At 38.3% G+C, this 62,021-nt stretch overlaps 1 protein-coding gene across 1 annotated transcript; it reads right to left on the bottom strand.

Moving 5' to 3' along the window:
• Positions 1–19,268: 19,268 nt before the first annotated feature.
• Positions 19,269–60,767, bottom strand: LOC104608414 (serine/threonine-protein kinase 12). Its single transcript, XM_010274400.3, has 12 exons — positions 60,014–60,767; positions 59,154–59,228; positions 58,969–59,064; positions 56,038–56,123; positions 55,737–55,857; positions 53,386–53,465; positions 49,215–49,277; positions 48,944–49,062; positions 36,400–36,485; positions 32,689–32,810; positions 20,184–20,292; positions 19,269–19,658 (listed from the first exon to the last, which is right to left on the bottom strand). The coding sequence occupies exons 1-12, from the start codon at positions 60,338–60,340 to the stop codon at positions 19,563–19,565; spliced, it is 1,380 nt and encodes a 459-aa protein (XP_010272702.1). The 5' UTR covers positions 60,341–60,767; the 3' UTR covers positions 19,269–19,562.
• Between the last annotated feature and the right edge of the window lie 1,254 nt (positions 60,768–62,021).

The following is a 62,021-nucleotide window of genomic DNA, read 5'->3' as shown; positions in this document are numbered from 1 at the left end:
CTCAAGACCCCAAGGCTATCAAGATTAGCAAGATAAGGCAAGACTCTTCCAAGACTCTTCCAAGATTATCAAGAAAGACTCTAAGAAGCATCAAGATTAGCAAGATAATCCAAGATACATGTATCTAGGGAGATCGGAACGGTGGAGATCAGGCAAAGAGGAATTCGATCCTATCTAGATTAGATGTTTTTGATCTATCCTAATTGTTCTTTCCCAGTTCTTTCACAATTTCCAGTTCTTTTACAATTTCAATTTTCAGATGTATTATAAATACTGCTATTTTCTAGTTAATAAAGACAATTCATACTTCAGATTTTCAAATTTTCTTGAGTTTTCGCCACCTTTTCTCTCTCCTAGAGAAATCAGTGTTATTCGCTAGGTGCTAGCGAACGCCCGGTGCTTGCATAGCCAGCTCCGGTTCTCATTGCTTCCACGCTACGTCAGGTGGTATCAGAGCAGGGAATTCGCCCAGTCATGTCCAACCCAGACAGTAGCAGTCGCAACCCACCCCGTGATGGAGATCAGGGGTTTCTAGCTGTTTGGAGAGCAATCAAAGAACAACGTACAACCACACGTAACATCGAGCAGCAATTGGCAGAGATAGCTGAACAACTGCGAACCTTGTTACGGGAGGTTGTCCCACGGAACTAGGAAAATCCACAGCAGATCGAAGAAGACAACCACAACAGACCACCCGTCGCAAATGCGTCCCGACGTCCAGTTCTTGACAACGACAGTGATGATGATTTCGAATTTGGTGGTGCTCCAGTTCTTCCCGGCAACGACAGAAATGGTAGAAATTGACACAATCAAGGTAATTTCAATCCCCGTAGGAATAATGATGAATTTAAACTCAATGTAGATATTCCTACTTTTAGTGGAGATCTTGGTATAGAGGGACTTCTAGATTGGATCACAGAAGTCGACAGCTTCTTTGATTACATGGAGATACCAGAGGAACGGAGGGTAAAACTGGTAGCTTTCCGATTAAAGGGAGGCGCATCTGTTTGGTGGGAACAGATGAGAGAGACCCGGATGAGAGAAGGAAGGGGTCCTGTTCGAACCTAGAGGCGCATGAAACAATTAAAAAGAGGTAGATTTTTACCTCCTGACTATGAACAATATATGTTTGAATCTTATCAGAGGTGTGCGCAGGGTTCTCGTAGTGTTAACGAATATACATCTGAATTTTTGAGATTAGCTGAAAGAAACCAATTATCTGAAAGTGATAACCAGCAGGCAGCCTGTTATCCAAGCGGTTTGAGACTGTCCATCAGAGACAAAATTGGTCTACAAATGGTTCTTAGTGTGCAGGAAGCAAGGAACTTAGCCTTGAAACAGAATTAATGTTCCAGGACAAGGCACGTAGTGATAATTATCACCGGTACAGCGGGAACGACAACAGACCGGCAACAGTCGACAAGAACAAATCAGTCCCGGCAGTACAACCTTCTCACCCGGCAAGTACAAGTAACGCCAGTAAGGCTACTACAGGAGGACATACTCGAGGTAATCCTTCCAATCCTCCTAAACCCAGTAACCCTTATGCAAGGCCTGCTCCCATTAAATGTTTTAAATGTAATGAGGTTGGACATAGATCCAGTGACTGTCCCAGGAGGAAGGCAGTTAATATGGTAGAAAGGGATGAGGAAGAAGTATATTGTGGACCTGATGGGGAGGATGAAGAGGGTCTATATGAACATGAGGAGTATGCTTGTACGGTAAGAAAATTAATGTTGTCCCAGAAAAATAAGAATACTTCTCAAAGGCATAGATTATTTCGTACCTGATGTACTGTCAAGGGAAAGTTATTTGATTTAATTATTGACAGTGGTAGTCAGGAAAATATTATTTGTAGGGATGTCATCCAACAATTACAGTTGATTCCTGAAAAATATCCCAACCCATACACAATTGGGTGGATCAAGGAAGGGGGCGACGTACAAGTGGAGGAACGCTGCAAAGTACCTTTTTCTATTGGTAAATACCATGATGAAGTATATTGTGATATTGTAGATATGGATGCTTGCCATATTTTGCTAGGGAGGCCTTGGCAGTTTGATACAGATGCAAGGAACATGGGTAGGAAGAATACCTACCAACTTGAAAAAGATGGTACACGTTATACCTTGTTACCCATAGCAGAAAAAGGTATTACGAATACTCCAAAAGCACATGAAAAGAATTTTCTTACCATCACCCATCATCATGCTAAATTTGTTAAAGAATGTAGGGATACTCATGAGATACATTTGTTAATAGTAAAAGGAGAATATGTTAATGATGAAAATACAATTCCAGCTGAAATACAGGGACTACTGGATGAATTTAATGATGTAGTTCCAGAGGAGTTACCAAATGAACTCCCTCCCATGAGAGATATACAACACTATATTGATTTTGTTCCAGGTGCTATTCTACCTAACCTCCCACATTTCAGGATGAGTCCTAAGGAGAATGAAATCTTACGGGAAAAGGTAGAAGAATTATTGAAAAATGGACACATTCAAATCAGCATGAGTCCTTGTGCAGTACCTGCCTTATTAACACCTAAGAATGATGGTAGTTGGAGAATGTGTGTCGACAGCAGGGCCATTAACAAGATCACCATTGGGTACAAATTTCCCATTCCTAGGTTGGACGACATGCTGGACCAACTAAGCGGAGTTATAGTTTTCTCAAAAATAGATCTCAGGAGAGGATATCATCAAATCAGGATCCGTCCCGGAGATGAATTGAAGACAGCCTTCAAGACTAGAGATGGCTTGTTCGAGTGGTTAGTCATGCCCTTTGGACTAACCAACGCACCTAGCACTTTCATGAGGCTAATGAACTAGGTATTGCGCCCCTTCATTGATAAATTTGTGGTAGTCTATTTTGATGATATTTTGATATACAACAAATCTATCACTGAGCATGTGAGACATATTAGGGAGGTCCTGAAAACATTGAGGGAAAATAAATTATATGCTAATTTGAAGAAATGCATCTTTATGAATGATAATTTATTATTCCTAGGATTTATTATAAGCAAGGGATGGTGTGAAAGTACATGAGGAAAAGGTGAAAGCCATTAGGGAGTGGCCGACCCCATCCACTGTCACAGATGTCAGGTGATTTCATGGGTTGGCAACCTTCTATAAGCGCTTTATTAAGAATTTTAGTAGTATCATGCCTCCCATTACTGAATGCTTGAAAAAGGGTAAATTTCATTGGGGAGAAGAACAAGAGCAATGTTTTGCTCTCATAAAAGAAAAATTATGTACTGCTCCTGTTCTTGCCTTGCCAGACTTTAATAAATTATTTGAAGTTGAATGTGATGCCAGTGGAGTTGGCATAGGGGCTGTATTGTCTCAAGAGAAAAGACCCATTGCTTTGTTCAGTGAAAAACTATGTGAAGCTAGGAGAAAGTGGTCTACTTATGACAAGGAGTTCTATGCTATGGTTAGAGCCTTAAAAACATGGGAACACTATTTAATTGCAAAAGAATTTGTTCTCTATACTGACCACCAGGCCCTAAAATATCTTAGTGGGCAAAAGCAATTAAGAAGTGATTTACATGCCAGATGGTCTACTTTCCTAGACAAGTTCCCATATAAAATTATGTATAAGACAGGACAGCAAAATAAAGTGGTTGATGCACTTAGTAGGCGCGTAGCTCTCATCAAGACCCTCAGTGTCGAGACTTATATGCCCAAGATGAAGACTTCCAACAGGTATGGGAGAAATGTGTGAATAAGTAGTCAGCAGAAGACTTCTTGATCTATGATGGGTTCCTTATGAAAGGGGAACAACTGTGTATCCCTTGCACTTCCCTCCGCGAAAAGATCATCAGGGATTTGCATGGGGGTGGATTAGCAGGACACTTGGGAATGGACAAAACAGTAGAAGCAGTTAAGGGGCGATATTACTGGCCGAAATTAAGAAGGGACGTGTCTACCATCGTAAGCAGGTGCTATGTTTGTCAGACAGCTAAGGGACAAACCCAGAACATAGGTCTCTACAAGCCCCTACCCGTTCCTACTGCTATATGGGAAGACTTGTCCATGGATTTTGTGCTAGGCCTGCCAAAGACCCAGAGGAACATGGACTCCGTCTTCGTGGTGGTTGACAGATTCTCAAAAATGGCTCACTTCCTCCCATGCAAGAAAACAGCAGATGCATCCGCAACAGCCAAATTGTTTTTCAGGGAGATTGTCCGCTTGCATGGGGTACCCAAGACCATCACTTCAGATCGCGACACACAGTTCCTCAGTCACTTTTGGATGACCCTGTGGAGGTTGTTTGATTCATCACTTAATCTCAGCAGTACAGCCCATCCGCAGACAGATGGACAGACAGAAGTGGTAAACCGGACCTTAGGAAATTTAATCCGCAGCATACGCCGGGAGAAGCCAAAACAGTGGGACTTCACCATTGCCCAGGCTGAGTTCGCCTATAACAATGCAGTGCACAGTTCTACAAGCAGATCCCCATTCTCCATCGTATACATGAAGGTCCCTAACCATGCACTAGATTTAGTGAAACTACCCAAACTACCCAGTGCTAGTATCTCAGCAGAGCAGATGGCAGAACAAATCCAGTCCGTCCAAGAGGCCATGAAGCGGAAGCTAGAGCAATCCAACGCCAAGTACAAGATAGCCGCAGACAAGCACCGCCGACCTCAAGTGTTTGATGTAGGTGATGAGGTTATGGTCTTTTTAAGGAAGGAAATGATTCCCATAGGTACTTACAACAAGTTGAAGCCTCGAAAGTATGGTCCATACAAGATCGTGAAGAAGATTAATGACAATGCCTATGTAGTGGATTTACCAGATCAGATGGGTATATCCAAGACCTTCAACATTGCTGACCTTCACCGGTATTTGCCAGAAATCACACTTGCCTATCCTAATCACGACTCGAGGTCGAGTTCTCTCCAAGTGGGGGAGAATGATGGAGGCCCATCACAAGAAAGCCCATTGCACCCCTAGGGGCGGCAGCTCTAGGATAAGGATAAGGCAAGAAGTCAAGATAGAGAATGAGCCAAGATTATCAAGATTAGTTCAAGAGAGATAAGCAAGAACAACTCAAGACCCCAAGACTATCAAGATTAGCAAGATAAGGCAAGACTCTTCCAAGACTCTTCCAAGATTATCAAAAAAGACTCCAAGAAGCATCAAGATTAGCAAGATAATCCAAGATACATGTATCTAGGGAGATTAGGGAGATCGGACGGTGGAGATCAGGCAAAGAGGAATCCGATCCTATCTAGATTAGATGTTTTTGATCTATCCTAATTGTTCTTTCCCAGTTCTTTCACAATTTCCAGTTCTTTTACAATTTCAATTTTCAGATATATTATAAATACTGCTATTTTCCAGTTAATAAAGACAATTCATACTTTAGATTTTCTGATTTTCTTGAGTTCTCTTCTTTGAGTTTTTGCCACCTTTTCTCTCTCCTAGAGAAATCGGTGTTATTCGCTAGGTGCTAGCAAACACCCGGTGCTTGCATAGCCAGTTCCGATTCTCATTGCTTCCACACTGCGTCATCTATGCAATGCTACCCAAGAAAAGAACAAGAAAGACAGCCTATCCTATATATATCATCCACATTAAAGACATGATGGGCCCAATTTTGACTATCCATAAGAGCCACATCCTTTGTGTTGACTTCTTTTCCATTTCCCCTGGTCCATATCAGCTCTAGCTAGGCTTCACAGTTGCCATTATTGGAGCTTCTCCAAGTAATGCTCTATCTCCATTAAAATTAAAGCTTCAAAACCTACCCAAAAACGTTAACTCGTTTATCACTTGAGACAAGCTGTTGGGCTGGGAAAAAAATTTAAACTATTCAGAGAGAGAGATTCTCCCAAAGTGCAGCCAAGTCTGAGATTGCTCAGATCTCCCGTCTGAACTCTAAACCACTTGTCACAAAACCCATGAAAGCGCCAACAGGCTACAGCTAGCCCAGAGGTACCCACCGAAGGAAAATAAAACTTTCTGCTCTTCTTGTCGCCTGGTTTTAGTTTTGAGCCTCTGATTGTAATAGACAGCAGATATCCTTGGCCTTCTCCACGTTAAAGAAGAAAACAAATAGAATTAATCACTGGCCTATGACCATTATTATATTCTCTCTGAGACTCTTGAGTTTAGTTCGGAAAAGAAAAAGAATGGTGGTTGACGATGTCTCATGCCTTCGATGAGGTGAGCTGTTTGAAAATTTTAAATTGATATTAAATCAACAGTGGTCTCTGTCGTTTTCTGAATCTACACCCCTGGTTTCATTTGCATCGATCCATAACTCAGGTTCAGGGAAAAGATATTGCTTCCTTTCTCTATTAACTGGTCAAATTTCACCCTCTGATAAAACGAAGCTTCGTTTGGATAACTTTCTTTTTTTTAATTTTGAGCTTAATTTGGCTGTGGAAAGCAAAACTGAGCTAAAAAATTGTGTTAAATTCAATCGTTTGGTAAGAAAGAATTATTTTTAAAAACATAACAATATGAACCCAATGCATTTTTAATTAATTAATCCAAAATCACAAAGCCTAAAATTGGGGCATTGTGCTTTTTTGACTTTAAAAACTACAAATCCTAAAAGTTTATCCAAAGTACATAGCCCTTATAAAACTTGTTCAAAATATACAACTGCTTGGTTTAAAATCTTTGGATTAATTGATTTTGTATTAAAATGAATAAAACTTTTAACCTTTAATATTAATTACCAATTTAAACCTTTAATAAAACACTTAGAATCTACTACCCACAAGCTGTTCCCACATCCCTATCCGAGCACTATCACTGTGTATTGGAACACCTCTCCCTTAATAACTTAATAACAGGGAGATGTGTTCAATGGGCAGCTGTAATATCTAGTGGGTAGCAGATCCAAGCCCACGAGGTGAGAGATAGGATCTATGGACCGGAGGATTGAACATGTGGTATAAGGATACCTTACCAAGTAGACTGTTAAGATCCGCCACAGAAATATGGCATTCTTATACCGAATCATGCACCCCACTTTACCTGATTTTTGTTTTTTTTGCTAAGGACCCACTTTACCTGATTAGTGAACCATTTTTAATATAAATAGAGAAATGGAAGTAATTAATTGTCGTTTTCTCATAAAATTGTGCTATGTTAGAGTCACATCAGATTTTTGAAAACGGTGTAAAAATACATTAGTACATATTATTTGGTTAGCCATTTTCTTAAAAAGACGAAAAAAATGCGTCGTCGTTCTCTAATAAAATGTTATTTTGATGTTTTTTTTTCTCAAAATGTTTTCAGATATGGTGGCTAACATGGCTCTGATGTGGTGCTGTTTTCTCTGAAAACAGTAATGGAACCAAACAGTATCATGCCTTGCCATTTTCTGAAAAAAACAGCGTGTCATTGTGTACCCATTTTCTGATAAAAAAAGGGGCAATAGAGAAAAAACACATTGTAAGTTTCTAGCTTTACAAAACGAAGTAACTAATTCAGCCCATAAGAGGAGTCACTCAACTCTATATACCTTCATGTTTCTCACAACGAAGATCATTTGTATACTTCAAAAGATCTATTTTAGAGAGTGAGAGAGAGTGTGTGTGTATGTGTTTAGGAAAAAACACCTCTATCATACATACAAATAAATGATTTTTGGTAGGAATCTATTATCTCTCTTAAAATCTTCTTAATTCATATCATATACAAGAGAATGCTTCTATTTATAATGGGTTATTGATAGTAAGACCTGTGGACCATGTAGTAATTCAATATCATCTTTGTTGAAAGATGAAGACGATATAGAAGGTCAACAAAAGTTGATAGGCGATACAGTGGTGAATTAGAATTAGTTTGCCTCTTGTTGATGACCAGAGTTTTGACAGCCAAAATGGTCACAATGAATAACGGATCGGTGATAGATCCGGTTCTGCCCCACTCAAGCCCAACTGATGAACCGATTATATTGGTTCTGGTTTCATGATTTTGTTTAGATTAATAATTAGATCAGTTCTGATTCTTGTCTGTCTGGAACTGGTTCAGACCGATTATTTATTAAATATATAAGATTTTTTTAATATTTTAATAATTTTTATCATATTTTGTACTTGAAATGATAAATTTTATAAATAGCATTAGTTAAAATATTTTAATTTATTAACATACAAATAATTTAATATTTTACTATCATTTTTATTAAGATTTATTATCGAAAATTAAATTTTAAGTTATTATTTAATAAATAAATATAATTTTCAGTATAATTAGGTCTCAGACTATTAATGGAGATAGTTCTGAAGATGTAATGTTGTCCCAATTAATAATTGGTTTGGGATGACTGAAACTACCCTATTCCGACCCAGACCCAACCCGTTGATTAGCCCTAATTGGCGATTATGGAGTTTGGATTCGATTCTTACTTGTTCGGCTTCAAACCCAAAGAAGCACGAGATGGAGTGTTCGAACAAACCCCACGGAATTTTAACTGCGATGCCATTGCTTCTACAATATTAATTGATCATTTTTCTAAATACTATACAAGATTAATCTGTTAGCCCTTGGGGGAATTTCTTTCCACTCATTCTATAGATTTTACAGTGATTCAAGTGTCAAGTAAACTTGTTTGTAATCGATTAAAAGAAGAAATAACGACTGCTGGGGTTTTCCACTAGTGTGTGAATATTATCAAGTTTTTATATAAATTTCAACTAGGACATTTCTTAATTTTTCACCACACCAACAAACAATTTTGATCTACTTATATATAGAACATGGGTACATTTGGGAGGTCGATTACTGCCAAAGGCTGAGCTATATATTGAAAGAGTCTGGATCTGAGGTTATTTCAGATAAAATCTGGGTGTATTAGTGGAAGGAAGATGGATTTTTTGGTGCAGCACTCTCTTTTGGGTTGTGTTTGATTTGAAGGAAAAAGTAAGGAAAGGAAGAAAAAAGTAGGAAAACCTGTACAAAACTATAGGTTTTCCTACCTCTTCTTCTTCTTGTGATTGTCATGACAAAGGTGGGTCAGGGGGATGGAGAGACTGTTGTGTTTCTAGTGCGGAATATATGGGAAACTAGTTTGTCTCAGCCGGCAGAACACAAATTTTCAAAGTGTGGAATTTGGAAGATATAGAGTTACGTAAGGGTTATGAAAAGGGTTTTAGTTTTTCTCAAGAGGAAAAAAGGTAATATTTCTCTTAGGCTATATTTGGTTTGAAGGAAAAGGTAGCAAAACCCAAGATTTATAAAGGTTTTTTCTATTTTTTCTTTCCTTTTCTTACTTTTTCCTTCAAAGCAAACAATGAAGGTTTCAACTTGGTTGGATTTCTTGGCCGGCAGCCATAAATTGAGAAATTTTGTGGATTACGACATGGATTGTTTGGTCAAAGCGAATAAGAAAGTCAACTAAGAAAAAGAACCGGGAGAGGTTGAAAGAGGTAATGATCTGTCTTTTCCTCGAGGGGAAAGGTTGGTGGGGCCATTGTTTTTGGGTTTAAGATGGTCTAGGTGAGACCGGACCTGCTCCTCACGCCTGGTGCCTCACATGCACATCCTATCATGCATTGAGAACATCTCCCGTATTTACTAGCTATTATTCATGGGAGATGTTCCCAATGCATGATAGATATGCATGCGAGGCGTCCATTTGTGAAGAGCAAATCCCGTCACGGTCTAGGTTGTTGTGCAGCTTTGTTTGCAGCTAGTTCATGTTTGCTTTCCTTGTATTTCCCCTTTTCTCTTTTTGTTTATAAAATTTTTTATTCCATCTTAGAAAAAATGTAATGTATTGACTTCATGGACTACACAATGGGGTAGCCCATCCCCATCACCTTAACCCAACCCTTGGGGGTAGCCCGATTTAATCATATATAGGTCTCTACTACAACGAATCAGGAATCTTATCAACTGATCCACCATCAGTTGGTGGGTATTAATTAGAATTTTGATATCTCTGAATTTGGGAGGAAAAAATAACAACTTAATCAGAACCCGTCTTCAATTCTCATATATAGTATTTTGTGAAACTCGAATTAGCATCAATAGTATTAACATCAGAATCTCAAGATCAGAGTTTGGTAGCGATTTTCAATCTCATTTGCAGGAGTGTGATATACTTTCTTGGACCTGTCGAGAGATTCCCTAAGGCTGTGTTTGGTTTGAAAGAAAAAATAGGGAAAGAAAAGGAAAAATAGGAAAATTTTTATACATCTTGTATGGCTTTTTCTTCTTTTCCCTTAAGTTATGTTTGGTTTAAAAGAAAAGCTAGAGAAAGGAAGGAAAAGGTAAGAAAATTTTTACAAACCTTGTATAAATTTCTTTACCTTTTCCTTCAAACCAAACACAGTCTAAACAAATAGTATTACAAAAAAAAAGGAAGAAATAAGGATCTACTTAAATTAACTCATATAGTGTATTAACAAGTATAACCAAATATAGGTGTATCGTTAACCATCATTGAGATGTCTGGGTTAACTCTGAGGGAGTGGAGCTTTTTGCTGGATCATGCCACTACTTTGGTTGAAGAATATTAAGGAAAATGCTTCTCCCTCAACTAAGGGCATGCACCTATTTTTTACTGTAAGCCCTATTAATTATCTTAGGTTTGAAGTTATCCTTTAACCAATACCTCTCCAAATGTTATACTCTCTTCTTTTAAGAAACATAAACCATAATAATGATATAGCCTAAATAGCAGAATAAAAGAAAAGGGTTCCAATGCATGACCCCATATATTTTGGATTAATTAGCTAGTTGAACATATAGCATGTGTTGGTGGTAATGGTGATATTGATAATGATGATATATAATTAGTAGAAGTTAAATAAAAATAAAACACAATGAGTATGCTGCATGCAACTATCAAGTCAAATGTACCAGGTTAGCCCAAAAGATAGCTGAGAATTCGGTTTTTGACAGAATTTGTTATTATATATATAAGCTACCTTTCCAGAGTTTGCCAATGCCTTTTAAGAGGTTCTTATTTTACTATTATTATTATTTATTTAATCCTGTACTGATAATAAATTGCCATTACCTAACAAAATTTTGAAGATCCGATTTGGTTCGGTAACCAACATTCTCTATCTGCTAAAGTGCTAATTAATAATTTTGATAATTTTATATATGCACTAATTACATATATATAGTAATGCCACATAATCTACTACACGTTGAATGGGGCAGGATAATAAAGGACTTGGCTGGAAGCCCAACCATGAATATGACACTAAATGTAACAGAATGCTGAAACAGTATAGTCAAACCCCATATAGTTCCGATAAGGCTTACATGATGAACATACTTTATTTCAAAACTTCTAAAGGAGAGTCCATTGAGAAAGCCCGGATCTGCTGCTTGTCACACATTTGTGTATAGAAGCCTCCCTAACCAAGAAGCTATATCTACGTTCCACACAAGGTGCCTGCAGACAGCACATCTCAACCATATATTAGAAATATCTCTCGCTGATAACTTTGGGAGATGCCCTCAATGCATGTTGAGATATGCATGTGGGGTATTTGTGGGGTGCAGATGTGATCTCACTAACCAGCAATCACAAGTGAATTAAGATGCCAACATGGCAAGCAACATATCTTAAAATATAGAAGCCTCTCCCAAAATACCTTTCTTACCCATTGAATGAAAAATAAAACAAGAATCATTTTCTACATTCCATGATTCCATCACCAACTCCACTACCGGCCCATATATCAGAATACACTTCTCATCCGGTCCCTCATCTCTTTACAAGTTGACTTGGTTATTATCAAATAAAATGCTTGGGGCCATAATCTGTTATTTTGAATTGTTAATTATTTGTCAACCTAAGCTAAAGTTTTTTAATTGTACATTACATTTACTTCTAAGGGTCCGTTTGGTTTGTAATTGGAATCGGAATCGGAAACGGAATAGTCCATTCCCATAATCTGTTTGATTCAAATAGGAATGGGAATGGGAATTAAAATCAGCAAGAATGGGATTTCACTCCGGGAGAGGCAGAGAATGATCATTCCCTCAAATGGGGAAATGTCATTTCAGCAGGAATGAGAATGAGATTCTGATTCTATCCAATCAAAAAATTGAAAACAGAATAGCCCATTTTAATTCTGATTCCAAACCCCTATTCCCACAAACCAAATGGAGCCTACTTCTTTTTTCTAATATATATAATTTGGTATTACATATTATATATTGCATGGGAATTACAGTACAGGATGCATATATATATATATATGTGTGTGTGAGATCCATTTAAAAGGATACCAAGTGGAGGATGGATTTGAATTTCACACTTGTTTTATTAGCTGTGGGACCGATCATTTTGTTCTACGTAGGCCATCCATAAATGCAAGTGAGAGATTGAGTTATTGTGGGCCATAAACACTTTATGGCAGGTGTGGAGCAAATTGATTGATCCCAAAAAGTAGAATGGCTATCAAATTCGGCTAATTCAATCTCCACCAAGGACCATGTCAGCCACTTTCCAGGTTCCAATTCAAGAGTAATCACATATGGAGATGGAAGTGCAGCCGTGTTTTCTTTTAGCAAGGAATGGAGACCAATTGTTGTAAGCAAACCTAAGTATATGTTTCTAGGATTATCTTAATACTTGTAAATATTCTGAAAATTATGAAGGAAAAGAATAGTTTTTCCCTGAAAAGTATATATATACAAAGAAATTAAAACGTACTTTTGATCAGAGTAATTATTCACAACAAACAATCTCCACTTATTCATAAAATAATATCTCTTTCCACCAAAAGACAAAGCAAAAAATCTATTCTTAAACGGCCCCTAAGTGATTTTCAAACCATTGTGACCTGGGTGGTTGGATCTATATATATATATATATATATATATATGGCATAGAAAGCAGACCAGGTCTAGGGGTGTTTCTTACAGTTTTGATCGTTTAACCAGGCAAACACGTCAATTGGCAGGTTATCTGGGTTGCTGCTCTACTCGATTTTTATACACTAAATGAAATTCACAGAGAATTGAAGAAGGAAATCCACAGAGATATGCTGAGGTGGTTCACTGCAACTCACCAACAGAAGATTTGTAACAATTTGAGTGTCATCACCTTTCACCATTACAAGAGCTAGATCCAACTCCTCAACAAAATGAAAAGCAACTAATTAGAAAGCTGAGTTTAAGCCTCAGCCTCTGGTGCTAACGCAGCATATATACATGTTCATGAGTTCAAACCAAATCTATATTTGACTGTTTCACAACTAGCTATATGGACTATTTGTGAATCTCATTTTCCACAAATAATCCTAGAAGGCTAGAAGGTGGTGGTTTAAATCTTCTCCGGCCTGATGTTTTCCTTCAGTTTAACTGATCAAGAAAATCAGAACGTAAGGTCTCTTCTAGGGAATGAGAGAAAGGCAAAAGCTGAATAGTTAGCTGGTCTGGCTGAGATACCCAGAAAAGGATAAGAATAAATAGTCTCATAAGCAGGTTGCCAGATTTAGTGTGAAATCCGTATATCATTCAGGGAAGGACCAGATTGAATCTACATACAACCACTGAGTTCACCAGAATCCTCTCACTTTCCCACAAAGACATAATGCATGGAAAAATCCGAAAGCTTCCCATTGGCCATTTCCCCAAATATAAGAACGTTCATGTGAAGAGCGGCAGGGAGCTTTCATCAGATCAGAGAACAACTGTCACCCATGTCTTGTTCCCATAGAATATATTAGAAAAGTTCAGCTTAGATGTTGTCACTCTCATTTGGCTTCCTTATTGATAATAATAATAATAATAACAACAACAATTATTAATAATAAAAGCTGCTCCTAAGAGCAGAAGAAATCAACATCCAAACAAGATCAATCCTTTTTATACCTGAAAGCTATAGTTTGGGTGGCCTAGATTAAGAAAGACTGGTTTTATTTCACAGAATTAAGAAAGTTGGTTTAAACTAATTTTTGGTCAGGTTAGGGTATTCTAGGAATCTAATGCACATTTTTTTATAAAAGCTTGGAAGAAATTCAGTTATAATTATCCCTTCATTAGAAGGCTAAGATTGGGAGACAAGGCTATATAGACCAACCACCCCACGTAGTTGGGATAAGACTGTTGAATCGAGTTAAGAAGGCTAAATAAATTCTTAAAAAAAAAAGGGACAAATTTGAACAATAAATTTGCTCCAAGAACAAAACAAAAAGATTATTCAAATGGTCTGTTAGTTTTCTTAGGTTGGATCCATACAATGGTGTGCCCAAATCCTATCTCTGATCTGGGATCAAATAATAATAGTGACCAAGATGTAGCTAGCTTTCTAATGAAATGTTAATTGATGTGGTTATTATTAGCATCAATGTGTTCCATGAACCATACAACCATGAAAATACAAAAGAACCATGCATGCTGTAGCCATAAATATAATGCGACAATTGAATAGGAATGGTTATGTCCTTTTGCAAGAACTAAAGGACCGTACATGTTGGCATCACATGAGAAGTCAGGGCACAGCATATGATGGGTCCTAGACAAGATTGTAATGGGGCAGTTCAGATAGACCAGCCCTTTCTGAACTAGGACAAGATGTGGTTTTCAAGGATCGAAGCTGGTGGGTATACTTGGGTGGAGGACCTTTCTCCTACAAACCCACTGAAGGTAGGGCCCTTGTTAATAGTTCAGTTTGAGCTTTGGACCACAATCTTTTGTGAATCCAGCAATCCTGCATGTGGTAGCTAGAAAGGCTCCATTTATGTTGGCCTCACCATGTGACAAAAGAAACACGGTTTTTGGCATGGAGTCTGATATAGAGCTGACATGGACTGCCAACTGAAATCTTGGCCTGTTCAAAGGGTCACTTGACTAATGGAAGATTTGAATTGGAGGGGGGTCATGCATTAGTCTCCTCATCGAATTCTATGAAATTCTTTTGGAAGGTTTAATTTAAATATTTTGCCTATTATCTATGTATCTAAGGCTCAGTTTGGGAAAAGTTTATAGACAAATATAAGGTTTAGAAATATCATGATATCATACAAGGCTTTGCACTAAATAGACTTATATTTGCAGTCTTCCCAAACGGTTCCTATAAGGAAAATTAATGAAAATTGTGTAACTATAAAGATTATCATGAGTAATGCTTGTTAATAAGCAGCAGCAGCATATTGAAAATTATATAACATATTTGAATACTTAAGCATTCTGTAAAATATAAGACCTCCATCAAATCAGATTAGGAGTGCAGAACGGGCTGGATTAGGTCGGGTTGAGATCAATTCTAACTAACCCAAATGTTGAACTCCAAACCCTAAAACTTCAGGCTGGTCTCAGGTTGGCCCCTCTACCTCTTTTTGAGAAAAATACATATATACATATAGTTGTATATGCATATATCCATGAAAAGTAAATACACATATATATGTGCATACATGAATACATATTTACATAATACTAGCCGGTTGGGTCAGATTCATCAAGGCCTCAATCATAACTCAACTCAAAGTTAAATTGGATTCATACTTTTCAACTCTAAACCTAACCCAAACTTCAACCCAATCCTAGTTTTTCAGGCTGGGTTTAGATTAATCTGGCCCAAATTGCAGTCTTGATCAAATGGAGAACCAATCTAAATGGAGAAGAGACAATTTATAGCTGGCCCAATCCTTCTGATAGTCAGAAGGACAATTTATAGCTCAATGGAGAACCAATCTAAATTATGAACAACAATTAATGCAGAGTGGAATAATAGTAATAAGGATGAAGTACAAAGACTTTCAAGAAATTAGGTAAGGTGGATTAGGTATGGAGTGTGTTCCTTTTTTTTTATTGCACACATTTGAAAGGACTCTAGAGAATAACCCTTTTTTTTCTAATCCATGAAACTTTTCATCATCATATATTTATGACATATACCTAATTGCTTATTATGGGACTACCATTCGATTGTGGATTTCTGTGCCTAAACAATGTTCCAATGAAATGTAGGTAATCAAACCTTCCACCTAATAATGTTGGCCAAAAGTCTCTACTTTAAAGCCAGTAGTTGTGAACTCTCTCTCAAAGGTCTATCCAAGTGCCCTCAAGTTCAGGGATTCTCTATATCATCCATGTCTGCTGTATCCTTGTCTATATTAGCCCATAGAAACCGTGTGTTGTAGTATTCCCCTTTCAGTAATAGCTCTTGAACTTTCCAAAGAATGGAAATGAGTAACTTTTCTGCATGGTAATTTGGTAAAGGACTCAGTGCCAAAGTGGGGAAACTAACCCCTACCCATATCAATAGATCCAAGTTATCCTTGAAAATTCCACAGAACTAATTGTACGGTTGCAAACCCATACTCGATTCATGGGGTTTTTAGACAAAAGAGACCTTTGCCTCGTGTCAAAATCAAACCCTTTTCTGGGCATTTTTCTGCATATAATAATTGAATCTTCAGATAGTTAATATCACTGGTCGAATGGTAGATATAGAGATGAATGTGAACTAAAGGCCATGAACCTTTATCCTATCTATCTAAAGCACTGTTTTCAAAACCGGACCAGACCAGAAAACCGGGAACCGATCACCTGATTGGTTTCGTTTTCCTCTAAAACTGCTTTTTCCCCTAAAACCGTTGATTTTGGTCAGTACCGCTGAACCGGTCGATTAACCATTCAAATAGTTTTTGACCGTTTTCTAATTTTTTATTTTTTGTCAGAATAGACCAGCCATTCAGGTCGAATCATTCGAACCGATAACCAAACCCCTGACCAATTCGATCACCAGTTCGTTTTTAAAAACCATGATCTGAAGCCACATGATGACTGCTTTTGATTGATCGCCATTTCTCAGCATGGCAGAAATAGACTAGTAAGTGTAATAAAGGCCAGTTGAGTAACCGCAAGGCAACAAAGAGGCCAATATAGTGATTTTTTATATCAAGTAGGGATTTCTTTATCAAAGAAAAAATTGGACTTGCACCAAATTCAGATAGTCCCGTTTTTAAATTCACGATTAGTACCGAGTATTTGGTGGATTGAGTCTGGAACCCCAACCCCATACTCATACCAGAACCCGGCAAGAATGAATTGTAAAAATTCACATCAGATGACTGGGACGACACTGGTTTTCTAGGTGGATATTCTTCGAGGCTGTTTTTAGTTTGCAAACCAAACCAAACATAGCCTAAGGTGATATCATTCAGAAATGGGTTCATGATCATAGTTCAAACTTCAAAGTATCCATACGCTTGATACCGAATTTTTCGGTTTTGAGCCACTAAAAGGATCAATATTCTATTCTAGTCAACCACCATCTTGGATCATAGTGAACCTGTCAACCACCATACTGATTTAAGTTATCACCACCATATTGATTTAAGTTATCAGCAGAACACCACTTTTTTTGCAATACAATATGGATCCTTAGGAAATCTCGAAATGAACTAATTTTCAATGGCCAAATTTCCTAATACTAGATCCATTAATCACCAAATCCAATCGGCAGTCTATCATTATACATAAAGGGCAGTCCAGTGTACGAGGTTCCTGCTAATGTGGGGTCTGAAAAGGGAGAGATGTACGCAATCTTATCCTTGTACATATAGTATATGTTTCTGTGAGTCTTTATAGATGAGCCATTTATTGTTTTAAATGTTTAATTATTTGTATAATTTCATTTTAAACATTTATTATTTTTGTTATTTGATTGGACATGACTTCAAACATTTTTTTTTTTACTTTTTGCATCAGATTAACACCCCATAAAAGTGTGCCACATAAGTATTTCATTTCAAGAAATGATGGGGCATTGGGGAAAATAATAATTTGGCGTTTCCCGAAATGTCCCATGCACAAAAATCAAAATGTTTCAGTTTTTTTTGTGTTTATTTGATGAACCATGAAACTAAACAGTAGTTTCATATGCAATAAATGCCAAAGTCTATGTGACACTGATATGGTAGAATTTTTTCAATAAACACCCACGAAACCAAACCTCTCCATAGAGAGGCTGTTTCTAAGATTTGAACCCTAACCGCCCAAGTTACAATGAAGTAACCCAACCATTGTACCAAGGCCCACATACAGATAGTATAGCATTATACATTTTTTTTGGGGGGTCAAAATCTATCATTATACATGGCTCACACTAATGTTAATTCTTCAAGCATTGGCAAGACTTGATGAAATAATGAATGACAACCACCCCTCAACAGATCAAACTAAACAATGATGGAGCAGTTATGTCCTGGGAAAGCTGGTGCTAGAAGATAATTCAAGGCTGCTCTGGAAACTGGAGTATGGGTGGGCTTTACTATCTATGTAGTAAAGCTTGATGAAATAATGAATGACAACCACCCCTCAACACCTGGATCAAACTAAACAATGATGGAACAGTTATGTCCTGGGAAAGCTGGTGCTAGAAGATAATTCAAGGCTGCTCTGGAAACTGGAGTATGGGTGGGCTTTACTATCTATGTAGGCCGTATGACAATGGATGTGGCTGAATTATGGCCGGTCCATCTTGGATAGAATCACATTGTCCTGGGACAGTCACAGAGGATACAGAAACCACATTCTCGAATGGGACTAATTATTCAGGCCCTCATAACTCCAATCTCGGGTTCGACTATGATATGGAAAAGATATGATATAGGAAATTCATGGGTGGGTTTTGATTGGTCAAAATTCTTTCCATACCATACCTTTCCCGTATCATAGATTTTCCCCTCTCATTAATTATTGGAAAGCTACTCTCCTTTTTCATAGTGCTCTTGAACTTCTGAATAGACCTTGGCAAGTCTGGATCACTGTTATCATGAAATGAAGCCAATAGTTGTGCAGACATATTTGCTAGTATAGCTATCTATCAAGAGTATCGTAGTTCCTCTTTTAATTTTCCTCTATGGGATTGTAATGCATCATGCCTTTCTCAGAGTCCGTATTTCTGCGTGATAGTTTGCAATAGTTTTCCTTTAAAATAAAAAATAAACTACAAGTCATGGGGTACCCCAAATTGCAACATGTCAGGTGATGTATATGGTTAATGAGAAAAGATTTAGTGATGTGGACCCGATGCAGATCTTCTAGTCCAGAAAAGAAATTGATTGGATTTCTCCAACCATCAAACAAATGGATTATTTTCAAATAATTCAATCTTGCACTTGGTTCATCCACTTTTTTTCATGCAAGGATTACATATTGAACAGGTTGTATTAGTGAAAATGGGCATAGATTTTATACTTACCATTGGTGTCTTAATTATAGTAGTCCAAAGACTACCAAATGTTAGAAGTACCAAATGAAAACACAAAACTAGGTCTGTACGAAATAATGGATATTATACTTACCATAATACACTCACTTGGCATTTTCTTCCATAAATCTATAAATGCATAAATCATGCTTACACATCAGTTTAAACGAACAATAATGGTATCCCAATGACATGTACATTGTTGTTCTTGGCCCAGCAAATTCAAAGGGAGACTTACACTTTGAACAGAAATTGCACATCAACGAGAGGACCATTTGTTTGAGCAATAAGCCAGGCATCTGCCAAGATTTCTTACATTTACACCAAGCTGGAAAGCAAAAGTTTCCTGATACAATTGCCATAAAAAGCAGGTGGAATGAAGTAACTCATCCATTTGTAGAATTGGAAGAAGAACTGCTGGGATCAGAAGAATCTTTCTTCCACATGGCCTCAATGTTCTCAAAGCACCTTAATGGTCTAACCTGCACACAATAAGGGAGTTCAACAATCATAATCACATTGGTACATATGGACTACTCGTTATCTATTTTACCATAAAAAAGGGTGCACCCATAGTCTATAACAATACCAATTTCTACCAAGATACGCACCACATAACAAGTCATACCCAACTTCCTTGCCATGCCCCAAAATACGTACCAAATAACAAGTCATAACCAACTTCCCCCTACCCCAACCATGCACTAGAACATTAAAGCTCAACCACAAATTCCTATTAAACATGACGCAGGGATTGCTTGTTTCATGATCCCTAATATCTAATCAATTAATCCAATCATGGTCCATAACCTTTTATAACCTGGAAAAGTGGTTTTGAGACCAAACCAAGATGTGAGTCATCTGACTAACAAATTGTAAGTCGAGAATGATGAGTATACAGTCATGTATGCAGTACTAGGAAATACTCTCATTATTACACTATCATACACAAGTGGAATAATCATTTTTTTCTTTCCCAGTTTCAGTGAATTGGATATAGTACAAACCTTCCAACGCCTTTTATGAAAAAGATTATTTATCTCATCCAGTCTGATAATTATTGTTTTGAATGTTGGTCTCTCTGAAGGCTCCTCGCTCCAGCACTCCTCAATTAGCCTGTATACAAAATATTATAATAAAGTTTTTTCAGAAATGAAAATTACCTGTCAAGTTAACCAATGTGATGAGATGAACATGAGAAAATAATTGAAGCAAGCAATCAAGGGTATTCAAAAATGACATTGTGGTCACTTGGAATAGCAGTCTATTTTGAAGTGTGGGTGGTATTGGTCAACTTTCAAGTTGTGCTTTTTTTATCAATAACTCAAGCATTTTATTAATTAAAGTAGGAAGAAAATGTACAGAAAATTAAACACAGACAAAGACTGAAAGATAAAACCTCCTATCTCCCCCAACAACCAATTCCCTTACAATTGTGCCCAGAACAGAGAACCTCTCCCCACCCCCTGTTTGGCTAAGGCTTCTGCTACCGAATTAGCACTTTCTCTCAACCCACCCAACATTTATATCCATTTCTCTTGAGTAGTTAGCCACCTGATTTTCCTCCTCTCATTATTAAAGAGCCACATTTTCATCCCCCCATCTTGTAACCAGCTAATCACCAATTTAGAGCCTCCCTCCACAAATAGCTTGCGAATGTTCATTAGCTTTGCCCTTTGAATGCCCTTCTACTACTGCCAAACACTTCTGCTCTCAGGGAGTCTCCCACCCCAACTGGCCCTCCTCGTCTCTAAATACACCACCAATACCTAATGGTCAAGGATTACCAAAACTGCTACCATCAAAATTAAGCTTAACAAAACCTCTAATTGGTGGTGACCAAAGATAATTGACAACTGGCTTATGAACAGAAGAATCCACCACTTCCTTAGAATTCTAGTGTGTTGCTCGTGATTTCTTATTACCCCTTTCATTGTTATAGTCTTCTATTTTGTTGAGTTGGGTCGATTTCTAGTTATTGGGCCCAGTTATTTATTTCTTATTTTTAAGTTGTTAAGTTAGGAATTTGTTGGGCTTTAGGCCCATTAGTTTATTCTTTTAAGTTGTAACTGTTCAGCTACTTAAGTAGTCGTCCTACTAAGGGCATTCTTGTAATCTCTTGTTCTTTTAATTTGAGTATATAATACAAAGAGAGGTTGGCAGCCATAACTAATTCAATTCTGGTTGACATCCCACTACTTTTCTTCTCCTCTTTTCTTCTCTACTGCTGAAACTCTTCACCTTCTTCTTCTTTCTCTTCACAAGGAATTTATCCAAAACTGCAATTAGTGATTTCTACTTGGTATCAGAGCAGGCCAAAGGTTCCTTGAGTTGTTCTATCATGCGGCCCTAGATCGACCGACTGCATGGTGATTTAAGAGGCTGATCAAAGATCTTAGGTAAGCCCAGTTTTTGGATTTTTGGTGGATTTGTTTGCCCTGTAGCTGGTCTAGGGTTTCCCATCAAAATCAGGAGAAACCGGAGAAAGGGGGAGAGTCATGTTTCTGTTGAACACTTCAATTTTGACCTAGGAAGTGGTGCCCTAATTTTTTAGGGTTCCTTGGAGTTTTCTAAGGGGGGTGGTTCAAGTCCTACCTGTTTTGGAGGTTTCTGGAGAGAGCGGCTGCCTCTTCTCTCTCTTCTCCCGTCCTGCAAAAAAGGAATCTTTTGTGAGATGACCATCTAAGGCACCAAAAGGGTGTTGTTGGTACCAAAAGTGATTTATTTGATATTCTTGCATATTACAGTAACCTTTTATCCCCTTTTTGATAATTATGGAGGGTAACGGAGTTGAAAACAAGCCCGGGAGTGAAATGGAACCAGTGGGAGGAGGTGCCAGAGACCTTTTTGAGGTTGGAACCATTACTACAGTTAAGTTGGATGGTTCAAATTACTTAGAATGGTCACAATCTGCAAAGATGGCCATTGGTGCTCGTGGGAAATTAGGGTATATCACTGGTGAAGAAGTGAAACTCGAAACTAACAGCTCCCAGTGGGTATAGGAAAACTATATAGTGATGACTTGGCTGTGTAATTCGATGCTGCCCCATATAAGTAATTTTTTTTTGTGGGCAAATACAGCTAAGAAAATATGGGATGGGGTTGCAAAAACCTATTCACAGAGGGAGAATGTTGCTAGGACTTCTCAATTGAGAAATCAGATTATTGCTATAAGGCAGGGAGATAGACCTATTGTTGTTTACTTTCCAGCCCTTAAAACCCTGTGGCAGGAGATTGACTATCTGGAGATAGTTGTTTGGGAATCCACTAAGGATGCAACTGCCTATCAAAAACTCCTAGAGAAGTATAGGGTTTTTGGGTTTCTTGCTGGCCTTAATCCCGAGTATGATACTGCACGACAGCACATTCTTTCCAAGGACAGTGTTACTCTCTCCTAGGCATATGCCTTTGTGTCAGGGGAAGAGAGCAAGAGAAATGTGATGATGAAAAATTCTGTTTTTGATCAATCAGCCATGGTTAGCACTGTGAGACCTAAACAAAGTGGAGACTGGGGTGGCAGCGAAGTCAAGAAGGAAGACAAAAAGGATTTGATTTGTGACTACTGTAAGAAGCCTAAACACACAAGAGATACTTGCTGGAAACTTCATCCTCATCTGGTGTCGAATAGACTCAAAAATAAGAAGGGAAATGCTCACATGGTAGTCACTGGTGACATACCGGCCCCTCCCACTGCTACTCTAGAGTCCGTTGCAACTGCTGCAATGAGGGTCAAACTTGAGAGATATGGGCAGTTCCTAAATCAGCGAGATACAGTCGATTCTAATTCAGTAGTAGGTGCACAGCCAAGTACAAGTGGTTCTGGTGAAGCACACTCTACTTCCTTTGCTCAAACAGGTAGATCACATGCCACTGCAAATTATGTTTCGACTACAAGTAAGGAGGGGCCTCGTTGGATTATAGATTCTGGAGCCTCGGAGCACATGACCCATAGTTCCACTATCTTTTCCTCTTACCAGCTCTTTTCTGGCAGAGACAGAGTCTCCACAACTAATGGATCTCATGTTCCCATTGCTGGGAAGAGGTCTGTCAAGATTAATGATTTCATTTCCCTTCCCTCTATTCTTCATGTTCCCAAATTGAGTATTAACCTGTTATTTGTTAGTAGTTTGACTAAGAACCTGAATTGTTCAATAATTTTTTCTCCTGGTCATTGTATTTTGCAGGATCTGGATTCAAAGAGGACGATTGGGAGTGGTCGTGAAGTGAATGGAATCTACCTCCTGGATGTGCTTCCTCCTCATCAAGGTCATCATGTCAGTAGGGATAGTGAGCCAGGGTCTGTGAGTCAGATTATGCTTTGGCATAATCGTTTAGGTCATCTGTCTTTTTCTTCTTTTAGTTTCTTGTTTCCAAAGCTTTTTGAGTCTGTTAATTTGTCAAGTCTGGAGTGTGAAGGTTGTCAACTTGGAAAACATTGTAGACATTCCTTTAAAGCTAGTAATACAAGATGTTCATCTCCTTTTGATGTTATTCGTTCTGATGTGTGGGGACCTTATCATGTTCCTTCTATGGGTGGTTATCAATATTTTCTCTTATTTGTGGATGATTTTTCTCGATATTCTTGGATTTACTTAATGAGATCCCGATATGAGGTACCATCCTTGGTAAGGCAATTTCACTAGATGGTGCTAACAGTTTGGGATGCAAATAAAGGTGTTCAGATCAGACAATGCCAGGGAATATTTTGAAGAATATCTTGCTTCATATCTGTTAGAATATGGTGTTATCCATCAGAGCAGTTGTCCCTACAGTCCACAGTAGAATGGTGTTGCAGAAAGGAAAAACAAGCACATTGTTGAAATTGCAAGAAGCATGATGATCACATCTACAGTTCCAGTTCGTTTTTGGGGTGATGCAGTTCTCACAACAGTCTTTTTGATTAACAAGGTGCCCTCCCGTATACTTGGATTCAGCACCCCATTCAGTCTCCTTTTTTCCTAAGGGGGAAATGCTCCATATTCCTCTCAGAGTGTTTGGGTGTGTTTACTTTGCACATATTCTTGGTCATCATCGTTCGAAGCTTGACCCTAAGGCAAAGAAGTATGTCTTCCTTCAATACGCAGAAAATCAGAAAGGGCACTACTACTATGATCTAGTCTCTGGGAGTCGGTATGTTACTATGAATGTCACCTTTTTTGAGTCCACATCCTTCTTCTCGAAGAATCCTTCTTAGGGGGAGTGTTTTGGGGAAGTGAGTGAGCGGTCTATCCCTCTTCCGGTTCCAGTTCCTATGTCCACTCCTGTGTCTGATCCTCCTATGTCACCTACCTTACCACCTCCCTTACGTCCTACTTCTCAGCGTTACTTACGACAGAGACTTCACAGGGAGGTTGATTCCACTGCAGCAGAACTCACATCACTTCCTGTCGGTTCCTTGGAGACTCCAGATTCAGCTGACACGGATTCAGGTATTCCTCTTGATCCCTCTACTATTTTAGTTTCCATTGATTCTACTAATCCCATTATAGATAACCCGGACCTTCCTATTGCTCTCAGAAAAGGGAAGAGAAAGTGTATTGCTCATTGTATTTCACAATATTTATCCTACAATGGACTTTCTCCTTCCTACCGTGCTTTCCTTTCCTCTCTTGACTCTGTATCTATACCGAAGAGTGTTAGTGAGGCTCTCTCCAAACCTGAGTGGAAGACAGCTATGCAAGAAGAGATGGAAGCCTTAATTAAGAATCAAACCTGGGAGATTGTGGATCTACCTGAGGGCAAGGAGACTGTTGGATGCAGATGGGTTTACACAGTCAAATATAAGGCAGATGGAAGTATAGAAAGGTATAAGGCCAGACTTATTGCAAAATGGTACACACAGACCTATGGCATTGATTACTTAGAAACCTTTGCACCAGTTGCAAAGATGACTTCTGTTCGGATACTTCTTTCTCTTGCTGCCACATACTCTTGGCCCCTGTTTCAACTTGATGTGAAGAATGCTTTCCTAAATTGAGATCTGCAAGAGGAAGTGTATATGGATCTTCCTGTTGGTTTCTACAGTGGTGCTGAAAAGGGAAAGGTATGCAGACTTAAGAAGTCACTTTATGGTTTAAAGCAGTCACCCAAAGCATGGTTTGACAGGTTCAAGAAGGCCTTGGTTGCTTTTGGCTACTCTCAGACTCAATCTAACCATACCTTGTTTGTGAAGTGGAGGGGATCCTTGGTGTCAATCCTAATTATTTATGTGGATGATATTGTTGTCACAGGGAATGACCTAAGTGAGATTGACAGTTTGAAGAAGAATCTACATAGGGAATTTGAAATTAAGGATCTTGGAGAGCTTAAGTACTTCTTGGGCATTGAAGTTGCAAGATCAAAACATGGAATCTTCATGTCTCAGAGGAAGTATGTTCTGGATCTTCTACAAGAAATTGGGAAGCTTGGAAAAAAGGCAGTTAGTACTCCTATTGATCAGAATCACAGAATTAATGCATCAAAAGGTGAGCTAGTAAAGGACATTGGGAGATATCAGAGACTTGTGGGGCGGTTGATGTATTTGTGTATGACAAAACCAAACATCTCCTATGCAACGAGTGTGGTGAGTCAATACATGCATGCCCCATGAGTCTAGCATTGGGAGGTTGTTGACAGGATTCTTGCTTATCTGAAGGGACACCCAAGTAGAGGCATACTATTTGCTAATCATGGACAGTTGAAGCTAGGGGCTTATATAGATGTTGATTGGGCAGGATGCCTTGATGACAGGAAATCTACTTCAGGAGTCTGCACCCTTGTTGGGGGTAACCTAGTCTCGTGGAAAAGTAAGAAACAGACAGTGGTGGCAAGATCAAGTGCAGAAGCAGAATACAGGGCCATGGCACATGGAGTTTCAGAACTTCTCTGGATCCATTCCTTGTTAGGAGAGATTGGTGTAAAGGTAGAAGAACCTATGATGTTGTACTGTGATAATCAGGCATCAATTAACATTGCCCATAACCCAATTCAGCATGACCGAACAAAGAACATTGAAGTGGATAGACACTTCATCAGAGAAAGGGTGACTTTTGGGGAAGTTTGTCTCCCATACATTGCTCCCGATCTGCAGCTTGTTGATGTTCTCACAAAAGGTGTTGCAAGAAACAAGCTAGAGCATGATCTACGCAAGTTGGGAATGTGTGACATTTACTCCCAACTTGAGGGGGAGTGTTGAGTTGGGTCAATTTCTAGTTATTAGGCCCAGTTATTCATTTCTTATTTTTAAGTTGTTAAGTTAGGAAGTTGTTGGGCTTTAGGCCCATTAGTTTATGTTTTTAAGTTGTAGCTGTTCAGCTGCTTAAGTAGCCACCCTACTAAGGGCATTATTGTAATCTCTTATTCTTTTAAGTTGAGTATATAATACAAAGAGAGGTTGGCGGCCATAATTAATTCAATTCTGATTGACATCCTACTCCTTTTCTTCTCCTCTTTTCTTCTCTACTGCTGAAACCCTTCTTATTCTTTCTCTTCACAAAGAAAGTATCCAAAACTGCAATTAGTGATTTCTACTTATTTTAATATAATTTTTCTTTCATTAGCAAAAATAATAGCTAGCATCTAAAGAATCTACATTACCTGGAAGAAAAAAGAAATTAAAAGAGGCCTTTGTTTCTAAGGTTATATCTTTTGGCCACCTTAAATAATGATATTAAAGGAAAATAACTAATGAAACTTAAAAAAAAAAAAAAGATTTTTTTTATCAATAACAATCAGCTTTATTAAAAATAGAAGGAAGCAATTACAAGATATAGGGGAGGTAAAATGACTTAACTCCCCACCAACAAATTACAAAGAGAGATTAGAAATTAGCCCAAAACAAAGACACCCTATTCACCCCTTGCTCGACTAACACAATGAGTTGGCATTTCTTTTCATTGTGCTTCACCTCAATGTCCCTAGCAAGCCATTTGAATCTTCTCCTTTCATTGCTATAGCTCCACACTCCTTTAGCCATCTAACACACCACCCTCCGAATCACCTTCAAGGACCAATCTTCTAATGTTCAATTCTCTTGCTCTTTGGATTCCTTCCAAAACCGCAAAGATCTCGGCCCTAAGAGAGTCACCTTCTGTAATTGGGCCTGAATACAAGGCTAGAATAGACCCTTCCTCATTCCTGAATACACCCCCAATCCCAGACGGCCTTGGATTTCCAAAACTACACCCATCAAAGTTTAGTTTTATGAACCCAGAGGGTGGGGAAGTCCAAATGGGACATGAAATCCTCTTAACCTGAGCAAGAGTTTGCTATCTCTTTCCAATTTCTAAGAAAGTCATGGAAAAGCCTGTAAAAAGGTCCAATGAATTCAGCCAGTGAACCACCCTTATGTGATCAATTCTGTTAAGCTCTCAGCTGTTCTTACCTTGTCTGAGAATATACGAGAGTTCCTTTCTTCCCAAAAGGACCAACAAACTACTGCCCTGATGCATCTCCACATAATCATCCCTCTTTTCTTAGGCCAATTGAAATAGGACGAAGAGAATAGACTTAGAGCATTCAAAGGGGGGTTCCAATTACACCCAAAAAGGGAGAAAGCCCACTCCCAAATAGATTTAGCAAACAGGCAAAATAACCATAAGGTGGTAGCCAGTCCACCTTTTACTGCACAAACCTTGTTCAATCAGAAGCTTAAATCATAAACATCACAAGAAACCAGTCCAATGATGCACCTACAAGAAAAAGTATACTATGGGAAACTCAATCAGGCTACAAATAATCCTCTTTTCTACAATTTTATTTCTCCTTCCATTATTTCCTCTTTTGCAAAATAATTATTATAGACAAGTGACTCTGCGATTGTAAGAGTACAGTTCATGTTTATAATCTAGTCTTCACTCAAAAGCTTCCAGAGCAACTGGAATAAGCAGTAAGAGGAGAGAACTGATAACAGGAGAAAGGCTAAGATGTTTGTTGACAGTTGTTTTGTGTACTCAGGTTTAGTATCACAAGGGTACTGTTGTAATTTCTCTCTTGTTTATATTGTACGACTGGGCCAGTATAAATAATAACTCTTACACTCGCCCCCTGTATTCTGGAGGGTTTTCAGTCCACTCGACTCTCCTCTCCTCTCTCTTCTCTCCTCTCATCTCTTGCTCTTGCTCAACATGGTATCAGAGCAAGTCGTCCAGGCCTCAAGGGTGGTGTCAAGCAAACCTGCTGTTCAATGTCGTGCAGAGGGTCTCTCCATCTCCCAGAGCTGCATCTCTCGAAATGCTAAGCTGTTGCATCTAGTTCGACCCAGAAGTTATAGTGACCTTTCATCTCCCAAAGCTGTCTCCATCGAACTCCTAATCTGGTGTAATCAGTTCGACCCAGAAGTAACAGAGTCTTTTCATCTTCCCGCCCAAAAGTTGTACCTCTTGTCTGCTCGACTATAGAGAGGCTATTGTTTGAGGTTCGTAGAGAGAGTTCTGGTTTACAGAGAGACTATCATCTGAAACTAAAAGAGGTACTGGTCATCTTCTGTTCGGCTGCCCTACTGATTGTCTGTTCAGCCGATTGATGGACTGTTGATTGACTGTATTCCTTAACAAAGTAACTGTATTCAGCTGTTTTTTTTTTGTATTATGGACTGTTGATGCCCTGAAGCTGATATTGTATTAATCTTATTGATTGACTGTTCGGCTACCCTGTTGATCTCATTGACTGGTTGGCTATCAGGCCTACTGATTAGGTCATTCAAACCTAGTGATGTACTGCAACTGCAGTGCTTTGTTTTTGATTCCTACAAAATCGTAGGTCATACAGACCTGTTCTTGTACTGCAACAGCAGTGTTCAAACTTTGTTCACAGTGAAACCATAGGTCAGAAGGACTTGTTTCAGTACTGCAACAGCAGTGTTCAGTTTTTTTGTTCTCAGTGAAACCGTAGGTCAGAAGGACCTGTTCCAGTACTACAACAGCAGTGTTCTGATTTTGCTCCCAGTGAAACCGGAGGTCAAAAGGACCTATTTCTGCAATAGCCTTGTACGGCAGTGCTCATTTGGTTGCTGTTTCGTTTTTATTCTGATATCATGGGCAGTGAAGATTCAGCCACATCTGGAGTTTCCTCAATGCTGAATGGAATGGGTGGGGGTGACCTATCATTTCCTATGGCTGTTGTCCCTTTTGATAGTTTAAATTACCTAGAGTGGTCAAGAGGGATCAAATTATACATCACTGCAAGGGGGAAGATAGGCTATATTAATGGGAGGATAAAAAAACCATCCTCTGGGAGTGCTGAATATGATAGATGGAATCAGGAGAACAGTATTGTTATGTCTTGGCTCTTGGTTTCCATGCAACCTCAATTAAGGAAGAATTTCATGTGGGCTGAAACTGCAAATGAAATCTAGGAACAAGCAAAGTCTACATATTCAGAATTGCGACACTATGCCAAAATTTATCAACTGCAGGCAGCATCATCTACTTGTAGACAGGGGGAGAGGTGTTTCTCAGTTTATTACTCTGACTTGACCTCTGTCTGGAAAGAGTTGGATCACTACCAGAGTGTGGATTGGAAGTGTGATGAGGATGCCAAAAAGTACAAGCAACTTGTCTCCCAGCAGAGGGTGTTTGCATTCTTACATGGTTTGAATCCTATGTATGAATCTATCAGGGTTCAAATTCTCAGCTCTTGTACAGTCTGAAGAAAGCAGGAGAAATTTGATGAACAGCCCTGGTGGGGATGTTGTTGTGTTGGTAGCAAAAGGGGGTGTCTCTACTGGTGTGGGATCTTCCTCCAGGAAAAAAGATCTCCAGAAAAAAACAGAAGATAAGGACAAATTGTGGTGCACACATTGCTAGAAACCCCAACACACCAAAGATACCTATTGGGATCTTCATGGGAAACCAAAATGGGCTCAAGATCTGACTAAGAAGCAAGGTCCAGAGGTGAATAAGAGGTCCGGACAGCAAGGTACAAAGAGACATCACATGGCCAACATGGCTACTCGGGAGAATCAGCCCCCCATTTCTATTGTGACTCAAACACATCTCACTGGACCTGACCCGAGGGAGGATATTATGAATTCCTTCTGTGACCATTTAGAGCTCTATGGTAGAGCAATTCGTCAGATGGATGCTCCTCCCTCAACCTCATTTGCATCTACGTCAGGTAACCCTGCCACTGCTTTCCATGTTGCTTCTCACATGCCACTGCAAATTAGATTCTTGAATGGTGACCTTGAAGAGGAAGTTTACATGATTCAACCTCCTGGTTTTCTGGTTCAAGGCAATGAACAAAAAGTGTGCAAGTTGAAGAAGTCCTTGTACGGGCTAAAAAATTCACCAAGAGCTTGGTTCAGCAGATTCCATGTGGCAGTTCAGCAGAAAGGATACAGGCAATGTCAATCAGATCACACATTGTTTGTGAAAAGAGAAGGTAAAACTGTTGCTCTAATTGTATATGTGGATGACATAATTGTTACTGGTGACTGGGAGGATGAAATTCAGAGGTTGAAGTTTTTTCTTGCCACTCAGCTTGAAGTGAAGGATCTAGGATCTGCCAGGTACTTCCTTGGAATTAAAGTCGCCCGATCAAAGAAGGGTATCTTCATTTCTCAAAGGAAATATGTCCTAGATTTACTTCAGGACACTGGGAAGATGGGGGTGAAGCCAGTTGACTCTCCCATTGACCCCGACCATAAATTAGGTGACAGCCGTGGTGAACCTCTCACGGATGTGAAACAGTTTCAAAGGCTTGTAGGGAGATTGTTATACCTTTCTATGACTCGCCCAGACATTGCATATGTTGCTGGTGTCCTCAATTAGTTCATGCATGCTCCTAGGTCCTCCCATCTTGAAGCAGCAGAGAGAATCCTCCGATATCTAAAGAAGTATCCGGGTACTTGCTTGTTATTTCAAAAGCATGGATATTTGAAAGTTGAAGTTTATACAGATGCAAATTGGGTTGGATCCCAAAGTGACAGAAAGTCTACCAGTGGCTACTGCACCTTTATAGGAGGGAACCTTGTTACATGGATGAGTAAAAAGCAGAAGGTGGTGGCTAGATCTAGTGCTGAAGTTGAATATCGTGCTATGGCCCACAGGGTTGCTGAAGGCATGTGGATAAAGAATTTGTTGGGTGAGTTGGGTTTCCCAGTGGCCAAACCTATAACTCTATTCTGTGATAACAAAGCAGCTATAAGCATTGCTGCCAATCCGGTGCTACATGATAGAACAAAACACATCAAAGTTGACAAGCATTTTATCAGAGAGAAAGTTATCACAGGCGAAGTGTGTACTCCCTATGTCACTTCTGAGAACCAGCTTGCAAACATCTTTACAAAGGGTTTAAACCTTTCCAGACATCATGATCTTTGTGACAAGTTGGGCATGATTGATATCTATGCTCCAACTTGAGGGGGAGTGTTGACAATTGTTTTATGTACTCAGGTTTAGTACCACAAGGGTATTGTTGTAATTTCTCTCTTGTTTATATTGTACGACTGAGCCAGTATAAATAATAACTCTTACACTCGCCCCCTATATTCTGGAGGGCTTTCAGTCCACTCAACTCTCCTCTCTTCTCCTCTCATCTCTTGCTCTTGCTCAATAATGTTGATAGAATATGACAGTTTAGGCAGACAATAATGGGTTCAAATTAAACTTCTGACTTAGTTCACTTCTGGTCAAGAAAATAATGACAGTCAAAGACCAACTAAGATTTATTATTCACATCATCATTCAGGTTATGCTCCAAAATTTAGGGTATCTGAAATCACCACATCCTGAATTCTATCAGAATTTCTAACCAGTGAATTAGAATTACTGCAAAAGGACTCCAAGTCAAAATTCTTCAAGCTGGTCTTGTTTGCATATATCCACATTTCACTTTGAGGAGGATACTCAAGAAATTAACATTAGTAGAATATTGGTTTCTTAGAGTATTCAACATCTACTCCAGGTTTTTATTACGAAAAGGAAATTCATTGATAGAAAACCAAAAAATCATACTAACAACCAGACAATCAACAGAAAGACAAACCACTAAAACTATAAGTCATTCCATTAGGATGTGTTTTCCCCACCTTTTCTTTCAAACCAAACACAACCTTAAAGAAACAAGACTAGTGAGCCAAGGGGGGGAATCATGAAACTCCCCTTGATCCCACAGATCTCTACATCTACCTCATGAGCTACAATATTTCCTGAACAACAAACAGAAATGAACTTGAAAGACAGGTCCCTTAGCAAGAATAGAATGTCATTGATGCCCCAAAGCCGGGATGACTCAGCTGCTGCACTAAATGAAGACAACCTCTAGTTATTTCTATTATTATGTTGCACATTTCTTTGTTTGACAGAGTAAGTAGAAAAATATTTGATTTTGTGATCTTAACATTAAATATGTCAAATACGTATGCAATTGCATAGGTACCAAAGTTAAAATAAGCCATATCAATAACAAAGGAATGATCAACTTGGGGAAATAATGGTCAGGGAATGCCTGCTGCAGCACATACATAGAACATTATTCAAGTCACAACATTTCTAATATGAACAAAAATCTCATGCCAATAGAAGCACCTACTCTTTTAGACCATATACATAATTCTTTGCCTGAGCTCTAAAAGGAGGTCGTTCTTTTGCAGCATATGACTTAGGAACTTCATCATCTTGCTTTGTTAAAAATGGTGGGCAGCCTTCTATCATCTAGAGTACAGAACACAAGGCATTATTAGTTAGGTTTGTAAGTGCAAATGAGCCTTATCCAGAATATACGAACCTTAAAAACACAGCCAAGTTAACTAAAAAAAGAATACGAACAGCAATGTGGTCAATTACAGTGTATTAAGTTGAACTACTTCAGTGGCTTCTATACATTTAAAGTGACTCCTATACTAAACCTATTGTAAGAAACAAAAGCGAAGAATATTTTAATTAAGTAAAAAAGAGATCAAATGCAAATACAAATTTAGATAAAATGACATTTCCTCAGGCCCACACCTCTTTTGCATATAAACCCAACAAAGTTACCATTGATAGCATAGCTATCCACATAAAGTAAAAATTCTTGACTTGGCAATATTTCTTATTTATTTTCTTCCTTCTTTTGAAAAGTTGGCAGCATTTGAACCATGAAAATGAAAAGGCAGAAAATATTTGCACCAAACATTACGATTTGCAAAAGAGTAATACTACGGTGCCTCCACAAGCATCCAGTTCAAAGTCATTAGGAGAATGGTTATCCACAAAGACTCTCATAAGAATAATTTTGACTTTTATCATGATTGCCATTGGAGTTTGCCAGCAATCTTTATCTTACTTCCTGGACAAAAGCTGAGAGGGAAGTAGCAACAGATATGCAGGAAAATGCTTGGAATTAATAGTTTCTTTTTCAGTCACCCTGGAGTAGTTGGTTGTATCCCTTAAAGTGTTTTCCAGTCAACAATGTAAAGAGGTTTCTGACAAAACTTCAACCCTTGCATTCCATATTGAGCCAGCAAATTTCAAGAAATTTACTAGAGCTTATATCATATATCATTAGTGAAATAGACTCTAAAAGCTGTTTAAGGCATAAAATAAATGTTTTATTTTGTCATACAATTGGATAGAACTTGCAAGGTGTGCCTTTAGTTGTCTGCTACCCCTTTTTATTTTTGTCTAATAATTTTTTTACTGATGAAATACACCCTATCATATATTGTATGTGTTTGGAACCGTGGACGTTTATTGACTAAATGCTTTGTACTTGATTTGTTTGGAAAACCAAGAAAAGCAATGATGAACCCGTTTACTGACACTTAGGCACCATTAGATGCCACATCAGCAAAACAGTGAATAAATGCCTACCTGTTGGGGGAAGCGCTAAAATGAAGCTTCCCCCAACAGTAGGCACGCACATAAACCGAAGTCTACTTTTGCAAGTCCCTATGCGTATGGATTCACATAGTGGGGGAAAGGCTGAAGTGGTGCCTATGTGGCAGCGCTTATTCAATAAACGCCCACGGTTCCAAACACATGCAATTATGTAAGAATTTTATCCTTAGATGTAAAATACCCAATGATTTAAAGAAGAGAAGAATAAAGAGTTTTCTTCCTTTTTTCCCACAGTTCGTTCTCTTTGTGCTGCTTCTCAAAGGTATATCACAAACAGGTGCTCCATTCAACTGATTTGCAGCCCTATATTCAGTGAACGCAATTATCAAATTTTTTACATGCATTTTTCTTATAACTGATATTCATAGTCATCTAGGTGATTCTAGGAAATTGTGGGAAACAGAATCACCTAAAGGGAATGAGGTTCTTTCCACGGTCCACCACCCCTCATAAAAAAAGGCCACAGTAAATCCATTTGGCCTAGGTGCCTTATTCATTCCCATCATTGCTCTCTTTATTTCCTCTTCTGGAAAGGGTTCTTCTAGCTTCCTTATCTCTAATATAGACAGTCTATCCCAATGTAACCCTTCCACCTATTCTTTCTTTCTTTCTTCTTTCTTTTTTTTTTTTTTTGATCAGCAAGTAAAATTAATTTTATTAATAAGTGAGAAATCAAGTTACAGAATTACAATATGTTGCAAGATATCAATCAAGCCCAAAAAAAAGACTACAATAACACCCAAAACAACTGCTGCCTGTAGACTCCCTGCTTGGCTAATGAGTCAGCCATATCCCATTGCAGGATTTCTGATCCAAGAAAAAGTGACATTGAGTCACTTGCAAGGATTTCTACTTCCCTTAGGCTATGTCTATAAATCCAAGGAACATTACACCTTGTGGTAGTCCAAGAGATAACTAGTTTAGAGTCCCCTTCGACCTCCAAGTTTTGTAGGTTTGCTTGCTTAGCAAGTTTTAAACCTTGTAGCAGCGCTAACAGCTCAGCCTTTAGTAAATCTCCTACTCCTCAAAGACCTGAATACATTACCATCACTTTACTTGAGGAATCTCTAAACAAACCACCAATACATGCCAGTCCCAGGTTTCCTAAAGAGCTCCCATCAAAGTTCAGCTTGTTTTGTTGTTAGCTGGGGCTTCCATTCCATCACCTTTTTTTCTTTTACATTTGAAGAGTGTGTCACTTCATTTCACACTCTTATTATGTCAATCACCTAATAGCTTTGCAAGAGCTCTAATGTTTTTATCCAATGTACAACTTTTATCTTTATAGTTTTCACAATTACTTGGAAAATCTCTATCTTTCTTTTTCTTTTCTCAAAAATCTTGGTAAAACTTTGAAATGAAGAATAAATGATATTATAAAGTGAATTAACACACATTTATAAGATAGATATAATAAAGTTCTCGCCCTGAGATTCTTGTTGCCTAGGTAGGCACCTAGACGGGCACCTTGTTGCTATATGTCAAGGCTTTCAGGCACTGCACCCAACCAAGGGCCCCTTGTCACTTACACGATGCCTTGACAAGTGACAAGTATGCTGATGTCATAATTTATGTTGTCATAAATCAGAGAAAAGAATAGGGAGGTTCAGAAGTGTATCATCAGAATAACAAAAAATGATTGAACCCTATCATGTACCAATATATGTACTTTGATCAAACCAAAAAAAAAAAGTATTTATTCTGAAACAGCCCACATTGTTATAGTAGTTTTATTTTTAGCTTATTAAACTAGACAATGATAAATTCATTAAAACTCTAAGTTTTTTCATATTCCATTGTTTTTATGCTTCTAATAGATTAAATTATAAACATCAATCACTACAAATAGAAGTGAATCATTCAGATGGGTTAGTAGAGCTACAAACGGTTTGGCTGATGCTCTAGCCAAACAAAGGGTTAATAGGGAGCAGCTTTTTGGGCTTTTTTGATTGCTTGTTGAGGGTTGGGCTGGCTCAGTGGGAGCTATCAGTTGTACAATCTTCATGTATTATCTTCTTTTGAATTAATAAAAGTTGTTCTTTTTTTTGGGTATTCGGTGCTATGCACCATTAATAACTTCCCCCTGACCCCTTTTTCCCCAAAGTGCTGGTTGCGGGATTTGAAAATTAATAAAAGTTATTCCATGACTAATAAAAAATCACTACAAATACATAATTTTAATTTTTACTATAAGTTTTCTCATCAATTCATACAATAAGATTCATGATGGGAAAAATAAAATGTAAATCATTTTACAGAAATGAAATAATGAAACAATGATGCATTACAAATATTAAGAAATTCCCATGTTAGAAGATTCTCATTCGAAAATAACCCTTGAAAGTGAGAGAGAGAGAGAGAGAGAGAGAGAGAATGAGAGAGGAGGTGGAGGAGAAGAAGAAGAAGAAGAAGAAACCCTTACCTCTTGTAGAATTAAAGCAAATGAAAAGACATCCACCTTTGTGTCATATTCTTCATTTCTAAAAACTTCTGGAGCCACATACCGGCCTATTCATGAGAGACAAATACTTCAGAAACAGAAAAATATACACATATTCCTTAACTGAGCTGTCAATTTAAGAAAACTAGGATTAGAGAAAATGCCTAAAAATGAAATGTAGGCCCAGTGCCTTGTTCATTCTAATCGCCTCACAGAAGAAACTTCTTTCAAGTAAATAATGTTCTTATTTTCTATTTTCATGGTTGTAATGCTACTACCATGAGTATTAAGATCATATCCAACTTACACAAAATTTCTGTCTTTGTCATTCATTTTCCTTTCTTCAATGAATACATACATAAATTTATGTTTGAGCAGTTGAGCCCAAGTCCACAGCCAAACCTATGGGCAAGCTCACCTAAAATTTATGTATGTATGTAAATATTTATGGATGAGGGTGGGCCTTGGCGCAATGGTTGGGTTGCTCCATTGCAACTTCGGTGACCAGGGTTCAAATCTTGGAAACAGCCTCTCTGTGTGTGCAGGGGTAAGACTGTACATCTGTCCCTCCCCCAGACAGCGCATTGGCAGGAGCCCCGTGCACTGGGCTGCCCTTTTCATGTATGTATTCATGGACCTGTTCATTGGCCAGGTAGCCCAGCAAGCTTGCCCGTGGACTCGGGCTCAATTGCTCAAGCATAAATTTTAAGCCCGCAAGCTCAGCCTTGGGCTGTAAGTATGAGGCCTGATTACTTTTCAGGCTGAGCTCAGTATTTTGTAAATAAGCCCGGCCCAATAATATTATATATGATAAAAACATATATTAGTAAATAGTAATATATAATGAAATAATATATATATATATATATTAGCATGTAGCAATACATAATTATTATTACTAATACAATTATAATATTAGTAATATATAATAAAAACGTATATTAATAATATAACAAAATTTGCTTTTTCCTATTCAGACCAAGCTTCGGGCTTTATATAAGGGTCAAGCTCAGGCTCAAGATCCAGACCCGATGGTCGGGCTAGCAAGCTCGGGGTTCAAGCCTAGACCAATGCTTTAAAAGCACAAGACGCATAAAAAAAGAAAAATGCGCAAAGGGCATAATGTTCCTAAGGAGCAAGGCAAGTTAAATAAAAAATTCAAAAAATATGTAAACACTTTGCAAAAAATGTAAAAATAAATTAAAATAATATTAATTAAAAATACAACTTTAATTTTAAACTAAATATTTTAAAAAGCTTATCAACTCAAATTAAAGTACATGACCATAACATATAAAACATATTTAAAGTGAAAATGCAAACAATAAAATCAAATATAGGAAGCATACACATTGAAGTATGTCAAACTTTCAATTTCTTTATTTCTTTCCTAATTGCACTATTCCAAATAGATAATATTTCATTCCCAATTCTATGATCCACCCTTGTACCAAGCCCTTTGAAGCAAGCCCAAACCAATCCATGTTAGGGTCTTAAATTCTTAATCCCTACAAAAAAAATGGTTTTATAATTTTAGCTGCCTTATAGAAAATATCCTTTATTAGGAAGAATGAAAGAACAATATTAGCAAATAGGGGGTTCTTAAAGCTTCGATGAACAAGCGAACCGGAACGGAGTTACATTTCCTTTCTTCCATTGGCAGTGTCCCTATCCCTAAAAATGTGGCAGAAGCTCTCTTAGTACCTGAATGGACAAATGCAATGCAAGAAGAGATAAATGCCTTACATAAAAATGGTACGTGGGAGTTAGTGGATCTTCCTGAGGGTAAGGAATCGGTAGGGTGCAAGTGGGTGTTCACAGTGAAACACAACGTTGATGGCATAGTAGAAAGGTACAAGGCCAGGTTGGTGGCAAAAGGGTTTACCCAGGTATATGGAGTAGATTATGTAGAGACTTTTGCTCCAGTAGCTAAGATGAACTCCATTAGAGTTCTTTTCTTTCTTGTTGCAAATCTTGATTGGGATCTTCATCAGCTAGACATTAAAAATGCCTTCCTAAATGGAAACCTTGAGGAGGATGTGTACATGGTACAACCTCTTGGCTTTAGTGCCCATGGCAAAAAGCAAAAAGTGTGCAAGTTAAAGAAGTCCTTGTATGGTCTAAAACAATCACCAAGAGCTTGGTCCAGCAAGGTTTATCTGGCTCTGTAGCAGATTGGCTACAAACAGTGTCAAACTGACCATACACTATTTGTGAAAAGGAGGGAAGGAAAGATTGCAGCCTTGATAGTGTATGTTGATGACATAGTGATCACAGGTGACTAGAAAGTTGAAATTCATAAGCTAAAGGATCTCTTAGCCACTCAATTTGAGGTGAAGGATCTAAGTCCCCAACGGTATTTCCTTGGAATTGAAGTGGCCCGCTCATAAAAGAGGATCTTTATTTCTCAAAGGAAATACATCCTAGATCTGTTATAGGATTCAGGAAAACTAGGGGGGTTAAGCCATCTGACTCTCCCATTGATCCAAATCACAGATTGGGTGACTGTTGTGGTGAGGTTATCAAGGATGTAAAGCAATTCGAAAGACCTATGGGAAGGCTCATGTATTTGTCCATGACCCGGCCAGACATTGCTTATGTTGTAGGTGTTCTTAGTCAGTTCATGCATGCTCCTAAGACCACACACTTAGAGGTAGCCGAGAGAATCCTCTGATATCTAAAGAAGTTTCCAGGAGCTGGTTTGCTATTCCAAAAGAATGGGCATTTGAAGATTGAAGTGTATACAGATGTTGATTGGGCTTGGACCAATTGATGACAAAAAGTCCACTAGTGGGTATTGTACTTTTGTGGGGGGAAACCTAGTCACATGGAGAAGCAAGAAACAAAGTGTGGTGGCTAGGTCTAGTGCTGAAGCTGAGTATAGAGCAATGTCCCATGGAGTGGCTGAAGCCATGTGGATAAAGAATTTGTTGAGCGAATTGGGTTTTCCAATTGATAACCCCATGTCCTTGTATTGTGAATTTAGGGGTGACAACGAGCCGAGCTTTTCACGAGCTGCTCCAGCTCGGCTCGGCTCGATTTCAATCAAGCTCGAGCCCAATTCAGTGGCTCGATTATTAAACAAGTCGAGCTCAAGCCTACTATAGCTCGGCTCGTGAGGCTCACGAGTCAGCTCGAATATATATATATATATATATATAATAAAAATATTATAACTATTAATTATTATAATTCTTACTTTTTTAATATAAAATAAAAAAAAATTATATATAATTTTTTTATAAAATATTTTTTCTCAAAATCGAGCTCGAGCTTATGCAATTTTTACTCAAGCCGAGCTTGAGCTCAAGGTTCTAGCTCGAACCGAGCTCAAGCTCTAGCCTTGTAGAACAGTCTCGAACCGAGCTTAAGCCTGGTACTATTCGGCTCGGCTCGGCTCGAATCCACCCCTAATTGTGATAACAAGGCTGCCATCAACATTGTAGCCAACCTAGTTCTTCATGATAAAACTAAACATATTGACGTTGACAAACACTTTATCAGAGAGAAAATTGTTAATGGGGAAGTGTGCACCCCATATGTTAGTTCTACTAAGCAACTTGCAAATGTATTTACAAAAGGCTTGCATCACTCGCAACATGATGGCTTACTTTAGTTTAGTGTCGCAAGGGCACATATGTAATTTTATATTGTTTTATTATTTGAGTGGTCACCCTAATAGAAATATCAAAAAGGTTGGCCCCGCCAGCTAAGGTTTTTCTCTCCAAAACCATTTTTCCCATTTCTCTCTTCTCTCTTCTCCCTCCTCTTCTCTCACTATTCTGAGATCTTGTTGCGTGTTTACCAAGAAAACAGGAATCAAGTTGCTATCTCCCATATTCAATTTGTTGATGATATAATCTTATTCTGTGAAGGTGAAGATCCATCAATAATAAGGAATTTGAAGGAGTTAATTGATAGTTTTGAGTACTTTCTCTAGCCTAAGGGTGAATTGGAGGAAAAGTGGTTTGGCTAGTGTCAACTAGAAGGAAGGGGAAGTCCTTAGTTTTGTTGGGGTATTGGGATGTGAGGTTAGGAACTGGCCCTTAGACTACCTAGGCCAACCACTTGGAGGAAACCATAGGGTAGAAGATTTTTGGAAGCCAGTGGGGGAGATTGGAGAGGATTGCAAAGAAGCAAGCTTTATGGAAAAGAAATTATACCTCCCTAGGAGGTAGAATAACCCAAAGCAAATCAACTTTGCCAAACTTTCCCATCTACTTTTTGTACACTTTTTGGATTCCAACTAGAATTGCAAGGCATATTGAGAAGTACATGAGGGATTTTTTGTGGGACCCAGGAGAAGGAAAAAAGATTCATCTAGCCAAGTGGGGATAAGTTTGTAAATCCAAGGAAAAAAGGCATCATAGGTTTAGGGAATTTAACCCTCAAAAATATGGCATTTCTAGCTAAATGGTTATGGAGATTCCCATTCGAAAGAGATAAGTTGTGGCACAAGGTAATTGAAAGCATTCACAAGGTTGCAGAAAATGGTCAGGATGCTAATGTAGCCTCCTTTGCAACCTCAGCCTCTCCTTGGAAAGCCATTCATGAGGTATACCCAACTTTTCTTTAACTTCATTCACCTTGATGCGGGAAAGGGGAACAAAATCTGGTTTTGGGAAGACCATTGGGTAGGGGAAACAACACTTAAAACACAATATCTTAAGCGATTTTCCCTCTCAACTCTTAAAGGTGAATTTGCCTCCAGGTTGGGAAGACCTTCTTACCAAGGCCTAAGCTGGGATTTAGGTTTCAGAAGAGGCCTTAAGGATAATGAATGTTCTCGTATTAATCTACTTGGACTCTTGGATACAGTTTTTTTGGATGATAACCTCAAGGATACTAGAGTTTGGTCAACCTCCCCTAATGGTCTTTTAACTTGTTCTTTTTTTTAGAGCCCTCACTTTGCCTACATCAGTAGGTGTAGATTTTCCCAATGAAAAAGATTTGGTATAAGTCTGTTACACCTAAAATTCAAGCCTTCTCTTGAAAAATTTTCCTTGGTAAGATTAATACTTGTAATATGCTGCAAAAAAGAAGGCCCAATTGTTGCCTCTCTCCTCATATGTGCTTCTTATGTAAGGCCAGTGGTGAATCTATTCCCCATTTGTTAATCTCCTGACCTTTTGTAATCTGTATTTGGGAGTATTTCTACTCTCTTTTTGGCTATAGGTGGGCTTCTCCTTAAGATGTGGTTGGTGTTAGAATGTTAGAGTGATGTTCGGCCGATAAGAGATCTTATTAGCCCATTCCTATGTTTAACTTATCTTGTAACTGGGCTTGTGTTAATGGGCCTAATCCTGTTTAATGATTTAAGTCATCTGGGTGTCCCATCACTAATCAGGGGCATCCCAGTAATTACTTGTATCTTGTACTATATTCATCTATAAATAAAGGATTAGTCGACGGGATAGTACAGTTCGACATTCTCTTCAGTTCTGTGGTTCTCTTCTCTTCCTTGCTACTTCGAGTATAACTCTTCAGATTACATGGTATCAGAGCATTAGCTCCTTCCTGGTTTCAGCAGGCGCACTCTCTTCTCTTGCTGTCTTTTCATCTTCTCTCTTCCTTTTCTGGGTTGCTGCAGTGAAGACCTAGGAGTGTAAGAGAGTAAAGCAAGTTCGAACCTAGGGTTTCTCTTGGTTGTAGGACTCAAGGGAATTAAGACCCAGAAGTAGATGTCCTACTAGATTATCTCCAGCAAATAGTAGTTATTGGGCTACTAAGAGAGGTCTGTATAGGACAGACCTAGTTGAGGACTGATTTCAGCAGTCCTAGCACTAGCCGAAAGGGGGAGAGCTTCCTCTACAGTTGCAGCTTCGTGCTCCAGCAAGACTTGCGCAGAACAAGTGGTAAAGACTTAGCCTTCTCTACAGTTGCATCTTCGTGCCCCAGCAAGACTTGGGCAGAACTGTGGTAACTTCAGTTACAGATTTTCTTCAGGTCGGTTATCAGTCCTACTTTGTGAACTTCAGTTACTGCACTGCACAGTTACTTCAGGTTGCAGAACAAGCCCTAACTGAAGTAACTTCAGTTACTAGGACTGTGAACTGGTTCAGTTACAGCCCTGTACTTGCTACTTCGGCCAGTCCTAAACAGCACTGCACAGTACCCGAACTGTGAACACTTCTACCAGCACTGTGAACACTGTGACCACTTCGGCCAGTCCTAAACAGAACCACCTACAGCATTGTGAACAACTCTTGGACTGAAGTCAGGATGTCCTCACTATCCGGTGAAGTTTCCTCTAGAGATAACAGACCTGTTACAAGGTCCTCAAACCTGGAAAACCCTAATTTGCACAGCTTGCAGATTACAAGTGTGCTGCCAGATGAGTATAACTTCAGAGAGTGGTCTGTCTCAGCAATGCTGTTCATTACCTCTCGTGACCTCACAGGCTATTTGGATGGAGACAAGAAACAACCAGAAATTGGCAGTCCTGAATACACTGTGTGGCGCAAGGAAAATGCCACAGTCATGTCTTGGTTGCTGGCCTCTATGACTCCTAGGGTGGCCAAAACTGTTCATCACTTCCCTACAGCTGCTAAAATTTGGGAGAAAGTATCTAAGACATATGGCCAAAAAAAGAACAATGCTAGAATCTACAGGCTGAACCAAGACATTGCAGCCCTAAGGCAAGGAGACATGTCCGTGGCAACCTACTTTGCAACATTGGAAGGCTTCTTGGAAGAGCTTGACCACCATTTGATTTTGGATTGGGAAAATGCTAATGATAAGGGGAGGCATGATAAGTAGATTGAGGAGGGCAGAGCCTTCAAGTTTCTGGCGGGTTTTGACCCTGTATATGAAGGTATAAGGTCACAGATTCTAGGGAGAGATGAATTACCTGAGCTTCACCATGTCTATTACCTGGTGAGGAATGAAGAAGTAAGGAGAAAGGAGATGCAAATTGACTCGCAGACACAGTCAACAGAACTACCTGGAGAACATTCAGCCTTAGTCTTCACTAAGGGGAATAGATTTTCAGACAAAAAGTCCCTCAAGTGTACACATTGTGGTGGTGAGAAACACACAAAGGAGAAATGTTGGGTCCTGTACCCTCATCTGAAGTCAGCTGCTCTGAGAAAGGGCAAAAGGCAACATAAAGGCCACACAGCAAGTGGGAATCTTGCCACCAACAACAATAGTGACAACTCACAGAGTATTCAGACAGTGTCATCTTCCACCGCAAGGCAGGCTGCCGACTCCTCTGGACCAAGTACTTTGGGCTTCACAGCTAGTGAGGTAGAGGTTCTCAGTCGGGCATTAGCCCGTCTGACGAACAATTCTTTAGCTTCCACCTCTCTTGCCAAATCAGGTACAGCCTCTGCATTTAGTGCATCTAGTTCCATTAATTCTACCTCTTGGGTGATTGATTCCGGAGCCACTGACCATATGACACATATGTCCTCCTTATTCTCCACATATCATTTGTTGTCTGGCCAGGATAAGATGAGAGTAGCTGATGGGTCCCTCTCCACCATCTCTGGAAAGGGGGTGGTTGACCTAAGCAAGGATCTCTCTCTTAAATCAGTCCTACATGTTCCTAGTCTTACCTCAGATCTGTTGTCTGTTTCAAAGCTTACAAAAAACTTGAACTGTAGTATAACTTTCTTTCCTTCTCATTGTGTCTTCCAAGACAGATTGACGAGGAGAACGATTGGGAGTGGTCATGAGTATGGGGGCCTCTACTATTTTGATGAAGATGTCAGCTCAGCCATGCAAGCTTCTATTACTAGTCCGGAAAGTGTGGATTTAACAGCTACGCTGCACTTGTGGCATGCTAGGCTAGGTCATTTGTCCTTTTCTTCCTTAGCAATGTTGTTTCCCGAATTATGTAAGGCATTCCGAGTCAGAGTTTAATTTGTGATGTGTGTCAAATGTCAAAACAATGTAGATCAATGTATCCAATTTCTAGTAATGAAATTCAAGCCCCTTTTGACTTGGTTCATTCTGATGTTTGGGGTCCTTCACCCATTGTTTCCATTGATGGCTTCCGTTACTTCATCAGCTTTATTGACCATTATTCTCAGTGCACTTGGATTTATCTGTTGAAAGGACGTGAAGAAGTTCCCCGGATAACTATGATGTTTTGCAAGATGGTTGAAACACAATTTGATAAAAAGATCAAGCAATTCCGTTCAGACAATGCAGCTGAATACTTTGAAAGATCCCTGAACTCATTCATGGAAGATGCAGGCATGTTACATCAATCATCATGTGCTTACACCCCTCAGCAAAATGGGGTCGCTGAGCGCAAGAACAGGCATCAATTGGAGACAGCTCGAGCCCTTCTTTTCCAGCACAATGTGCCCAAGCAATATTGGTCTCAAGCTGTTCTCACTGCATCATACCTGATAAATCGGATGCCATCTAAGGTACTGGGTATGAAGACCCCTTTCTCTGTTTTGTGTCCCACTCTTCCAGAATTTCCTCTTCCCCCGCGGGTTTTTGGTTGTACATGCTTCATACATGTGAAAGATCCAAAGAAGACCAAACTGGATCCTAAGGCTACAAAGGGAATATTTTTGGGGTACTCTCCTACGCAAAAGGGGTATAAGTGTTATGATCCTGTCTCCAAGAAAAAATGTCACCAGGGATGTAGTCTTTTTTGAGTCTCAACCCTATTTCCAGTCTTCTCAGAATCCTCTTCAGGGGGAGAGTAGTGGGTTGGAAGAGGATTCTCATTCTCCCTTCTTTTTTGTTCCCATTTCATCACCTTCCACTACTACTAGCTGTAACATTCCGGGTCAACCTAGTGAGACTTTCACTGTGTCAGTTGCTTCTCCAGATTCGGCTGATGCTTCTAAAGGTTCCAGTAAACAAGAGAAAGAGATACTTACATACAGTAGAAGGAAGAAGGCCCCTCAACCTCATGATTGCAACCAGTTGAACTCAGATCAATCTGTCTCTGCAATCCAAGGTAATTCTGATTCACTCAATTCAGATTTGGATCTTCCTATTGCTCTCCGTAAGCCTGTTCGTTCTTGTACCACTCGGCATCCCATAGCCGATTATGTTTCTTACTCACACTTATCCCCTGCCTATCAATCCTTTGTGTCTGCTCTTTCCTCTATATGTGTCCCTTCCAGGTATTCAGAGGCGGCATCTGATCCAAGGTGGAAAGAAGCCATGAATGAGGAGATGAAAGCCCTAATGAAAGCAAGGACATGGGAATTGGTGAACCTGCCAGAAGGGAAAGGCACTGTTGGGTGCAAGTGGGTATTCACAGTAAAGCACAGGGAAGATTGGTCAATTGAGAGGTACAAGGTCAGACTCGTGGCAAAGGGATTTACACAAAAGGAAAGAATTGACTATAAGGAAACCTTTGCCCCAGTAGCAAAGCTCAACACAATCAGGGTTGTACTGTCACTAGCAGCAAAATTCTCTTGGGAACTTCATCAATTGGATGTGAAGAATGCCTTCCTAAATGGTAATCTTCATGAAGAGGTATTCATGGAACCCCCACCTGGATATGATGTTGGAAAGAAGGTATGTAAACTAAGGAAAGCATTATATGGTTTGAAGCAATCTCCCCGGGCATGGTTTGAGAGACTTTGTTTGGCCATGAAGAAAGTAGGGTACACTCAGAGCAGTGCAGATCATACATTGTTTACAAGGAGACAAGATGACAAACTTACAGCACTCATTGTGTATGTGGATGATATGGTGATTACTGGAAATGATGTGAGAGAGATGAAGAGGCTGAAGATGTTCTTAGCTTCAGAATTTGAGATCAAAGACCTGGGAAATCTGAGATACTTTCTTGGAATTGAAGTTGCTAGATCAAGAGAAGGAATCTACATATGTCAAAGAAAGTATGTGTTAGATCTCCTAGAGGAAACAGGCATGATGGGGTGCAGGCCAGCAGACACTCCAATAAAACCAAGCCATAGATTACAAGAATCAATGGGTGAGGAATACTGTGATAAGGAAAGGTACCAAAAGTTGGTAGGAAAACTGATATACTTATCCCTTACTCGGCCAGACACTGCCTATGCAGTGCATGTTGTCAGTCAATTCATGCACTCACCAAAGACCCCTCATATGAGAGCAGTGGAAAGAATCCTCAGATACTTGAAGACTTGCCCAGGGAAAGGAATTTTATTTAGAAAAAACAGCAGACTTGAAATTGAAGCCTACACTGATGCTGATTGGGTTGGGTCTGTTGGAGACAGAAAATCAACCTCAGATTACTGTACATTCTTAGGAGGAAACCTAGTCACATGGTGTAGTAAGAAGCAAAATGTTGTGGCTAGATCAAGTGCAGAAACAGAATACCGGGCTATGGCACACGGGGTTGCTGAACTCTTATGGCTCAGGACTCTCTCCTTAATGAGCTTGGTATCAAGACTGAGGGTCCTCTCAAGCTGTATTGTGATAATAAAGCTGCTATCAACATTGCCAACAATCCTGTGCAGCATGACAGGACAAAACATATTGAAATTGATCGACACTTTGTCAGAGAGAGAATTTTTTCAGGAGAACTCTGTGTGCCTTATACTCCATCAGAGATGCAGATTGCAGATGTATTAATTAAAGGGCTGGCATCAACGAAGTTCAGGGACATACTTGGCAAGGTAAACATGATTGATATTCATGCTTAGCTTGAGGGGGAGTGTTAGAATGTTAGAGTGATGTTCGGCTGATAAGAGTTCTTATTAGCCCATTCTTATGTTTAACTTATCTTGTAACTAGGCTTGTGTTAATGGGCCTAATCCTGTTTAATGATTTAAGTCATCTGGGTGTCCCATCACTAATCAGGGGCATCCCAGTAATTTCTTGTACCTTGTACTATGTTCATCTATAAATAAAGGACTGGTCGACTGGATAGTACAGTTCGACATTCTCTTCAGTTCTGTGGTTCTCTTCTCTTCCTTGCTACTTCGAGTATAGCTCTTCAGATTACAGTTGGCATTTTTTATCCTTAAGGCAACCAAAGAAAGGGTAGAGTATCTGTCGATCCATTTGTTGTCCTTTTAACCCACCCAAATGTATAGTTAAAACTCTTACCAAGAAGGTCAATCTCCCTGAATGCAAATCTATGCTTCCAAGGTGCTGAGTTTACTTGCTTAGCCCAAGAGATGACCAATAGTGAGTCCCCTTCCACTTCCAATTCTCTAGATTCTAATTTTACTGCTAATTTCAAGCCTTGTAAGAGTGTCATTATCTCTGCCTTAACCGAGTCTCCATACCCAATTGGTCCTGAGAACAAATCCACAACTTCTCCATGATGATTTCTAAAGACTTCCCCTATTCATGGCTTCCTGCCCTCCTAGGGTTTCCAAAGGAGCTACCATAAAAGTTTAGCTTCAATTTATTTAGCCCTAGAGGTTTCCAATCCATCTTGATAATTTCTTTATGTGTTTCCATTTGTGCCACTTCCTTCCATTTCCTTATTATGTCATTTGTTGAGACTTCTTTGAAGGTACCAGCAGTTTTTACCCGATGTGTAGATCTGATTTTTGTTGTTTCAATTACCTCCTCCTTAGATCTACTCTTCTCATTGAAAATCCTTTGATTTCCTTCTTCCCAAATGGTCCAAACCACAGCTGCTCTTGTTACCCTCCATAAGCATTTTGCCCTTTTTCTGTTGCCGCAAGAAATTGGAACTAAATAAGAATCACATCTTGTAGGTGATCTCATCTGCAGCTAAAGAGTGAAGAGAAGTAATCCTAAATGCAAGACACAAAAGAGTGGGAAATTAGTAAATGAGGAAGGGTCTCACCACTAGCCAAACAGAGAATACAAACATGAGGGGAGAGCACTTAACTAGCTTTCTTTTCTGTAGCAAGTTTGCAGGTGTTTGGGAAGAAAGAAATGGGAGAACCTTCAATGGAAAGAGCAGATCTTTGGACGAGGTAATTGATACCATTAACATAAAGGTTGCACATTGGGCAAGAACCTTAGAAAGCTTTAAAATCTTCTCTGTGAATGACTTCTTTGGAGCTTGGACAGAAGTGGCACACTCCTCTAGAGAAAAAAGACAAAGATAAAGTGGAAACCTCTTGAATGAAACAAGATACAACTGAAACTTTGATGGAAGCTCCTGTGGTAATCCGGGAATGGTAGGGATATGTGGTGTTTCAGCAGGATAGTAGCTTTATATTCAGGACCTATTGGCATGGAAAATTCTCTGAAAGCTGAACTATTGGCTCTGCTGAACTATTCAGACAGATGGACGTGGAAGGGGATTCAAAGCTGGTTGTTTCTTGGACTAATTGTAACAGAAACATTTCGTGGACTCTCAGGCATGCATTTAGGGAAGTAAAGCATTGCAAAGGATATTAATGCTGACTTTAAATGCGTAGGAAGGACTGCAAATGGCTTCAATGATTCACTGGCTACGCAAGGGGTAATGAGGCAGCAATTGTTTTGGGCAGATACGTATTCTGGGGTTTAGTCTTTTGGGTTGGCAGTCCTGCCTTTATGTGTACCAATCTCATTTCCCGTTTATAATAATAAATCTTCCATTTTCTTATCAAAAAATATCATAAATTATGTCATAAAGCAATTAACTTACATGAAGTGTCTTCATATGTTAGAGGTCTATCTTCTTTAACTGTCTTTGCAACTTTCAGCAATTTACTAACTCCAAAATCTGCAACTTTCAGATGTCCAGAATCATCCCGAAGTATATTTCTGTTATCTTACTCATAAGACATGCAAGAAATTTCCAATAGCTTCAGGCCATCCAGGTAAATAATTAATACATACTGAAAATCTCAAACCAGGAATGAAAATTGACATCTACATGAGAGGGGAGCAGAGGAAAATGTAACATGAGAACTTACGAAGGTTCAAGATCACGGTGAATTATTGCTTCTGGTTTATGCTCATGCAAGTAATTCATCCCCCTAAAATTAGCCAAGACATTTGAAAAATGGTGAGATAGCAATCAAAACATCTTTCAAGTTCCCAAACAATGTATCCCACAAGCCATAGTTTTAGAAAGATGGTAAAACCAACTATTCAAGCATGTATTGCTTATATTCAACGACACCAACACTATCAATTGCAGATTCTGCAGCATTAGAACCATACGCCATGATTTTTAAGCCAAGCAAAATGAATCATCAGATTCAATTGGATAAGCTAATTACATGCCAATTCTGAGTCAAAAGAATAAGATTCAAAATCAGCTGAAAGTTTTGTCACTAGAGGAATCAATCAGGTCTGGAGCTTACTAACTAAAAACTTTTTAATTGTTCCAAAGATAATTTATAAATGAATATTCTAGTTTTCCTTTTTCTCTTCTATCCCTAAGTTGTTACTGATTACTGAAAGAGTTTCTCGAGGAATCACAAGGAACACAACCAACATAACGGAATAGTAAACAATATCAGATTTTTACCTTTATTGGTTTGTATTAGAGAATTATTGTTCACATCTAAAATGATTACGAGGTTGTTTAAATATTTATAAATCAAAATTCAAATATTCCTTCTCAAAATTAGGGATAGACATATATTGGATTTGGCTCTTGACTCCACAACCAAAATGGGATGTCTCTTTATCCACATTGTCGCTTCTAATTGGTAAATTAAATAACTTAGTATTCATTTCAGTGAATTGTAACTCATCCTGAAATCCTGTCATAACAAATTAAAGGGTCAAGCCAATGCTTCACTCTGGCCTATCTTATTTTAGATTGCAATACATTCTAAAAATTTTTTCAGCTTTTTTAAAGCATTCAAAGCTTAGGCATATTTTTAGTACCATAAAGAGGACTGATATTATTTGTTTTAACCGTGTAAATTTATGGATACAGAAAAGGAGATAGTGCCATGGTGAGCTTCTTAATACCACTGCAAAATTATCGTGAAATGTTCTCTGATGGTTTTCACACATTGATATGGCTTTTTTTTATAACTGTAGAATTTTTTATGAACAAATGGTGTTTTTATTAAATGGATATAGAAATAGTACAATCACCCTAAGAGGAGGCACGAGATGTTATCTCTCCTTAAAGATGATTCCAATCCCACTCTTCTTAGATTACAGTTTACAAAGTAGCCCAAAACAGAGAAACCCTTGAATCCCCTTGTTTAGCTAGAGAATCTACTATGGCATTGGCCGATCTGCTAACCAACTGAAATCTAACTGGCATGTTCTTCTAAGCCATTTAACTTTTTTTGAGGATATCCATGTAACCCCAAACAACAGCATCCGGGTCCGACAGCCATCCCACTACTACCTTAGAGTCTCCCTCAATTATCAAATTATTCACTCCAAGTTGGTTGGCAATCTGTAATCCTTGTACCGCAGCTAGTAACTCAGCCCTTGTAGAGTCTCCAAATGCCACTGGACCTGAAAATAAGAAAAGAATGTTACTATCCTTATTCCTGAAGATCCCTCCTATGCCCAAAGGTCCTGGATTGCCTTGATTGCTCTCATCAAAGTTCAACTTTATAACCCCCTCCAGAGGGGGTAACCACTTTGCTTGTGTTTTATTTTTTTGGAGGAAGTGGAAGCCACTGCTAACCAACTCCTTCAAAGGTCATCACTACAGTAATCCACAAATAGATCAGTAGTTTTTAACCAAAGGATTGCCCTTGCCAGTATACACTCCTTTATTTAGCATGGCTTCTCTCCTTAGCTTGGAATATTCTAGCATTCCTTTCCTCCCAAATGGTCCATAAGAGAGCTTCCCTGATACGTTAGTTTCCCTCTCTTTGTTGGCCACCCAAAAGTAGACAGGTAAAAAAGCAGATTTACTTCAGATGGCAAGTTCCACCTACACCCAAACAACGTAAAAACCCAATTCCAAATATCTGCAATGAAGGATCAGGAAATCAGTAGGTGACAACATTCATTCTACACTTTACATAAAGTACACCAGTTGGGGGGGCAAGCATAAATAAGGTCTCTTCTTTAGCAAGTTATCCACAATATTGATTTTATCGTATTAAACTTCCTAACAAAAACCAGCTATTTTAGGTGGAATAGGCCTTGACCAAATTTCTTTAACTGCAAACATCGAAGAGGATGTAGTGGAGAAAAGAGACTTAAAGGATGAACAAGAGAAGGAGCCAGCTTTTTTATTAATTAAATATCAATAACAAGAGAATACAAGCATGCTAAACATGCCAAACAGAAGCATGAGGTGCATCCTCACACACAAAATATTACAAATGAACCCTATTCACCCTTTGCTTAGCTAGAGTGTCTGCCATCCCATTTGCCGATATCCTTTCTCATTGATCCCCACAACTAGGGGTGTTAATTGGACCAGATTTGGTCCAATTCGATCTGGTCCACTATGAATCCATTACAAATGGACCAGGTCCAATCCAATGAATACTTCAAACTATTTTGGAGTGGTCCAATTCAATGTCTAGACCGTTCGATCTTTCAAATTGGTTTTAATTTAGATTTGTTCCAATCCAAACCTGGTCCATTGACACCTGTATTCTTATCTTCTATCAATGGACCAGATATTGGTTCAATTTGATCCAATCCAATATAAATCCATTGTGGATGGACCAGGTCCAATCCAATCCAATAAATACTTTGGACCATTAAGTTTGGACTGGTCCAGTTCAATATGTCTTATTGGTCTGTCCAATCCGTCCAAATTGTTTTTGATTTGGATGGAATCCAACCCAAAACTGGTTTATTGAACCCCTACTCACAACCACATTGGTAATTACCCACTTGAATCTCTTAACGTCCTCTCTATATGTCCATATTATTGTGTCCAGGTCCTTTATCCAGCATACAACCAGCTTAGAATCCACTTCAATAATCAATCTGTCAAAGTTCAAATCTCTTGCTAACTATACCCCTTGTAACATTGCCTGAAACTCTCTCTCTCTAATGGAATATCCTAATCCAGTTGAACCCAAGAATAATGCAATGACATATTCCTCTTAATTTCTGAATGCTCCTATTCCAGATGGTTCCAGGTTTCCTTGACAACTTCCATCAAAAGTCTAATTTTAGAAAGCCTTCTTCAGGCGGTGAACAAACTGAGGAAACCTTTTTCTTGTTTGCTGAACTCTTTGCCACAACTTCCCAATTCCTCCATAAGTCATCATAAGAAATTTGAGAAAAAACGTCTAAGGTTTTAACCCAATGTAAACCCTATTCAAAATGCAGTTCATCAATGCACCCTCACTCCTTTCCTTCTCAGGAAAGAGTTTTTCATTTCTCTCCTCCCAAATCATCCAAACGACTGCAGCCCTTACACATCCCCACATTGATATGCATAGTTTATATGCTTACATACATAATGCATGAACATTTATGTATCTAGCTCAGTACTAGCAAACATGGAGAAAACCATTTAATTTGCAACTTATAAGATAGAGGTCCATTGCTTATGCATGACGCTGCCAGTGTTTTAAAAAATGACCCGGAGGCTGAACCATTTTTGCCAACAAGTCACAGGTCAGCAGTTCAACCATCCAGGTCGGACAGGTCAGACTATTCTACATGTAATATATGTATTATTTTATGACTAATTTATATTTTCATTTCAGTTTTTCATTTTTTGATAATTTTCAGTTTTTAGTATTTATTTTTTTATTTATAAAAATGCTAAAAATTTGGATTTGAGGCTAAAAAGGGTTTTTTAGCAAAAATAGTGGGGCAGCACCTCGGAATGCATAGATCTCGTTAAGTTACCCAAAATCAAAAAGATCACCCCAATCAACCAACCGGGCACAAAGTTATGGCCTCCAGAAATTTTGATACACATGTAATTTGTAACCTGTGACCCGGTGACTGGGTCAAATGGGTCAACTGTTCAACCACCCAGGTCAGATGGGTTTTGATCAAGTCAATGGTATTTGGTCAATTTCCCACTTCTAGAAAAAACAGACCCAGAAAACTGTCCAGGTGACAGTTTTTTTTATATTCTCAAAAAAGAAAACTGCCCAGGTGATGGTTCAAACAATTCAACCATCCAGGTCAACAGCGGGTTAAAAACATTGGATGCTCCATATAAACCAGTGAATATACCTTGCAATGTCAAGTGCGAATCTGATTGCTGTCATTGGCTTCAATGCTCCTTTTCTTTTCAAGAATGCACGAAGATCACCCTGCACCACACCCAGGATGAGGTAAAGAATAAAAAGACTGGTGTTGTTTTCTGCATTCAGAAAGAAAAACGAAAACAAACTTGAATATCCCTTTTCTTTCCACAATTTACATCCATGCTTATGAGAAATGTCAATTCTCCAATGCTTCTTAAAAACACTATTTATAAACATAAGCACAAAATCATTAACCAACAAATCCAATGCAAAGCTTTTTATTTCTTTTAAGTCAATAAGAGGGATGTTTTAATAAAGAGAAGACAATTGTAATGTTTGTTGAAAATAAATGCTACTTAAGTACTTATCTACAAGTTTACACAACTCTTGATTTTCTTTGTCCTATAGACAGGATGAGACCCATAAAAAGCAATGTCCAATTTTGCATTTAGTGTCTTTTCATGGACCCGACTATGTATTTAGTACAAAGAATACAAAAGTTGCATAAACTCATTATTTACCAGCATTCGACATATATTGAAACAGTGGCACACATATGGTCTTCATAAACTGCATGAAGTACTGTGGAAGCTTCCACCATTCAGCTTTCTTTTTTATTTCTCTTTTTCATTGGCAATTCAGTTCCTTTCAGATTTTACAAAAATACAAAAGTTGCTAGTCAGCCTCAAGGAAAGTATCAACAATTGTATCAACTTTTAAGCTTCCATTACTTGAACACAAAATCTCAAAACATGAAACTCTTACACCTCAACCAGTAAACCAAATAACTAATTATGTTTGAACTTCCAAATATAAGATTTTATATGAGTACGACATATATTAGTATAAAGTATTGATTACCAAGATTTTGCCATTATTAAACATTAAAGATGTCTACTTAATATTTATTAGAATATAGAAATGTTGGATTAACTATTATTTAATTTAGACTAAAATCAATTAGAGCTGCAAATTCAAAATCCAATCTAATTAAGGCAATCTAAATTTAATCAAGTTATAATTGGATCGAGCATGGAACTACCCCTCCTCTTTTGTCCCTTTTCTTTTGCTTTTACAACAGACATACTAGTTAGTTATACCCACAATATTATAATAAGAAACTTGCTTTATAGTTTTTTTCTCCCAGATGGACACCGTGTCACCTAGATGGGCACCCTCTTGATATAACTTATGACATTTAGGCTAGCCCCTCCCCCCTCCAAGGGTGCTTTGTCACCTAAGCAGAGTCTTACATTATACCTTGACAACAATGGATTAAATAGCAACAGAAATAATTCATAATTCATTAATTAAAAACGCCAGCCAACTCACAAATAGAGCAGCAAGCCAAGAAATATAAGTGAAGCTCCATATAATGGAGCACTAGACGGCAACAACGGAAACAACACAATACATGAAAAAGAGTAACAATTACAAGTTGTTACAAAGTGCTCCCAAGCCATGGACAACCCCATTCTACATGACTTCTTAGAATCCCAGCCCTTGCTAAAGAATCAGCTAAACTGTAGGCACTCCTTGGCACCCAACTGAATGACCTATTCAAAATGGTTGCCACAGATTGCACCCATCTCACCATCGGCTAAATCTTCCAAGGAATTATTTATAAACTATGAGCACAGATTGAGAATACATTCAAAGAGGGATAAAACCACTTATCTCTCCCCTAAAAAAAAAAAAAAATAAAAACTTTCCTTTTTCTTATAATTGTGCCCAAATGAGTTGATCTCTCCCCACCCCAAAAGTGTGTGTTAATAACTTTTAATACATTGGGGTGGAAGTGAATTTCAAAGGGGGTAAGAAGAGATGCCAATGCTTTATTACCCTGACACTTTAAAGTTGCATTGACAGAAATACTTTAAAGTATGGGTAAAATAGGCAAATCTGGGTCAGATGAAATTCAATTCCCCCCTACCTATATTATACATGGATCAGATGTCAACCTTGTGATAGTTGTATTAGGGTTCACCCCTTTCAACTTGAATCTCAATGCAACTTTAGCATCATTTATCGGGGGAAAAGTAATAGGAACAAAGATGAATCATGTATAATTTATTTCAAATTTACAAGTCTGGACTTCTTAAATCAGAAGTTGAAGATGAGAAAGAAAAAAGTGATAGTTGATGCCTTCAGATGAATTTTAAACAGGCAATGCAAACAAATAGTTGTGAAGATAAAAGAAACATTGCTATCACCTTCAAAAAGATTTTGGTAGGAACACCCAAGATTCAAAAGATGACCAATCAATGGAAATTTCAGTAGTCAATGCTTTAAGTTTAAATTAATCCTAGCACCAGTAACTCAAATAGAAAGGAAAACCTTGGGTAAATATTCAGTGACAATCATCATTGGACTACTCTGTGTTACAGCACCCAGAAACTGGACCACATTTGGATGTCGTATCTTCTGAAGCAATGTGAGCTCATCCCTAAATGCCGTTCTGTAAAACCAACAGACACCAAATTGGTAAAGATATTTTTTTTTATCAGTAACAGTGAAATTTTATTAATGATAAAAATCAGGTTTACAAAGGAAATTGGTAAAGATAGTAATGAAACAGCCAATCAAAAAAGATAAATAACGAAACATTTTTAATCCACCCATAGCGTGAGCAACCTACACTTTATCTTCATCAGTTATCACATCATCCCCAAGCTTTTTGACAGCAACTTGGGTTCCACGCCATATTGCAATACGGAAGGTTCCCTGTGACATATAATATATAAATGTAATAAAATTATAAAATAAGCAGCCAAAGACAATAGTGATATGGCTAAAACATTAATCCTTTTCACATTGAACAATTTATTTGGACTGAAATGCAAGAAAAAAATAACCAAACAACTTTGATCACGTGCTCAACTGCAAAACATCAAGGTAAACCTTACAAAATTTCTAGACACAGATAAAAAACATAAAGGGTAGGACATTTGTGGAATATGCAGACCAGAAACTCCAGTATGTGTAATACTATTATTGGTATCAGCAACTTCTTAGTTACATAAGTAAAGCAATATTCACATAAAGAAGCATATTAAACATTTAAACTGCCTGCTTGATTTTTCCTTTTTTCCCCTGGCAACTGTTTGTACAGTATCATATCAAAACAATAAGAAATGATATGGACTTATTTCCAACATAGTTGTCAAGGCGATGCCTAGGCGGGCGCCTCACCTAGGCGACAAGGCGCCCTTTGAGGCTTGCCTCACCTAATCGCCTAGCAGTTTTTCTACTTCCTACTATAAAATACTATTTTATTCATTCTTCTTTGAGATTATAATTATAAAATAGACATCATTAAACTAAAATAATCATTTTGTGTGTTTATATACTAATTTCTTTTTATTATTTTCTTATTTATTAGGGTTTAATCAACACAAACATTGCTAAATGCTGTATTGAACCCTCAAAGACTTAAATGCTTCTACTACTACTACTACTACTACTACCAATACTTTTTATTTTCTTCTTTTCCTATAACAAAAATAAGGGTTCGGCCCCTATATTTTTTGAATTTTATTTTCCTTCTTCCTTTTCTTCTCATGAATATGTTGATTTTCTATACTTTAATATGAAAGTTGTACTTTTCTTATGAAAATCAGGAATAATTATTAAAGAAATATGGTTATGGTACCTAGGGAACTACCCTAGGATCTATGTTTTTAACATAAAAAATCCATCGCCTAGGCGACAAGGCGCCCCCCAGTCGCCTAGCCTTGCCTTGGCGCCTTGAAAACTATGATTTCCAATTGTCAGTAGACTAATGGACATTCTGCTCCAATAATGCATTATTTGCAGGTTACAAATAAAGACTATAAGGTATTGCAATTTTCCAGTTTGAAAATGAAAATGATGCATAATTGCATACTCAAAGAATCATGAGTTAGAACAGTCGAAAATTCAGGTAAGCCCAAAATTGTGAATCAAACTTCCACCAAGAATGTCACAACTAACAAGTTATAAAACATTAAGAGAAAAGGTCAACTGGAACATGGAACAGCATGGATCATCAAAATTACAAGAGAACTCCATGTTCTTAAAAAAGAATAACATCTTGTCAACACATCAATTAATAACATATGAGAATGGGTACGGATTATGAGGCACTTTATTGACTCAGATATGAGCCACAGTATGCAGAAACCAAATTACAAGATGGCTGGAAATTATAAAAATGTAAGGTAAAACAAAAGAAAAGAACTTCTGAAACCAATTTGCATGCCAGGAAGCTCATAAGAAGTTTCTGAGATGTGCAACCAGCAATGAACTTACGCTATGTTTGGTTTGAAGGAAAAGTTGGGGAAAGGAAGGGAAAGGTAGGGAAACATATACAAACCTTGTATAGGTTTCCCTATCTTTCCCTACTTTTTTTCTTCAAACCAAACACAGCCTTAGACCAGACAGTTTTACCCAGGGTTCAATTTTTCAATATGATACGCCTGAACAGGGTTCAAATTTTCGATATGATACACCCTGTATCAGGCGTATCATATCGTATCGTATTGGGAGCTGTCCAAAACCCCAAATACAAGGTGTTTCAGACTTTGACCATTTTCAGGGGGTAGGCATGCTTAAAACCAACCCCCTGGTGCAATTTTGAGAAAAAAAAAGAAAGAAAAAAACTAAAAAAGCAAAGTTATTAAGTAGTGAAACACCTGATATGCCTGTTTGTGCATATCGGGTGTATCGATACCTTAAACCATGGTTTTACCCAAACCTGTTGCAGTCCTGGTCAACTAGTAAAAGCGTGTTTGCCGTGTAGGTCAATTTAGCACTTACAGAGTTCTACTTTAGATTAGCGTGGATCTTATTTCTTCACTATAGATTGAGGACAGACCAGCTATCAGTGATTTACAGGGTGATATAACCTGGCAAGTGACAATTCTAAGCTACAATGGTTGAAACAAGCCAATCACATAAGCCAAACATCATATGAGACAAAAATGCTGAATAACTTTTCCAGACAAATAAAAATCAAGAACCCGTCAGACTGTAGGATGATGTCAAAGCCAATAACAGGTTGAACATATTTTTTATTACTCCAGTGGGATAGCATAGTGAAATTTACAATGGTTATCATGGAATAACCAAAACTGAGTAGACATATCCGTACCCCCATTAGGATAATAAAGCACAAGTTTATCGTTCAAATTATTCAATATTAAGATAATCAGTCATATTCTCCTGAATGTTATGCAGGATAGCAAGGGAAAACCCTGCCATTTGAAAATTTAGGGTTTGGTCCTGAGAGTCCCGTGATCAAAGAGGGGCAAGATTTTAAACAGAATTAACCATTATATTGAGTGAAGACTGAAGAGTTTTTTTAGATCAGCTCTTAGATATAAAACTCCTTCCTGGCCATTGACCATATGCATGCAGGCATTACACATACAAACTGAATATTCCTTGATCACAAAAGCCCATTCTAGTGAACAAAATAATGTAAAAACAACAGTAAGGACAGTAATAAGTTCTCTAACACTTTTAAACAACCATGAAAAGATAAACAAGTGTTAAATTAACAACTAAGAAAGAGAATAGGTCCAAGTACCTTAGTTATTTCAACACTGTTAGTAAAGTCAAGCTCTTTGGGGTCAATCTCATATTCTGGAACTTCGCGGGCATTGTAGACTTGCATAGGGGCCATCTGAAGTTATTTCAAGAATATTTTAAACACATACTCAAGTTGATTCGAATAATACATTCCAAGAGGATGATAAAAATTGCGACTCATACCAAAGGCTTTGCACCATATTTCTCCAAAAGCTTGATAACATCATGATATTTGTAATATATCGCATCTGCAAGAGGCTGTTTAAGGAATATTAAATTATAACGGAAGTATTTGCAAATCCAGCAAGATGATTTAATCTTTCATAGGACAACTTAAGCAAAAGTAAATTACTCCACAGGCATGGGAAGCTTAATAAGATAATTCTGTCTTCCAGAGGGAATAACAAAAATGAAGCTTCTTAAAAACAAGTAAACAACTCATTTGGTTCCAGCAAGATGATTTAATCTTTGCACTTAAATGTTGTATCATTTCCTAAAAGAAACCTTATCCAATTGAAGCTTCTTAAAAACAACTCATTTGGTTCCAGAATCAAAGTGAACCAATTACTAGGATTTAAGAAGAAGAGACACTCATATCAGATATATGTAATTTTACTGCAGCAGTCACACAAGAAGCAACACGCCCAATGGCATTTTAATGCCGAAGTTGCCACAAAAAAGACAAGTAGCTGATGCTTCTTTTGCCACCTCCACCTCCATAAATGAAAGAGAAAACATGGTCAACATTATTCATTTCCAGTCAAACTCCCAAAGCAAATTGCCATTCTTGTAGAAAGTAAATATATCAAAACTCTTGATGATAAGCCCAGCTCAAGTAAAATTAGGATACACAGGCTTACATATCGTGACTTAATTCAATTAACCCAAAAATAAATACAAAAAAAAAGAACATATTCCATGATATTATCAAGAAAATATCTTCATTTATTGGTCCTCGTAGTGTATAGTATATATTAATCATAATTAACTAAGAAAAAAGAAGTCATCCTGGTCGAGAAATCAAAAAAGTCGAATAAACATACTGTGCTGCCCCATCGATCCTTCGGATCTACAGCAGCGCCTCTGCGAAGCAACAATTCGACAACATCGGTACGCCCCTGGCAAGCAGCGATATGCAGAGCTGTCCTTCCATCAATGTCCTTGAAATTCACATCGACTCCTGAATCCAACAGTTCCTCGATCCCTTCAAGGTCACCTTCGTTGGCAAGATACATGAGCCGGAAAGTGGAATCAAGAACTTCCGGAATTTGTTCTTCTTCATGAGCAGCCATCGATTCATCGTCCCGTTCTAGTGGCTTAAGCGATGACTGCTTCCCCAGCATAAACCTCGCTTGCGTCATTGCCTCCATTTCCAAATAATCCAGCACAAAGAATCCCCCAAAATGCAACACCCTTCAACCCCAAATCCTCCCAAAATGGAATTCCAAATTCACCACTAAAACCCAAAATTCCACATTTTGCATCCAAATTTGAAAGACTTGAGCAAACAAAGAAGTGCCAAAAACCCCCCCAAAACCTCGACTTTTCCTATTAATTTAGGGTTTAACAGATCGAGTTGAAAATCAAAGAATCAAAGACGGGTTGGATAATAGAGAGAATCAAATTCAGTAATTTTTAACGGATACAGTCTGGATTCGAGGACACAGATGAGAAGAAGAGTTAAATTCGTCGATCGGTCGATGTCTGCAGTTCGACATATAAATACGACGAACAAGGGAAGTTTTATTTCCAAGAGAAGGTTACGCTTTTTTTCCTAATGACGAACACGTCCTCTGTATTGGGAAGTGTGGGGAAATATTCGCCTTTACAACAAAAGAAGATGGGATTTTTGAGAAAATGCAATCCTTCCTTCACGCTACTGCGAGGTGTGGTGGGATTGGCCGCGGGACTGGAAAGTGAAATGGATCATTGGATCTTCCGAAAGCGCGGAAATGGCTGCTAGCCGGCGTAAGTTGGGAGTTGTTAACCGATTTTTAACTAACGTGCACCGGTGTAATTCGGCGCCCACCAAAAAGGAGTCACGACTCACGAGGTTAATGACAATCTCAGTGGTGTGGTGTCCTCGTGAGTCGTGTGACTCGTAAGAGTTGTTACAAACTGACACGTCTTCAAATAGTTAATGATCAATTCATAGTGGGCCTGGAGCCTTATCCACACCCATATTTAACAAATGCCCTACCCAGCCCATCCAAGTTGCGCCTCCCTAGTTTGTGGGCATTTTAGTAATTTTAAGTTATAATATGGACTCTTGTGGAAAAATTTAAAAAAAAAAAAGGATTTGGGAGAGAGAAATGCTAAAATGGCAATGACAGCCCACCCATATTGTTGGGATATAAGGCTTGAATAAGGAGGAGGAACCTATGGGAATTTTCTTTTGAAAGTATTTGTTATTTAAGGGCCATGATAGTGAGATCCATCTATGAGAATTCACATTGGCTCCCCAAAGAACATGCCTCTACCATATCTCAACCATGAAACATTTCAACACAGGATCACAATAATCAATGCATTGAGAACATCCTTGTCTTTCTTGACAAGATATTTCCGATTATGGCTGTGATGGCTATTGGGACCTATCTTGGGACCCGACTCGATCTAAACTCATTTATGCAGGTTCACACCATTTTATAGTTAATTTTTTGTTTATATAACTAAAATGTACATATCTTCAGTTCTTTTCCTTGTTATATTTTATTGATTACTAATTTATTATATTTTATACATGTATGCAGGTACGTATGCGTGTACATATTTTTGGCATATAAATTTATTTTATATGTAAATATATATGCATCTATGTTTGGCATATAAATTTATTAATTAAGGAAAAACCTATGATGTTGTAAAGACGTGATATTAAAAGAGTTTTGATCAATCAAATCCATCTGTGAATTTTGATTGTGTATATACTTGCAGCCGATACTATAATTCTGCTTAAGCTTTTAACTAGTGTTGCATTATTTAAAACTTGTATTTAGGGGTGTCAATTGGACTGGATTTGGTCCAACCCAATGCAAGTCTATTACAAAT

Source organism: Nelumbo nucifera, chromosome 6, assembly GCF_055504915.1.
Source record: "Nelumbo nucifera cultivar China Antique chromosome 6, China Antique-T2T, whole genome shotgun sequence".
Lineage (NCBI taxonomy): Eukaryota > Viridiplantae > Streptophyta > Magnoliopsida > Proteales > Nelumbonaceae > Nelumbo > Nelumbo nucifera.
Note: the sequence above shows the minus strand (reverse complement) of the source record. Positions and strands in the feature narration are given on the sequence as shown.

What these genes read in the sequence shown, in the direction of transcription:
- LOC104608414 (XM_010274400.3), bottom strand. Translation starts at nt 60,340, where the DNA reads ATGGAGGCAATGACGCAAGCGAGGTTTATGCTGGGGAAGCAGTCATCG. An exon ending in AGGATCGATGGGGCAGCACA is followed by an intron (nt 59,229 to 60,013) that starts GTATGTTTATTC and finishes TTCCTTAAACAG; the next exon opens with CCTCTTGCAGATGCGATATA. An exon ending in ACAGTGTTGAAATAACTAAG is followed by an intron (nt 56,124 to 58,968) that starts GTACTTGGACCT and finishes TATATGTCACAG; the next exon opens with GGAACCTTCCGTATTGCAAT.